Raw genomic sequence first — 67,755 nt, forward strand, 5'->3', positions numbered from 1 at the left:
CTATGATTCCAGGAAATACAAGATCTCTATTACTAATTCTGGTCAGCACATTGCAAAGGGATTAAAGGTTAAATTTATTAATAGTGTCATTAGTGATCAACTATCCTGCAACACGTGGGTTTCTGATTTTGCCCAAGTCAAGGCCCTGCCTCATGCTGTGATAACCTGAGTCTGGGGAAACCCGGGTTGACCAGAAGACCATTCAACTTCTTGTTGCCTGTACTCTGCATGAAGGATGGCGGTGGTTATTACACAGTCTGCAAGCTGGGTAAGCTGATGCTGTAGGTGAACGAGGAGACTTCACCTGGGGCAGTGCTGCTGTCCACTGCTGTGGAGCTCCATGGTGGGGAGAAAGGCACATACCTGGTGCCAAAAGGAACTTGGGTGTTTTTCTGAATTGAGTACTGGGCCACAATCGAGCCCCACTTCTAGTGAGCAGGCTTTCCGGGGCCTCTGCCCTCTGAGGACCAGGTACACTCCTGCACACTTCCCCTGGACCCTCAGAAGAAAAGCAAGAAGTAAGCCACACAATTACAAAGAATAAGGCCAGGCCTGCTGCAGCCTGAGCTACAGCCATGGCAGGTTTTATTCAACAGGAGGTAGTGGGGAGAGCTCAGGCAACTCTCACACTTAAGACAACAGGGTCTTCAAGGCAAGGCAATAGAAAGAAAAAAAAATAAAACCATCAGAGATCTGGATGAGGAGGGAAAGGGCAGCTGACTCAGCACACAGCCCAGACTAGCCAGGCTAGAACACAGAGTAACGGCCAGTGACCTCTACACCTCCCCAAGTCAGAACCAGCTTAGCGGAAGTAGTTGGGACAATCATGAGCAACCAGGTTCCAGGCTTGGTCAAAGGCCTCCACGACAGCTGGCTCCAGGGGCCCTTCTTCAACGCAGGCCAAGTTCTGCTCCAGTTGCTGCAGACTGGACATGCCCAGAATGACTGCATCCCCATGGGCGCCCTGCAAGGGACATACAGATTCCAGCACACATCTGCCATCCCCTCGACTCATCACCCGCCCCCTCCCGCCCATTGCTTGCTGAGCTTTGGAATCTGTTTTCACTTGAGTATTGCTTCTAGGAGAAATGACTACTGCCTCCAAACAGCCAAGGTCTGCCAGGCTCCTCTGCCCTGCAGGACAGTTTGGGAAACACTTAATATTTAGGACTGATGTTTACTAAGAGCTAAAGGGGCAACATTACCCCAGAATCCCCACACTGGAGAAGGGGGTTAAGGAGAGGAAGTGGGGACAGCCGACAGAAAGGGATGCTCCCAAGGACACGGAATTAAGTTCTCTCCAGAGAGACTTCTGGAAGGGATGTTAATAAACAATTTCTTTTTTTACTGTACTCTTCAGAGTCAAATCTATGCTTATTTCCTACACCATGGAGCTGTGGGACTTTAGTAGGTAAACCAGTTCTCATCTGGAGAAGCAATTTCTCCATATAGAAATGGAGATCATGGGAGCTGGAGAATGGCTTAACCCTTAGGAGCAGTTTCTGCTCTTGAAGACAACCTGGATTTGGTTTTCATTAGACAAATGGTGCTGGCTCACAATCACTTGTAATTATAATCCTAGGGGATGTACCAGCCTCTTCTGGCTTCTGCTGGAACTACAAGCACAAGTGGCCACCAGGCAAAGCACTCATACAGACAAAATAAAAATAATTAGTTCTTTAAGAAAAACAATCCAGATGACTAGACTTCACACAGTCATTGGAACACAGCGAGGTAAGCTAGCAGTACCACTGTCACCAGCCTGGGACAAGCTGGGCCAGAGAAGACAGAGTCACAGTGGGCTCTTAACCCCCACCCCCCAACTCCATTTTCCCCATCCAACTTCACAGCAGAGGCTGAAGAGCCAGGACCCGCTGGGCTACCTTGAGCTGTGAGTGATGGTACATCCAGCGCAGGGCGGCCGAGGTCATACTAGGGGTGCTGGCGCCATAAGTGGATTTCAGAGCCTTCTCCACCAGTGCGATGCCATTGAAGTGTTCTTCCTTCCAGTACCTGAATGGGTGGGGGGACAGTGACATGGGGGCCAGTTTCTCAGGGGTCACTAGAGGGTGACCTAACCCCTGCATCCCTGAGGTGGGTTCGGTCCTCAGGCACAACTCTGACCCCTTCAGTATCAGAACACAAAGCTCTCCAGGCCCCTCGTAGGTCAGGGAGTGACACAGAGGACAAGAATCAGGAATTCTACATGCTTGTCAAATGTTAATAATACAGCAGCCTACATGAGGACTCTCAGCTGCTACAACACCACACTTGTGAGCCCTGGGTCACTCAGAAGTGCGGCTAAAGTCCTGGGCACAGTCTGGCTTCTGTGGTCACCTTCCTTCCCTGCACACACTGGTCTACTTCCTGAGCAGCCTGTCTTAGCAACATGGTCAGAAGAGAAGCTGCTAAAGGGCAGCAGGCCTTGATTCTTCAGGGAGAACGCTGGGATCTGCCCGTGTGTGAAATAACTTCAGAACCCCCGATCAAGGCAATGGTTTGTACTCCTGGCAGAAGGATCACAGACTGTTAGTGGGGGAGGCTGCAGTTAGGGGTTCTTTGTGGTTGTCATTTTGTTCTGAGGTGCTGAGTATCAAAGGCAAGGCATTCTCACACCCAACCATTGCTCTGAGAGTGAGCAGCACACTCCCTACAGGTAAGGCTTGAATCAAGCCGGGTACACAATCAGGCTAACACACTCTACTCAGTGCTTTTAACTTTGGATTTTTCCATCAAACCAATATCAGAGCCTCCTGCAGGAAGCTTGCTTGCTGGGTCTTTCCAGAGAATACAAACAGCAAATGCATCAGTCTATGCTCAGCAGTGAGCCTTGGAGACATGGCAGCTAAGATGCCAGAGGGGAAGGCAGTGTAAGAGTTCCACACAGTGGCTGGCCATGGAGACACACACATCTGATGCCACATCTCAGGAGGCTGAGGCAGGAGAATCACAAGTTGTACACTGTACTGGGTCAAACTAGACCTCCAAAAAAGTCACTTGGAAAAAAGATCGAATCTTTGATAATTTTTCTTTTCTTCTTTTTTTTTTCTATTTTTGTACTTCTGAGAATCAAAGCCAGGGCTTTGAGCATTCCATCCCCAGGCGATAGGCAGGTCTTTCACTCGTAATCCTTCTGCCTCAGTTTCCCCAGCCAGATACATTTTTAGGTACCTAAACTTTGGAGCAGAGCATTGTGAGAGACACTAGGAATCCTAGCTCATTGCCCAAGTATTGGCGGCACCTATAATCCCAGGGCTCAGGGGGCAGAGGCAGGAAGATCTCTAAGGTGAAGACCAATCTGGTCCAAAGGGTTAGTTCCAGGACAACTATTGCTACACACACACACAAACAAACCATGTGTGGGAAAACAAAAATAAATATCCTAGGTCTTTATGTGAGGCACGAAGATCAGGAGTTCAAGGTCAAGCTCAAATATAAAGCAAGTTTGAGACCAGTCTGGATTCACAGGATGTTGACTCAAAATAAAAAAAATAAAAATAAAGGAAGGAAGGACGGAAGGCAGAAAGGAAAAAGGAGAAGGAGTTTGCCCTGAACATTGTCCACCTGTGACAACTTGAGACAATGATGACAATTTTACGAACAAGATGACACAGGACTAAGTCTCATTGGGTCAGCACCCACTCCAGGCTCCCCCAAGTCCATCTGGGGTTGTCCTCTCAATATGGGCAGTGGAAGAGCTTTTCCCAAGAATCACACACAGGGTAACAATGTGCAGACATCAGGGGATCCCAATGACAAGGCAAGAACATCCCTCCAATGCCCAGGGCAGCTAACATCCAGAGTCTCAGGGCTGAAACCACAGTAGGGCTGGTCCCCAAGAAAGCAGCCTCAAGGATCCTCCCTCCAACCAAGGAAACCTATAGCACCTCTCTCCAGACACAGCTCCCTCATCATAGCTCACCGGTCCTTGTAAAGCTGAGCAAACTGATTCCCAAAGAAGCGGCTCTCAGGCTGCTTTCCGTCCTTGTCCTGGTATTTATATCTGCCAGTCAGCAGGCCACCTGCAGGAAGACAGCAGTCAGAACCTGGTCCAGACTCCTCCCAGAGATAGCCAGGTCATTCCCTGCTAGGAGCTGGAGAACAGGAGGGAGCCTGGAATGAGGAGATCCAGGAACCCCTTCTCAAAGCTCCGGGCTTCCCAGGTCTGAAATGAGCACCCACCAGGCCATCAATAGGAGAAACATAGGCCAGGCATGTCACCCACCCACACACCGACATGGCGGGTCCCCATGAGAGCCCATACCAGCTAAAGGGTTGAAGGCATAGAATCTCAATCCAAAGTGTTTGAGACAGGGGAAGAGCTCCTTCTCTACCTGCCGAGTGGTGGCATTGTACATGCCCTGCAAGGAGACATTTGGAGAGGGAGAACGTGTCAAGAGATGCCAAATGTATCTTCCTAAGTCCCTCAGTCTAGTCCTGAACAATCCCAGACCTTGACATTCAGGGCATTCACACAGTGCTGTTGGCAGGTCTCATGGTCATGCCAAAGATCGAGAATCAATGGAGCCTTGATCCCCAATGTCTGGATGATCCTAAAATACCAGATTTTTCTCACCTGGTACACAGTTGGCATGATCCAGCCATTTTTCTTGCAGAGGGTACAGATCTCAGCCACTTCCCAGGAGGCATAGTTGGACAGACCAAGCTCCACAAACTTGCCCTGCAGGGGAGAGACTCCATCAGAGCCCAGCTCAGTCCAGAACATCAGGAAGGGGAGACTGCCTGGGAGGGGAGCCTGGAGGGAGGTCTGTGCCTGCCCTGCTGTATGTGGCCTGCACTCACTCCCCTGGCAGGGTCAAGTTGGAAAGGTCAGAGGGCATCTCCCCAAGCTCAGGGGCCACACTCACCTCCTGATGCAGCTGGTGGCAGACCTGCAGCGTCTCCTCTATGGGGGTGTTGTGGTCTGGCATGTGTAAGTAGAAGAGGTCCACCCGGGGACACTGCAGCCGCTTCAGTGACGTCTCAAGCTGGGACCGGACATCATCAGGTTTCAATGTCCTCCCAAACATTGGAATAGCCTTGGTCGCAATTTTCACTTTCCGGGAGGAGGGGGAATGCAAGTTCAAGTCACTTTATCAAACATAGTAACCACTGTAACAGTTGAGGCACAGAACTGGGCGGAATATGGAGTTGCCTGCATTAGATACCAAATCTGCTGGTTTGAGGAAAGAATCAGGGACTCAAGGTAGGCTTGTCTACATAGAACAAATCTACCCCTATATGAAAGACTGTATCCAAAAAACAAGAGAGGGCAAAGGAGGGATAAAGGGAGAATGAGGAGAGGGAGAGAGAGAGAGAGAGAGAATTAAGAAATATACAGACAGACACAGGCAGAGATATAATTGGGTTCAAACTGTAGCTCTGCCTTTAATTAGTAGCTGTGGCCTTGACTAAATTGAGTCCTCCTCAATGCTGCCAACAGTAAATAATAATGGAAGTAATAATGTCTTATGGAGAAGCCCTGATGGGTTAACAGGCATAACTAACAATGAACATGAAGAGTGGTTGGTATGCTCGCTGTGACAATTACCTACTGGACACCTAGATGAGTCAAATCTGGCACTGGGGCTGTGGATGCAGAGGACCTGCACTCATGGCCTTGCAAAGCACAGGCCACTGTTGAGTAGTGAGGCCAGGGAGAACTTGAGGTTCCCCGGGGGAGAGCAGGGAGGCAGAGGCTAGCCTGGGGTCACAGGGGTTTCTGAGAATCTCATCTGAGTGTCTAGTGCAAGTGAGAAGCTAACAAACTAAGAACAATAAGGTATTTGTTCACTGGGAGGAGGGCTTTAGAAGCCATGAGAAAGAAGGTCTGGGGTAAGGGACACGGGGATAGAGAAAAGACAACAGACTAGAAGCAGAATGGCCCCGTAGAACCCCACTTGGAGTCTGGAGTTTAGACCTGGGGTTGTGGTTGGGGAAGTCTCTGAATGCTTTTAGTTCTGAGCGCTGTGCTCTTTCCAGATGTTTTGTAAGGTGATCCTGAATGCAGCATGGGCAATTAGCATGTGTGAGGGGGGTGCAGGAAGAACCGGGGACAGAGACAGAAGAGGCTTTGCTGTGAGCCTGTGAGAAGGAAGGTCAGGTCCAGCTATGGACTCTGCCTGGGAAAACAGGTGAGTGCTGGACCATCTGAGAGAGTGAGTCCCTGCTTCTCTCCCTGCCTCTGCTGAAAGTCCAGTTGGATGGTTGGATGGTGGATGAATGGATGATGAATGGATGTATGATCAATGGGAGGATGGAAGGATGGATGGAGAGATGAACAGACAGGTGGATGGATGGATGGGCGGGCAGTCTAATGGATGGATGGATGAATGGATGGATGGATGGACTGACACATGGATGGAAGGATGAATGCATGGATGTATGGACAGATAGACAGACAGCTGAGTGGATGGATAGATGCATGGTTGGATGGATGGATGGATGGATGGATTGATGGGCTGATGGATGGCTGCCTGGATGGATGGACAGATGGACAGACAGGTGGATGGATGGATGGTGGGCAGACAGGCAGATGGATGGATGGATGTGCAAAAGTCACTTTCCACATTTGAGAAGTCAGTTCAGCAGCCCAAGGCAGTCAGTGAAGCTCCTGACACTCCTGAGTCACATACCTGGGACTTCTCCAGTCTTCCACATTACTTGACCTTCCTCATGGGACATCAGTTTCAGATCTGAGCTGTGGCTCTGGCCCAAGCAGCCCTGAACTCAAACAGGGGAAGGAGGGAGGGCTCAAAAAGGCAATTTCAATCAGGAGTCAGATCCAGGCTCTGGTGGTGGTAATGGGTAACGTGTATAATGCCAGCACTCTGGACGTTGGGCAGGAGTAGCCCAGCCTGACTACACGTAGATTCTAGGTTCACCTGGGCTTCATAGACAGATTCTATCCCAAACACAACTCCTCCTTTCACTTGGAGGTAGGCAGGAGATCTCGAAACAGCAAGGCACTGAGTGCATGGGTCTGCTTCTGTTCTGGATCCCACTGTGCTGTGAATCTCAGAGTAGAACTCCCTAGGGCAGTGATCAGAGTTGCATACAGCATAGCAGCAGGCCAGAGAAGTGCAGTGCTGCCTGTAGAGGCTGAGGCAGGGGACTAACTGAGTAGAGAACTCAAGACAGCTGCATTGTTCTAGGGCCCTGTTCTCTCTGTAGGGCTGTACTCGTTTCTATGGCTGCCAACATAATGGAGCAAGAGGTCTTGTTAATCAAAGGCTCATCATCTATACAATCCAGGGCCATTACCAAAGGAATAAAGTGGTTTCAATCTGGGGTGGTGGTGCTGAGCAGGAGTCCTGCAGATCAGGTGCTCCTAGGGCACCTACTGGCAGCAGCTCAGAGTGCAAACACGGGCTAGCCACATGGGTCCAGGCTGGACCGTAGCTAGGACCACAGTGCGAGGAGGATCCTCGGCTACTCTTTCAGAAGAAGGTGTGGAAGGAGACTGCCAAATTGAAAGCTTGGTATGCGTGAAGAATTTGCATGCCTCAGAGTTCTCAGACCTCTTGCGTGGACAAGGGGAGACCAGGGCTCCGAACAAAGGGAGCCAGACAAAGCTGTCCTGGGGCAGGGAGATGACAGATTTGACTGTTTGTTACCTTTGCAGCCACTGCGGCCCAGCCCGAGGCCCAGGCCGCCCAGGATTGTCTCTGACTGGCCTTCCGCATACACGAAGGCAGTGTCGATCTCGGTGTGGCCGCGCTTCAGGAAAGCTTGCACCGACGCTGCGCTGGAGGTCGGATCCATGCGGCGCCCCATCTCCATGGCACCCAGCACGGTGGCGGGCCGAGCGGATGACATGATGGCTCTGCTAGAGGTGGAGGAAGGCGAAGAATAAGAGAGGAAGGAGGATCTAGGAAGCTGCTGCTCTAGCGCGTGCAGAGGTGCATTCAGCTTTAATAGCAGGCGGTGGTCACGCCCAAGGGGCGGAGCAAGCAGCGGTGGAGCAGGCTTGTGCAGGCTGCTGTCAGGGACTCTTTGAAGTTGGGGACTCTCTGTACACGTGCTGCACCACTTGCACCTACCCTCATCCCCTGGAGGTAGGTGGTCAGTGCCCATGAACTAAGGTGCAGGCAAACCTGAAGAAGGATAGCTGGCATTCCTCTCTGTTGTCTCTGCCCAACTGCTGAGTCTTCCTATGTCTCTGTCTCCTCCTCCAGGTCTTAAACCTCTGTTCTTGGGAAGGGAGGTAGAGACAGGAAGATTAAGAATTCAAAGTTCATCTGGGCTACCAAAGACCTTGTCTAAAACAGATAGCTTGATAAATGAATTGAGGTTGAGGGCATAGGTCACCTGTTAACTCTTCTCGCCTGTGACAGGCCTCAAAGGTCGAGGAGAGATGAAGAGGGCCAGAACTTTCACTGAAGTGTTTACCAAAGGTTAGTGACAATGATTCAGCAGTTTATTCTTCTGCTTTTTTTTTAAATTCAATGATATGAAATGCTATATTCATACAAAAACCTATGTTCAAATGTTTCTCTGTTATTTTAAAAAAAATTACACATACACACACAAAAATGTATGTATTTCTAAGAATCTTTTGTATCTCAGGTTGTCTTCAGTCATGTAGTTGATCTTCTTGTTCTTTTGCCCACACTTACCAAGTGCTGGGAGACAGGTGTTAGCAGTCTTACTAGGATTTTATGACCATGGAGCCCTCTACCAACTGAGCCATATCTCCGCCATCAAGGAGACTTTAGAGTTGTTCACGTGGAAGTGGCAGAATACAAAAACAACCTGATGTCCCCTGGGTAGAGTGGGTAAAGGACTAAGCTGTGAACCCACGGTAGCAGAGGAGTCTCAGCAGGTGGAAGAAGCCTCTGGACCACACGTGTGATTCTGTGTGTGACAGTGCCGCACAGAGATAACTCCAGAGGGACAGGAAACAAAGGGATAGAAAGGAAGCTCTGCAGTAAAAAACACTGGCTGCTCTTCCAGAGGACTCAGGTGTGATGTCCAGGACCACATGGCTGCTCACAACCTTCTGTAACCGCACTTCCAGAGAGCCCAGTGCCCTCTCTGGCCTCCTCCTCTAATGCAGGTCCCAGACCTTGGCAGAACTGACTCCATGATGGAAATACCATTCAGGTTATGAAACTCAGCATGGAGACAGCACCACCTTCCAAAATGAAACAAAGACCTAATCCCTCAGATCCACAGCTCTGGGGATATCCCTAACTGTACGCACCTTGTTTTTTGACTTCTACAGTTCTGTTTCTGGCGAACACAGAAGAATGTCAACCCAGAATATGGTTTCTGTGCTTAAAAGATCACCCAGAGAAAGGCTGAGGGCTACTCCGGGATCCCAAATGTCTGGTGGACTCTGGCTGGCTAATAGAGACTTTCTGTTGGTTTAATCCCATGTGTGAGGCGTCCTCTCTGGTGGGTCCCCCACAACACTCCAGCACCAGGACACACCATTGGATTCCAGGGTCTTCAGAGAGAGGAGGTCATGGAGAGCTGCCCTGGGGGATGGGACTGTGTTGATTGTGGGGTGACTCAAGACTGTGTGTCCAAACCTTCAGAGCTGTACACTACAATCAGTGACCATGCCGAGTGTGATGGGTGATGTTTGAGAAGATGGCTGCCGGCTAGAGACTAGCCTGGGCTATCTTATGAGTTTTAGTTCTTCCTGGGCTACAGTATGAGACCAGTTCTCCGAAACAGAGGAGGAAATCCTCTGTGCTCTCTCTCTCTCTCTCTCTCTCTCTCTCTCTCTCTCTCTCACACACACACACACACACACACACACACACCCCTAGTACACAACCTAGCACTGCTTTCTCTGGTAGAAGCAGCTCTGTATTTTGCTATGGATAAAGACAATGAAGGAAGCTGGGGCAGGGTTTTGCTTAACTCTGTGAAGCTGTGATTTGCCTGTCTAAAACAGTTGATGGTCCTAATAAAGAGCTGAATGACCAATAGCGAGGCAGGAACAAGGACAGGCAGGGCTGGCAGGCTGACAGGATCAACAGAAGGAGAAATCTAGGGGGGTGGGCGGGAGCTGCAAGCTAACAAGAAAAGGGGGACAACTGGGGTCAGTCACCCAGCTACACAGGAAGCTGCGGAGAAAGGAGTAAAGAAAGATGTACAGAGGCTGGAGAGATGACTCTGAGGTTAAGAGCACTGACTGCTCTTCCAGAGGTCCTGAGTTCAATTTCCAGCAACCACATGGTGGCTCACAGCCATCTGTAATGAGGTCTGGCGCCCTCTTCTGGCCTGCAGGTGTACACACAGACAGAATATTGTGTACATACTAAATAAATAAATCTTTTAAAATAAAGACGATATACAGAAATAGAAGAATAAAAGCCCAGATGCAAAAGGTGGTCAGGTTAATTTAAGAAAAGCTGACAAGAAAGAAGCCAACTTACGGCTGGGCATTTAAAACTAAGAATAAGCCTTTGTGTGCAATTTTTTTGGGAGCTGTGTACTGGACCCCTCAAAAAGCCAAGAGAATAAAACATCTCACAACACACCACTTATACATAAAAATGCACACGCACAGACACACAAACCAGGGCTAAGGCTGTCAGGCCAGAAACAAAGGCCTCTCCCTAAAGTAGAGGAAAGCCACTGCTGGGGGTGGGAGCAAGTAGCATTTTGAGTTAGACTCTCCCATTCAGTTACACAGTTGACCTTGAACTTGCTGTAATCCTCCAGCCTCTGCTTCTCAAGTGCTAGGATTTTCCTGTGTGATACCACACCTGGCTGCTTGGCTGTGACCCACAGGAGGGGAGAGCTATATAACTCAGTAGTAAAGCATGTGACTGCCATGGTTAAGGCCCCAGGTTCCCTCCCTAACAGCACACAGAAACTGATGCAGGTTGTTGAACAATTAGAACCCTTTAGATTTTCCGGCCTCTGCCCCGGAGGATTTAAAGTGCAGAGGCAACAGCCAGACTCAATAGTTGGGCCTTGGGTCTTAACAGTCATGAACATCTAAACCCGGGACAAGCCAGTGTGTTCATGTCTCCAACGCCTGCAGCACAGGTAGCTGAGGCAGGATTGAATGTTTGAGGCTGAGCTGAACATGATGACACACACCTTTAATCCCGTCTTGGGAAGCAGAAGCAGGTGGGTCTCTGAACTGGAGGCTAGCCTGGTCTACACAGCAAATTCCAAGACACCCATGGCTACATAGATCCTGTCTCAAAATTTTTTTTTCTTGATGACAGTCTATACTATAAAAAAGGCAGGCGTGTTGTACACACAGCAGTTGGAAGGTAGAGACAAGGAGACCTGATATGTAGCAGATTCAAGGCAGTATAGTATACAAAGTCCCAGTCTCAAAACTAGAATCAGACAGTCAAGCAGGTAGAAGCTATGGAATCTTCCTCTACAGTGTGTAAATATATGTCCCTGTGATTGGTTTCAAAGAAGATGACTGGCCAATAGCTGGACAGCATAAGGTTAGTCAGGAGAACCAGACTAAGGACTCTGGGAAGAAGGGCGGAGTCTCCTCCAGACACTGAGAGGAAACAGGAGGTGCAGGATGAAAGAGAGATAATGGCACTTGGCAGATGTAAATTAATAGAAACGGGTTAATGCCGGTGGCCGAGTCAGAGGAGTAGCAATGGAGAACAACTTCAGGTGTTAGCCCACCGGGAGGAAAATCCCTGATGGGTGAGTCTCAGATAGACAAGGCCCCGAGACCACAGACTCCAGATGTCTCTGGCTTCTGCTGTCTTTCTCTGGTATCTGGTATGGTGTGAATGGGTGTGGGGAGATTCCCACTGCCTGTAATGTCATATGATTAGCTCATGGGAACATCCCCTTCTACTGGGCGTTTTTACCTGTGGGTTGTTTTTAAAATGATTTCTTCTTAAACTGTACTGACTGATAGTAATAATGTTAGTTTCACCAGAGTCCTGATGATTAAAAATAAATACAAGGAAGTGTTCACAGCTAGGACCTCCTAGTTACACCTGAGGAGCTGCAGAGATGCAGTTCAGGTTCACAGTTAAGGAAAAAATCAATTGAGTCCCCATAAGCCAGGCTGGCTCAGATCCTTTTAATGTCAATGTTGATTACAGAGTACATCTTACCAGAAATTAGATTTTGAAAATAGCTTAAAGTTAGACTAGGATGTTTTCGCCAAATAGCTTTGAGGTGAATAACCCAAGATGACAATCTGTAGGCACATAGTTGAATGAGGAACTTGTTAAGGCCAGGGAACAAATGCACAGCAGCCCAGTTTCTACTAGATGACGTAATGTTCTTGCTAGAATCGGTTGGTGATCAAAGATGATGATTAATTCCTTGTGCCCATTTTTGCCCTCAGTCTCTTGATATAAAAAGTAATAATGAGGGCTGGAGATGGCTCAGTGGTTAAGAGCATTGCCTGCTCTTCCAAAGTTCCTGAGTTCTATTCCCAGCAACCACATGGTGGCTTACAATCATCTGTAATGAGGTCTGGTGCCCTCTTCTGGCCTTCAGGCATACACATGGACAGAATTATGTATACTAAAATAAATAAATTAGAAAAAAAACTATTAATGAGTGGGTGTGCACCCTAAAGATTTGAAGTAGAACTGATTGATTCTTGTTCATATAAAAAGTCTAGATTTGTGATTCCTTCAAGATTACCTTTTGTAACCACAACACTCAGCCTGCCCGTAAAAGAACATCTTGCGTGCTTGCATGCTGTTAATTTATAACAAGTTGCTCAGGTATAAATGTACATGGGTTTTTGGGTTAACTTGTTTTTCACCTGCAATATGTAAAATGTTTAATTATGTAAATGTAGGAAAAGCATGCTGTTTCTTGGTTTTTGTTTTGTTTTTGTTTTTGCTTATATTCATTGTACTGCTTCACTCAAAAAGCACAGTGTAACCACACTGAAATTTTTAAATACCTGGAAGATTTGGCTGGTGTGAATAAGCTGTAAGTAAAAGAATAAAGATAAAGCTAAAGTGGTTAGAAGGAAAACATCAGAAATAAAGATAGAGCAAGAAGGAAAGCATCGAGAATGAGAGAAGAAACTCACCAGGATGATAAAGAGTGGAGAACACTAAAGAAGAATAAAGATAAGGTCTGAGAGAAACAACCAAGAGAGAGTGCGAGGGTCTTCTCCCCTAGCCCCTCAGATAAAAAGTTATCGTGCACCAACTCTTGATTTCCTTTGAGTTCTGCGCTGCTGGAGGCTGGTTCCCCGAGCAGCAATCGGTTAATCTAAGTTGTAAGAGCTAGTTAGTAATAAGCCTGAGCTATCAGTCGAGATTTATAATTAATATTAACTTTCCATATGGGTTATTTGTCAACTGCTAAGGTGGGAAAGAAAAGTTTGCCTAAAGAAGCACTTGCCTCCAAAGCTGGACATAATAGTGCTCAATATTCACCCAGCCCTCCCAGCAAATCCTTTGGGCTACAGCATCAGCAAAAGCCGTGCTCTGCGAAGGTAGGGTCTGGGGTAACCAGCTGCAGTGTGGAACTCTATGATGGATATAGGGGGCAGTGGAAGCCCAGGCAGGTGCAGTAGACACTGGGGTCCCAGGGGGCAGCTTCAGCACTGTAGCACCTGCTGGCTGAGGACATCAGCAGCTGCTGAGTGGAGCCCAGGCTGAGAGTGAGAGGTGGCAGCAGCAGCAGCAGAAGCCCCAGCAGGTGGAAGACTATGCTGAAAGCAGAGTCAGTGTTGAAGTGGCTGAAGCCAGGGGGAGGGGTTCCAGAGAAAGTCTGTAACCCGCAGAGTGAGGGAGCAAGCTGCATGTTTAGGGGGCATGGATAGGAAACTCGAGAGGTGGAATGAGACCAAGGGGCCACCTGAATAAGAGTCAGCTGCAAGCTGCAACTAAGGCGGCTGCAAAGCCAGAGTGAGAGGCTGCTTCGATATCTCATGCCCCGCCTTGGACGCCAGATGAAGAGTTTATCTCAATTTTTGTTATTAGTAAAACCCCGAGAGTCAGATATCAGGGTAAAAACCTGACTGATAAGAGAAGCTGCAAGAAAGTGACAGGTGACCTCCTCTATCTCTCCTTCCCTGATCCAAAGGCCAAAGAATCTATCTACACCCTTCCCTACTACATCTTGTGTCTTTGCATCCAGGAAATACAAGATCTCTATGACTTTTACTAGTCAGCGTGTCGCTAAGTGATTGAAGGTTAAATTTATTAACAGTGTCATTAGTGATCAACTATCCAGCGACATTTGGGGATCTGATTGTGCCCAGGTCAAGGCCCTGCCTCGTGCTGTGTTGAACTGAGTCTGGGGAAACCTGGGTTGACCAGAAGACCTTTCAGCTTCTTATTGCCTGTACTCTGCATGAAGGATGGCGGTGGCTATTGCACAATCTGCAAGCTGGGTAAGCTGATGCTGTAGATGAACGAGGAGACTTCACCTGGGGCAGTGCTGCTGTCCACTGCTATGGGACTCCATGGCGGTGAGGAAGGCACACACCTGGTGCCAAAAGGAACTTGGGTGTTTTTCTGACCTGAGCTAACACCAATCCCTACTACTAGAGGGCAGGCCTCACAGGCTTCTGCCCTCTGAGGACCAGGTACACCCCTGCACACTTCCCCTGGACCCTCAGAAGGAAAGCAAGAAGAAAGCCACACAATTTCAAAGAATAAAGCCAGGCCTGCTGCAGCCTGTGCTACAGCCATGGCAGGTTTTATTCAACAGGAGGTAGTGGGGAGAGCTCAGGCAGCTCTCACACTGAAGACAACTGGGTGTAGATCAAGGCAATAGAAAGAAACAAAACAAAACCATCAGAGATCTGCATGAGGAGGGAAAGGGCAGCTGACTCAGCTCACAGCCCAGACTAGCCAGGCTAGAACACAGAGTGACAGCCAGTGACCTCTACAACTCCCCACGTCAGAGCCAGTGAAAGTAGTTGGGACAATCATGAGCAACCAGGTTCCAGGCTTGGTCAAAGGCCTCCACGACAGCCGGCTCCAGGGGCCCTTCTTCAATGTAGGCCAAGTTCTGCTCCAGTTGCTGCAGACTGGACATGCCCAGAATGACTGCATCCCCATGGGCGCCCTGCAAGGGACATACAGATTCCAGCACACATCTGCCATCCCCTCGACTCATCACCCGCCCCCTCCCGCCCATTGCTTGCTGAGCTTTGGAATCTGTTTTCACTTGAGTATTGCTTCTAGGAGAAATGACTACTGCCTCCAAACAGCCAAGATCTGCCAGGCTCCTCTGCCCTGCAGGACAGTTTGGGAAACACTTAATATTCAGGCCTGATGTTTACCAGGTACCAAAGTGACACCATTACCCCAGAATCCCCACACTGGAGAAGGGGGTTAAGGAGAGGAAGTGGGGACAGCAGGCAGAAAGAGATGTTCCCAGGGACACGGAATTGAGTTCTCTCCAGAGAGAGTGCTGGAAGGGATGTTAATAAACAATTTCTTTTTTAATGTACTATTCAGAGTCAAATCTATGCTTATTTCCTACACCATGGAGCTGTGGGACTTTAGTAGGTAAACCAGTTCTCATCTGTAGAAGCAATTTCTTCGTATGGAAATGGAGATCACTGGAGCCTGAGCGATGGCTTAACCCTTAGGAGCAGTTTCTGCTCTTGAAGACAACCTGGATTCGGTTTTCAGCACCCACTTGGTGCTAACTCATAACCACCTTTAACTCCAATTCCAGGGAATGTGCAACCTTCTTCTGGCTTCTGCTGGAACTATAAGCACAAGTGGCCACCAGGCAAAGCACTCATACAGACGAAATAAAAATAACTAGATCTTTAAGAAAAACAATCCAGATGACTAGACTTCACACAGTCATTGGAACACAGCGAGGTAAGCTAGCAGTACCACTGTCACCAGCCTGGGAGAAGCTGGGCCAGAGAAGACAGAGTCACAGTGGGATCTTAACCCCCACCCCCCAACTCCATTTCCCCCATCCAACTTCACAGCAGAGGCTGAAGAGCCAGGACCCGCTGGGCTACCTTGAGCTGTGAGTGATGGTACATCCAGCGCAGGGCGGCCGAGGTCATACTAGGGGTGCTTGTGCCATAGCTGGATTTCAGAGCCTTCTCGACCAGAGCAATGCCCTTGAAGTATTCCTCCTTCCAGTACCTGAATGGGTGGGGGAAGGGACATGGGGGTCAGTTTCTCAGGGTCACTAGAGGGTGACCTAGCCCCTGCATCCCTGAGGTGGCTTCTGTTCTCAGGCACAGCTCTGCCCCTTTAGCATCAGAACACAAAGCTCTCCAGGCCCATCGTAGGTCAGGGAGTGACACTGAGGACAAGAATCAAAAATTTTAGATGCTTGTCAAATGTTAATAATACAGCAGCCTACATGAGGACTCTCAGCTGCTACACCACCACACTTGTGAGCCCTGGGTCACACAGAAGCATGGCTAAAGTCCTGGGCACTAGTCTGGCTTCTGTGGTTGCCTCCCTTCCCTGCACTCACTTGTCTACTTCCTGAGGGAGGGAACACTCTCCCTGCAGCCTGTCTTAGCAACTTGGTCAGAAGAGAAGCTGATTGCACTGCATTCTGAAGGCCAGCAGGCCTTGATTCTCCAGAGGAGAACCCTGGGATCTCACAGTATATGAAAATGGCTTCAGAACCACTGATGAAGGCAATGGTTTGTACTCCAGGAGGGAGGATGACAGACTATTAGTGGTGCAGGCTGCAGGTAAGGATTCTTTGTGGTTCCATTTTGTCCTGAGATATTGAGCGTCAAATGCGAGGTGTCCTCACACCCAGCCTTGGCCTGATGCCAGAGAGCAGCACACTCCCAACAGGTCAGGCTTGAACCAAGCCGGGTACACAGTAAGGCTATCACAGAGGGATCACTCCTTTCACTTCTGATATTTTCCACAATCCTGCAGGAGCCTCCTGCAGGAAGCGTGACACACAGAGAATACAAACAGTAACTGTATCAGTCTGTGCTCACCAGTGAACCTTGTCAACATAGCAACTGAGGTGCTAGATGGGAAAGGATTGTAAGTGATCTAACAGTGGCTGGCCATGGGGACACACATCTAATCCCACATGTCAGGAGGCTGAGGCAGGAGCATCACAAGTTGTACACTATACTGGGTCAATCCAATGTCAAAAAAATGTCACTTGGAAAAATATTGAATCATTGAAATTTTTTCAATTTTTTTCCTATTTTTGTAGTGCTGGGAATCAAAGCCAGAGCTTTGAGCACTCACTCCATTCTCAGGCAATAGGTAGGTCTTGCACTTGTAATCTTTCTGCTTCAGTTTCCCCAGTCAGATACATTTTTACGTACTAGAAATTTGGAGAAGAGCATTGTGAAAGTCACTAGGAATCTTAGATCACTGCCAAGTAGTGGTGGCACAAACCCATAATCCCAGCACTAGGTGGCAAAGGCAGGCAAATCTCTAAGGTAAAGAGCAATCTGATCAAAAGGGTGAGTTTCAGAACAACCAGTGCTACACACACAAACACACACACACACACACACACACACACACACTAAAACCCTGTGTGTGGGAAACAAAAGCAAATGTCCTAGTTCTTTATGGGAAGGCAGGAGGATCAGGAGTACAAGGTCAGCCTCAGCTACAGAGCAAATTGGAGGCCAGCTGGGATACACAGGATTCTGAATAAAACAAATAAACAAACAAAGAAGTTAGAAGGAGTAGGAAGGAAGGAAAAGAAAGAAAGAAAGAAACAAAGAAACAAAGAAAGAAAGAAAGAGAAGAAGGGTGTCCAGAACAATGTTCACCTATGACCACTTGAGACAACGATGACAATTTTACGACCAAGATGTCACAGGACTAAGTCTCATTGGGTCAGCACCAAGCTCCAGGCTCCCCCAAGTCCATCTGGGTTGTCCTCTCAATATTAGCAGTGGAAGAGCTTTTCCCAAGAATCACACACAGGGTAACAATGTACAGACATCAGGGGATCCCTATGACAATGCAAGACTATTCCTCCAATGCCCAGGGCAGCTAACATCCAGAGTCTTAGGGCTGAAACCACTGTAGAGCTGGTCCATAAGAATGCAGCTTCAAGGATCCTCCCTCCAACCAAGGAAACCTATAGCACCTCTCTCCAGACACAGCCCCCTTATCATAGCTCACCGGTTCCTATAAATCTGAGCAAACCAATTCCCAAAGAAGCGGCTCTCAGGCTGATTTCTGTCCTTGTCCTGGTACTTATATCTGCCAGTCAGCAGGCCACCTGCAGGAAGACAGCAGTCAGAACCTGGTCCAGACTCTTCCCAGAGATAGCCATATCATTCCCTGCTAGGAACTGGAGACCAGGAGGAAGCCTGGAATGAGAAGATCCAGGAACCCCTTCTCAAAGCTCCAGACTTCAAGGTCTGAGATGAGCATCCACCAGGTCATCAATAGGAGAAACATAGGCCAGGCATGTCCACCCACCCACACATCCACATGGACGGTCCCCATGAGAGCCCATACCAGCCAAAGGGTTATAGGCATAGAATCTCAATCCAAAGTGTCTGAGACAGGGGAAGAGCTCCTTCTCCACCTGTCGGGTGATAGCATTGTACATGCCCTGCAGGGAGACATTTGGAGAGGGAGGACATGTCAAGAGACACCAAATGTATCTTCCTAAGTCCCTCAGTCTAGTCCTGAACAATCCCAGACCTTGACATTCAGGGCATTCACACAGTGCTGTTGGCAGGTCTCATGGTCATGCCAAAGATCAAGAATCAATGGAGCCTTGGACCCCAAAGTCTTGATGGTCCCCAAAACACCAGATTCCTCTCACCTGGTACACAGTTGGCATGATCCAGCCATTTTTCTTGCAGAGGGTACAGATCTCAGCCACTTCCCAGGAGATATAGTTGGACAGGCCAAGCTCCACAAACTTGCCCTGCAGGGGAGAGACTCCATCAGAGTCCAGCTCAGTCCAGGAGACCAGGAAGGGGAGACTGACTGGGAGGGGAGCCTGGAGGGAGGTCTGTGCCCGCCCTGCTGTATGTGGTCAGCACTCACTCCCCTGGCAGGATCAAGGTCAGAGGGCATCTCCCCAAGCTCAGGGGACACACTCACCTCCTGATGCAGCTGGTGGCAGACCTGCAGCGTCTCCTCTATGGGGGTGTTGTCGTCTGGCATGTGTAAGTAGAAGAGGTCCACCCGGGGACACTGCAGCCGCTTCAGCGACGTCTCCAGCTGGGACCGGACAACATCAGGCTTCAATGTCTTCCCAGACGTTCCAATAGCCTTGGTTGCAATTTTCACTTTCACGGTGGGGGGGAAATGCAAGTTCAAGTCACATTATCAAACATAGTATCTAGGGGGCTGGAGAAATGGCTCAGAGGTTAAGAGCATTGCCTACTCTTCCAAAGGTCCTGAGTTCAATTCCCAGCAACCACATGGTGGCTCACAACCATCTGTAATGAGGTCTGGTGCCCTCTTCTGGCCAGCAGGCATATACACAGACAGAATATTGTACACATAATAAATAAATTTAAAAAAAAGCAAACATAGTATCTACTGTAACAGTTGAGGAACAGCACTGGGCTGGATATGGTGGTGCCTGACTCTGTTCCTAAATCTTCAGGGTTGGAAGAGGGATTCAGGAACTCAAGGTCGGCCTTGTCTTCACAGTACAAATCTAGTTCTATAACAAACACTATATCCAAAAAACAAGAGAGGACAAAGAACGGATGGAGGGAGAATGAAGGAAGGGAGAGAGAGAGAATTAGGAAATATACAGACAGAGACAGGCAGAGATATAATTGGGTTCAAATTGTAGCTCTGCCATCAGTTAGTAGCTGTGGCCTTGACTTAATTGAGTCCTCCTCAATGCTGCTAGTGGCCAATGACAATGAGAGTGATAATGTCTTACGGAGAAGCCCTGAGGGTTCACAGACATAACTAACAATGAACATGAAGATTGGTTGGTATGCTCGCTGTGACAATTACCTACTGGACACCTATATGAGCCAAATCTGGCACTGGGACTGTGGATGCAGAGGACCTGCCTTCATGGCCTTGCAGAGCACAGGCCACTGTTGAGTAGTGAGGCAGGAGAGAACTTGAGGTTCCACAGGGGAGAGCAGGGAGGCAGAGGCTAGCCTGGGGTCGCAGGTGTTCCAGAGAGTCTCATCTGAGTGTCTAGGGCAAGTGAGAAGCTAGCAGATCCTATCACAAAACACAACTCCTCCTTTTGCTTGGAGGTAGGCAGGAGGTCTCGAAACAGCAAGGCACTGCTTCTGGATCCCACTGTGAATTCCAGAGTAGAACTCCGTAGGGCAGTGGTCAGAGTTGCATACAGCATAGCAGCAGGCCAGAGAAATGCAGTGCTGCCTGTTAGAGGCTGAGGCAGGGGACTAGCTGAGTAGAGAACTCAAGACAGCTGCATTGCTCTAGGGTCCTGTTCTCTCTGTAGGGCTGTACTTGATCCTATGACCACCACCCTAATGGAGCCAGAGGTCTTGTTAATCAAAGGCTCATCATCTACACGATCCAGGGCCATTCATTACCAAAGAAAAAAGTGGTGTTAATCTCGGGTGGTGGTGCTGAGCAGGAGTCCTGGAGATCAGGTGCTCCTGGGGCACCTACTGGCAGCAGGCCAGAGTCCAAACACGGGCTAGCCACATGGGTCCGGGCTGGACCAGAGCTAGGCACACAATGTGAGGAGGCTCCTCAGCTACTCTTGCATAACAAAGTGTGGAAGGAGACTGACAAATTGAAAGCTAGGCATGCGTGAAGAGATTTCATGCCTGAAGAGGTGCAGTTCTCAGACCTCTTGCGTGGCCAAGGGGAGACCAGGGCTCCAGGAGCCGGACAAAGCTGTGCTGGGGCAGGGGATGACCGATTTGACTGTTTGTTACCTTTGCAGCCACTGCGGCCCAGCCCGAGCCCCAGGCCGCCCAGGATTGTCTCTGACTGGCCTTCTGCATACACGAAGGCAGTGTCGATCTCGGTGTGGCCGCGCTTCAGGAAAGCTTGCACCGCCGCTGCGCTGGAGGTCGGATCCATGCGGCGCCCCATCTCCAAGGCGCCCAGCACAGTGGCAGGCTGAGCGGATGACATGATGGCTCTGCTAGAGGTGGAGGAAGGTGAAGGATAAGAGAGGAAGGAGGATTCAGGAGGCTGCAGCTCTAGTGCAAAGGCGCCTGTTAGTGGCCCTGCCCATGGGGCGGAGCAAGCAGAGGAGGGGCGGATTTTGGAGTCTTCCTCAAAGCTCTGTATCTGCCCTCAAATCTTGAACCTACTGGCACACCCTGGAAGAAAGTAGGCTGGCACCCTTCTCTGTTTGTTCTCTCTGTTCACTCCTGACCACCCTGGGTCGCTGTTCCCTTTTAGGTGTTTAGGGGGTGAGTGACCTCATGCCCAAAATCCCAGCACTCTACGGGCTGAGACAGGAAGATTGACAGAAGTTTTAGTTTTGTTTTCTTTCTTTTTTAAAAAAAATATTGAATTTTGTACAATAAATCTAGGTGTGTGACCTGGACTTGTCCCAGCACACTTGGGAACGGAGATAGAGACAGAAAGATTAAGAACTCAAAGTCCACCTTTCCTACCAAAGGCCTTGTCTTACAAACTAAAACAAATAGCTTCATGAATTAATTGAGGTTGAGGACATAAGTCAGTTACTAACATGTATTGCTCGTGTAGGTTCTACAAAGGTTGGGGAGCAAAGATAAGGACTGGAAATGGTACTTCCAACCAATCTGTAAGCTGTTTATCAAAGGTTGGTCACAATGACTCAGCAACTTCTTCTGTCTTTTTTTTTAATTCAAAATATGAAAGGATATATTCACACAAAAGCCTATATTCAAATGTTTCTCTTTTGTTCTTTATCCATGCATGCACTGAAAGACCCCCCAGGGATGTCTTCCTTACGAGAGAGGCCCCGAACCCACGAATCAGAGGAAACCACACTTACGGATGCAAACAGCAAGAGGTTTATTCGAATACACAGGTACCTGGGGCGACAAGGTCTCTCGAAAGACTTGCGCGCCGTCAGGCTGGGGTGAGGGGTTTTTATAGGAGAGCAAAAGTGCGGGAACAGAAACGAGATGCTTGGTTATGGGGATTCATTCCATTGGTCAATTCAAATAAGGCCGAGAGTGCGAACTGAGTGGCAAATTCTTGACCTTTTACCTGAATACCAAGGAGGGGGTTGTCCAGGGGCTTCCTGTTTTCCTTATCTCTTCCTGCCTTCCTAGCTGAAGACCCATCTGAATACCAAGGAGGGGGTTGTCCAGGGGCTTCCTGTTTTCCCTATCTCTTCTTGCCTTCCTAGCTGGAGACCCACCTGGATACCAAGGAGGGGGGTTGTCCAGGGTGGTATTTTTTTCCTTTTCAGCACATATACATACACACATGTACATATATATTTGAAAGAGTCTTATTTATCTCCTGTGGCTTCAACTTCTATAGTTGAGGATGACTTTCAACTTTTTGTTCTTTTGCCCACACCTACTAAGTGCTGGGATGGTAGATGACAATCTCACCAGGATTTTGTGACCATGGAGCCCTCTACCAACTGAGCCATATCTCTACCATCAAGGAGACTTTAGAGTTGTTCACTTGGAAGTGGCAGAACAATACAAAAACAACCTGATGTCCCCTGGGTAGAGTGGGCAAAGGACTAAGCTGTGAACCCATGGTAGCAGAGGAGTCTCAGCAGGTAGAAGAAGCCTCGGGGCCACACAAGTGATTCTGTGTGTGACCTTGCCGCACAGACACAACTCCAGAGGGACAGGAAACAAAGGGATAGAAAGGAGGCTACGCAGTAAAAACACTGGCTGCTCTTCCAGAGGACCCAGGTATGATGTCCAGGACCACATGGCTGCTCACAACCTTCTGTAACTGCACTTCCAGAGGGCTCAGTGCCCTCTCTGGCCTCCTTCTCTAATGCAGGTCCCAGACCTTGGCAGAACTGACTCCATGATGGAAATACCATTCAGGTTATGAAACTCATCATGGAGACAACATCACTTTCCAAAATGAAGCAAAGACCTAATCCCTCAGATCCATATTTCTGGGGACATCACTAACTGTACCCACCTTTTGTTTTGACTTCTGCAGTTCTGTTTCTGGCGAACACTGAAGAATGTCAACCCAGAATATGGTTTTTGTGCTTAAAAGCTCACCCTGAGAAAGGCTGAGGGCTACTCCGGGATCCCAAATGTCTGGTGGTCTCTGGCTGGCTAATAGAGACTTTCTGTTGGCTTAAACCCATGTGTGAGGCGTCCTCTCTGATGGGTACCCCACAACACTCCAGCACCAGGACACATACCATTGGCTTCCAGGGTCCTCAGAGAGAGGAGGTCATGGAGAGCTGCGCTGGGGATGGGACTGTGTTGATTGTGGGGTGACTCAAGACTGTGTGTACAAACCTTCAGAGCTGTACACTACAGTCGGTGACCCTGCCGAGTGTGATGGCTCATGTTTGAGAAGATGACTGACTGCCTTAGGCTAGCCTGGACTATCTAGTGAGTTCTAGTCCTTCCTGGGCTACAGTATGAGACCAGTCCTTCAAATCAGAGAAGAAGAAAAAAAAGATCATTAGAAGGCAGCCACAGCTGGGCTGTGTTGGCGCATGCCTTTAATCCCCAGTACTCGGGAGGCAGAGGCAGGTGGGATCTCTGTGTGTTTGAAGACAGCCTGGTCTACAAAGTGAGTTCTAGGGCAGTCAGGGATGTTTCACAGAGAAACCCTTTTTCAAAAAACAAAACAACAACAACAAAAAAGAACCAACAGCCACAGTATGGGGACCCTGCACTCTATAGGCCAAGGCAGGATTAAACTTCAGAATTTCAATGCCTGCCTGGGCAATTGGGTACCAGGCCAACCAGCGTTACATAGCAAGACTCTGTTTCAAATATCCAAAGAGGGGTCAGGAGTGCAGCTCAGTTGGCAAAGCACTTACTTGTCTATCACACAAAAGCCTGGGCTTCCGCACACCACAGGAGCTGAGTGTGGAGGGCCACACCCGTCACCCACCATTTGGCATGTAGAAACAGGAGACTCAAGAATTACATGAGACCCTGTCTCAAGTCAACAACAACAACAACAACAAAAATACCCAAGTCAATAAAAATCGGGGTTCAGGGACTATAGCTCAAGCACCGATTTCCTAAATTTTTCCCATTGGCCACTGCTTCTGATTAGAGAAATATTTATGAGACTCCAGTCACATAATCACATCAGTATATAGAAATAGGCGTACACATGCCGATAAGCCCTAGAGAAGGTTACGGAAGCTGGGGATGTTGAGTCATGCTCGTCACCCCAGTACTTCCCACAGAGTCAGGATTGGGAGCTCAAGGTCATCATCTGGGCCCCACCAGAACCAGTCTCAAAAAATTAAAAAATGTAAAACAGAATCTTTGAAAATAATTCTTTGGTAACAAGCAATTTTGCCATTCATTAAAGACTATGCTAATGAATTAGATTATTGCCAGGCAGTGGTGGGCAGATCTCTGTGAGTTTGAGGCCATACTGGTCTACAAGAGCTAGGTCCAGGACAGGCTCCAAAGTTACAGAGAAATCCTGTCTTGAAAAACCTAAAAAAATAAAAAAAGGAGTGAGATAGATTATCTCTTTAATTTTTACAAAAAGAATAAAATTTTGGTTGACTATTGGTACTCTCCTTTCTTTCTTCATGGGGTTTCTCTGTGTACACTAGACTGACTTGAAACTAAAAGATCTGCCTGCCTCTGCCTCCGAGGTGCCTGAAATAAAGGAGCGCACAACCACCACCCGGAAAAATTCTGTCTTTTACAAAAGGTGGAATGGTACATTATCGGGGACCTCCGAGTGTCAGCCTCAGTGTCTCTTCAGGGTTCAGAAGAAGACTCACAGCAAGCGCAGGATTAGGTCTGAGGGTGAAAAGATCTCTCCCCTATGTACTTTCCTGCATCCGTTTCTCTATTCTTCTCCTGTTGTTCTCCTCCTGTTCTGTAAAGTTTCCAGTTTATACAAACACAAAACAAAGGCAATTCTCTGAGCTTGGACGTCCCTTTATCTTTGAAGGTCCCGAATGTGATCTATATGAAAGACTCCTTTCCTGACCGCGTGTCCTGCCAAATGGAAGAGAGCTGCAGGGAGGTGGCTCTGATGTATCTCGGGAAACGGAGCAGAGATTAGACTGTGGGAACCAAGGTTATTGACTGCGTGACTAAACTTCCCACTGGAGGTCCTGCAGAGTTGGGAGTGATGACCCAATAGACCAGTACATGAAAAAGAATTGGGTCCAATGATGCATACTCTGCTGAATCTTGCACCAATGGAGAGTTCTTATGACTTCACAAGAGATCCCCTGTGAGAATCAGTCAGTATGCAAAAGATGGTAGGCCCAGTGCCTTGCAAACTGGGTTTGCCTTCATCAGAAAGCATTCATTCTGGTGAGTCAGCCTTCTGCTCTACCAGCTGAGATCTCACTACATGGTTCCTGTAGACCGCAGCAGTACATGTTATTCCATAGTGGAGCCTAGCCATTGGTAGCCTCTGCACCATGCCCTATCGCAGGAAATGGTCCTGCCTCAGCCAGGAGGTTAGGGTTACCATCGAGAACACTCCCTCAGCAGGACTGAGTCCTGCTGCCACACTGTAGTAAATCAAGCAGTCAGCCGAAGGGACTAAGGGCCCCTGGTTTATGCAAGGAGATGTATTTAGGGATCTCTGGGTCCAGGAGAGCTAAGATCAGTTTAAATTGTCTTCTTAATCTGCAGGCCCATGGGGCTGTTCTCATTATACCCTTCCACCTTGCCTACTAGGAGTTCTACCAATCAGAAAAGGTGTTAGGCCAGGCAGTGGTGGTGCACACCTTTAATCCCAACACTTGGGAGGCAGAGACAGGTGGATCTCTGTGAGTTTGACTGAGTTCCAGGACAGGTTCCAAAGATACAGGGAAACCATGTCTCAAAAAAACAGAAAAAAAAAAGAAAGAAAAGAAAGTAAAGAAAAGGTATCTGATGATAACCAGGCATCCCCAGTGGATAAGGCCCTTGTTCCTATTGTGCCCTCCTGCCCTGCATACTAGGGGTTGTGCCGATCAGAAAAGGTTTCTGATGATAACCGGGCGCCCCCCGTGGCTAGGGTCCCTTAGTGAAGGAGCAGGGTTGCTCACTGTCATTTTTCAGGTCAGCAAGAGGTTGAGAGGTGAAGTTGGGCTCCTCTTTACCAACCGCACAAAGGAGGAGGTGAACGGGTGAGTGTTTCTGAGGAGTTGGGGGGGAAGCTGAAGGTCGGGAAAGCTGAAAGGGTGGTCTGGTGGTGACATCGAACTGGGGCTGGGTCCTGGAAGCCTCTTACTAGAACCAGATTCTGTGACCTGGGTCCTCCCATTCTCTCTGGTGTGGTCGCTCTCTGCTGGGTGCTGGTCCACAGCCAAGATGGACAAGGATAGGAGACCCCGCATTGTGTGCACTCAAATCAGGGCCAGACTTCAGCTAAGTGTTGTGACAACCGGGACCCATCACCGTTCTCTGCCTTAGGTGGTTCACAAAGTATACAGAAATGGATTTTGCTAGAGCTGGGAACAAAGCATCTTTAACCGTGAACCTGGATCCAGGGCCCCTGAAGCAGTTCCCTCATTCCATGGAGCCACAGCTGAGGCAGCTGGGCCTGCCCACTGCCCTCAAGAAAGGTAGGTGGCTGGAAAGGTGGCTCAGGGTTAAGAGTAGTGGCTGCTTTTATATAGGACATGGGTTTGATTCCCAGCACCCTCATCTGACCTCCACAGGCAGCAGTTATTCACATGGTGCCACTGTCATGCATGTAGGCAAAACACATAGAATAATTTTTAGAAAATGTAGAAAGGAAGGAGCCTTTAATCCCAGTACTGAGAAAGCAGAGGCAAGTCTCTGAGTTTGAAGATAGCCTGGTCTACATAGTGAGTTCCAGAACAGCCAAGGCTAAAAACAGAGAAACCCTATCTAGAAAGAAGGAGGAGGAAGAAGAAAGGAAGAATGTAGGAAAGTCCAGAACAGAAAGCAGCTCAGGACCACCTTCCCCAGGCTCTCCCCTCTGACCAGCCACTTCTCCAGTTTCTTCTGAGAAGGCAGGACTGTGCATTCATCACCTGCAGGACATGGAAGAGGCGGCCACTGACCCTGTGGGTGCTGAGCTGCAGGGAAGAGTCTGAGGCCAAATGCTTCCTGGCACAGAGCGCTAGCAGCAGGGGCCTTGTGAGCTCCTGTTGGGAGTAACTTGCTGTCCTCTCACAGCTGTGGTGACCCTGCTATCTGACTATGAAGTGTGCAAGGAGGGCGATGTGCTGACTCCAGAGCAGGCCCGGGTCTTGGTGAGTCCGGATCTGCAACTTGGGGGAAGGGCCGTCGTCGTTATTAACCTTCTGCTGGGACATGGCTCACAGGGAAAAGCCGTTATCTTTAACCTTCTGCTGGGACGTGGCTCACAGATGTTACTTCTCACTCTGCTTCCTCCTCCTGTTACAAAAGCTTTTTGGGTATGAGATGGCTGAATTCAAGGTGACCATCAAATCCACATGGGCTGCTGATTCGGGGAGATTCCAGCAGATGGACGGTGACCGGCCCATGTGTTATGGGATAACTGTGCACTGTGTGAAAGTGGTTTGCTGTGATTGGTGTAATAAAAATCTGAATGATAATAGCTACGCAGGAGAGATAGGTGGGACTTCTGGGCAGAGAGAAAGGAAGAGAAGGAAGAATGCAGGCACGCGGGAGATGCCAGGAGACAGGGAGAGGAAACAGGAGTTGTAAGATGGGAGGCACGTGACACCATGTGATAGAATGGAGGTTAATATTAATGGGCAAATTTAAATTATAAGAGCTAGTTAGAAACAAGCCTAAGCTATAGGCCAAGCTTTCATGATTAATAAGAAGTCTCTGTGTAGTTATTTGAGAGCTCTCTGTAGGCGAATAGTCTCAGGCCGTAAACGTTCCGCAAGAGGAAGCTGCAGTTGCTCAGCTTTGTTCACACTCACACTCACTCACAAGGAAAGCTTGGCCATCCCACCTGAACCTGGTCCATATGTGCAAGGGACCGCTTTGCCAGTTTCTCATAGACCTTGACAAGCCAAGCCCGTGTCAAGGTGCCATTTAGTTGGGACATCACTCCCTCAGGGACTCCTCTCTTCCCTGCATGAGGGAGATGCAAGCACTGTGGCTCCTCAGAACCAATGAAGGGATTGCAGAAGTCAGCGGAAGCCCTTCATCTCGTGCTTGCCCATTCACTCAGTTGATTGACTTTTGGGCTATGAACACCGCTGCCAAGAACCCCGAGGAGAAAGGTTTTGGGGATAGCCTGCCTTTCAGGTCTGTAGCTAAAGGATAGAACTGCTGGGTCATTATGGAGGGTGTCTGTATCATTCACTCATTCATTCATTCATCCATCCATTCAGGAGATAGTATCTCACTCTAGCACAGGCTGGACTAGAACTTACAGCAATTCTCCTGCTTCAGCCTTCTACATGGTGCTGAAATTACAGGAATGCACCACCATGCTCAGCTCTGCATTAATTTTCCCTTTAGAGAAACTAATGCTCCTCCTCCTCCTCTTATTTCTCCTCCTCCTCCACCTTCTTCTGAGATTCTCTGTGTAACAGCCCTAGCTGTCCTAGAACTCACTCTGTAGACCACGCTGGCCTCGAACTCACAGAAATTCCCTTGTCTCTGCCTCCCGAGTGCTGGGACTAAAGGCGTGCACTACAGGTCTGGGTTTATTTTGAGGTATGAGCCCCATCTTGGTTAATCAGAGCTGTCAACTTAATGAGACCCAGAATTAGCTGGTAGAGCAGTCTCTGGGCAAACTTCTGAGGGTGCAGAAGAAGGGATCTCTGTGAGTTCAGGCCAGCCTAGTCTACAGAGTGAGTTCCAGGACAGCCAAGACTAATACACAAAGAAACACTATCTTTAAAAAAAAAAAAAAAAAAAAAGGAGAAGAGTTCCATAAGGTAATGGTTTCTGGTTCACTTTCTGTCCGTTGGAGACAAGAGTCCCTGGCTGACCTAGAACTCACTATGTAGATCAGTCTTGACCTCACACTGGGGGCATGCCTCCCTGCAGAGTCTCCTGAGTCCTGGAACTAACAGGTGTGCACACCAATGCCAACCTCCTTCTGTGATACGTGTAGAAGAGTGAGGGGAAGGGCGAGATCAGCACATGGTCAGGTGACCCATGCCAGGCAGTGTGAGACCCTCCCACACCTATGCTCCCTGGAGCCCCAGCTCCTGGTTCCACCCTGTCTGGTGGGTCCTGAGGCAGCATGGAGGGAGCAGGTGTGGAGCAGAGGAGAGAGCGTGAGGTTCAGTGCTGGCTGCAGCCAGGCAGATGCCCACTTTATTCAGACAGGAAGTGGTGCTGTCGGACTCAGCCCCGACTTTCCTCACTGAGAGGTGACAGGGAGCAGGGCTGCCATCTAGAAGACTGTGTGGGTGGAGACCAGCAGAAGGGCCACAGTGAGTCAGCATCAGGCAGGGAATGGCCAAGAGGTGGCGGGAAAGCCCTTGGCAGCTTGAGTCAGGACATCTATCTGAAGTAGTTGGGACATTCGTGGGCGACCAGGTTCCAGGCTTGGTTAAAGGCATCCACGACAGCCGGCTCCAGGGGCCCTTCCTCAGTGGCCGCCAAGTTCTGTTCCAGCTGCTCCAGGCTGGATATGCCCAAGATGACTGCATCCCCTCGGGGGCCCTGCAAGGGGAGACAGTCAGATACTAGCACCCTTCTGGCTCCTATCAACTGCCCTTCTTTGCCGATCGGTTGCTAACATTTGGAATCTGTGTATGTTTGCATCCTAAACACCCAGAAAGACCTGACTGTATGTCTGACAGTCAGACCTATAGATTGTATACCTCAGCCTTCCTCCAGCCCCTTCCCTGTGTTCATCTGTGCAGGCTGAAGAGCTCCTCAATTTGTAAAACTCCTGCGGTATTTTGCTTCACCACGATGCCCTTATTTCCTGTTTGTTTTTTAACTCCACTTATGGAGCGTCCTTGGGAAGCATGGCACACACTACGTTGTTATCTAAGGCTGGAGCTGAAGAGACTTCACGAGCAAGATGCCGATCCCCAGAGCAGAGAGGAATGGCTCCCACCCTAGGAACAGGGCTTATATGTGCTTCAAATAAGCTTATATGATTTCCATCCCCTTAGTAGGACTGTACGGACCCCAGACTCCTCATCAGCGTTTCTAACCATAATGCCTAAGGCCTAAGAGATACTTAAGGCACAGTGTGAGGCTCTATGCCAAGCCTGACACAGATGTCTAGGGAGAGCAAAGGCAAATGTGGCATGAGAAGTAGAAGACAAGAATTCAGAAGATGGGGGAAATTCACTCTTAAGAACTCCCCGAACGGCACCTCTGGGTCCCCCATAGGGGCAGAAGCTGAGCAAGCAGGCAAGGGATGGCCAGGCTACCTGGAGCTCTGAGTGGTGGTACAACCAGCGCAGGGCAGCCGAGGTCATGCTGGGGGCGCTGCTGCCGTAGGTGGTCTGCAGGGACCTCTTCACAAGGTCAACACCTTCGATGTGTTTCTTCTTCCAGAACCTGATTGAACGGGGATGGAAGCACAGGGGTCAGTAGCTTGGTGTCATTTGAGTGTGGTCTGCTCTCTGCAGGCCTGAGGGGCTGGTGAGGGGAAGGTAGGTCAGCTGGTGGTTGCTTGCCTAGCCCTGCAGGGAGACCTGACTTCACTCACTGTCTCTTCACAGAACGGGTGTGGGGAACACATCTTTCATCCCAGCAATGGCGAGGCAGAGGCAGGAGGATTGGAAATTCAGGTCATCTTCAGCTACATAGCAAGTTCAAGACCAGCCTGGGATATATGAAATCTTGCCTCAAAAAATGTTTTGCCTGCTCTTGGGACTCTTCTTCCTGTTGGGTTGTCTTGTCCAGCTCCATATGACAGCTTTGGCCTTGACTTATTGTATCTTCTTTTGACATGTTTGACTGTTGTCTCTTGGAGGGATACAGAGGAGGAGTGGATCTGGGGTCATGTTCTGGAATAATCCTTTACACTGTAAAGGTATGTCACTGTGATTCAGTTAATAAAAAGATGAACAGCTGATAGCTAGGAAGGATTCCCAGGCTCAGAGGCTTCTGGGAAGAAGGCAGAGACATGGTGGGGGGTGGGGTCAACAGACAGAGAACAAGCAGGACATACAGGAGGAGAGGTAATGGACACAAGCCATGTAGCAGCACACAGATTAATAGGAATGGCTTAATTTAAATTATAGGAGCTGGTAAGGAGCAAGCCTAAGCTATCAGCCGAGCTTCCATAATTAGTAATAACCTCTGTGTGGTGATTTGGGAGCTGGGAGCTGGCTGGGAGAACACAGAGAGACATGCTACAGGGGAGCCGGAAGAGTGGAGGGAGGGGAACTGTGGTCAGGATAAATTGTATGAGAGAAGAATCTATTCTCAATAACAATCCCCTCCCCCTTTTCTTCCCTCTAAGTGGCAGTCCATAGGGGCACACATCTAATTCCAGCACTTAGGAAGGTAAAGCAGGAAGGAAGAGAGTAAGTTATGGGTTAGCCTGGGCTACATACTGAGCCCTGTCTAAGAAAAGAACGGGAAAGGAAACAATTTTCTTATAACTCTCTCTGGACATGGATTATAGTTGACAGTCTTGCTAATTTTTCTTCTTTTTATATTTTCTTTTTCTGTTTTAAAGATTTGTTTATTTATTATGCATACAGTATTCACAGTATTCTTTCTGCATGTCCATCAGAAGAGGGTCCCAGATCTCTTTACACCATGTGGTTGCTGGGAATTGAACTCAGGACCTTTGGAAGAGCAGGCAGTGCTCTTAACCGCTGAGCCATCTCTCTCGAGCCCTCTTTTTACATTTTCTTAGTTCAACCTTTTATTCCTCTCAGAAATGAGAACTAAATCATACCTTGCATCTGCTACACAAGTTCTCTCTCTCTCCAACCCATTTTTTTCTTATTTCATCTTATTTAATTCGTTTTGATTTGATTTGTGTATTGGGGTTATGTGTGCATATATACACATACAAGCACGCACAGTTGCACGCACACAACGGCCATGAAAAGGTGTCAATGTCCTGATCGATCACTGCCTGTCCTATATCTTCAGAAGAGGGCCAATAGGGGCTGGAGACATGGTTTAGCAGTTCAGAGAGATGACAACGCTTCAATACCCATGGCGCTAAACAACCTTTGGCAACCCCAGTTTCAAGGTGGTCTGCTGCCCTCTGCTGGCCTCCTTAGGCACTGCTTTAATGTGGTGCACAGACAGGCATGCAGGCAAGCATTTATTTACATTAAACAAACTGAACAAACAACTGAGAATGACTTGCTCTGTGGGCGCTGGGATAGGAACTAGGATATGGACTTTGGGCCAGACACAACCCCCAACACAGCTCACCAGTCCCTGTATAAATCATCCCATTTCTTCCCAAACAGGCGGCTCAAGGGCTGCTTCTCATCCTCTACTTCATATTTGTACTTGCCAGACAACAGGCCCCCTGTAGGAGGACAAAAGTCAGATCCTGATCCAGATCCTCCCAGAGACCACCAGATCATTGACTGCTAGGAATTGGAGCACAGCCAGGAGTCTGGAGAGAGGGAACCCAGCCGTCGCCTTCTCAAAGTCTCCCCCACCTCCTAGGGCCTGCACTGGGCATCTAACAGGACATGCCTACACACCCACACACCCCACGTTGGGCGCCACTCTGTAAAAGGGAACGGCAGGCCTCTTCCCACCGCCCGCCTCCTGGCTAGCTTTATCCGGAATAATTACACGGAAACTGTATTCTTTTAAACACTGCCTGGCCCATTATCTGTAGCCTCTTATCGGCTAACTCTTACATATTGATCTAACCCATTTCTAATAATCTATGTAGCACCACAAGGTGGTGGCTTACCAGGAAGATTCTAACCTATGGCTGTCTCAGAGAGGAGAGTCATGGCAACTGCCTGCCTCTTTCTTTCCCACAATTCTGTTCTGTCTATTCCACCCACCTAAGGGCTGGCCTATTAAAAAGGCTAAGGCAGTCTCTTTATTAACCAATAAAAGTAACAATAGACAGAAAACCCTCCTCCATCACACAGGTCCTGTTCTCACGGCAGTTCATACCAGCCAAAGGGCAGTAGGCATAGAATCTCAAGCCAAAGTGTCTGAGGCAGGGGAGGAGCTCCTTCTCCACCTGCCGGGTAGTAGCATTGTACATTCCCTGCAGGGAAACAATTGGACAGGGGAAACATGTCAAGAAACTTAAAATGTAACTTGATAAAGTCCCTCAATTTAGTCCTGAACAATCCCAGACCTTAAGAATGAGGGCATTCCCATAGTCCTGGTGGCAGGGGTCGTGGTTATGTCCAAAGATTCAAGATCATTGGATCCTTGGACTCCAAATGATCCAAAGTCTGGATGGTCCTAAAACACCAGATTCCTCTCACCTGGTACACAGTTGGCATGATCCAGCCATTTTTCTTGCAGAGGGTACAGATCTTAGCCACTTCCCAGGAGGCATAGTTAGACAGGCCAAGCTCCACAAACTTGCCCTGCAGGGGAGAGACTCCATCAGAGCCCAGCTCAGTCCAGGAGACCAGGAAGGGGAGACTGACTGGGAGGGCAGCCTGGAGTGAGGTCTATGACCGCCCTGCTGTATGTGGCCAGCACTCACTCCCCTGGCAGGGTCAAGTTGGAAAGGTCAGAGGGCATCTCCCCAAGCTCAGGGGCCACACTCACCTCCTGATGCAGCTGGTGGCAGACCTGCAGCGTCTCCTCTATGGGGGTGTTGTGGTCTGGCATGTGTAAGTAGAAGAGGTCCACCCAGGGACACTGCAGCCGCTTCAGCGACGTCTCCAGCTGGAACCGGATGTTGTCTAGTGTCTTTGGTGTCCCAAGGTATGGAACAGACTTTGTGGCAATTTTTACTTTGGGAGAGAACGATACAAGTGAAGAAGGGGGAAACCAGTCACTTGTGGAAAGTGCTTAAGGTGCACGTGTGAGCCATGTGAAAAAGGGGGGCTTGGCAGGGTCTTCCTAGGACCCAGTGGCTAGGGAGGGAAGACAGGCAGATCCTGAGGCTCACTCTGCAGCTAGTCTAATAGGGCTGAGCAATAATTCAGTGGTTGTGAGCACTGGCTGTCCTCCAGAGGACCTGGGTTCAAATCCAGCACCCACATGCTGGCTCACAATCATCTGCAGCTCCAATTCCAAGAGATCTGACACCCTCTTCTGGGTTTCTCAGGTAGCAAACATGCCTGCTGCCAAGCATAACCCCCGAGTGCTGGGATTAAAGGTCTGTGCCACCATGGCTGGGCTAAAGAACCTGGTTTTTTTTTTTTTCTGTTGTTGTTGTTGCTATTTGTTTGTTTTTAAAATTCAATTCCCAGCAACCATATGGTGGCTCTCAGCCATTTATAATGAGATCTAGTGCCCTCATCTGGCCTGCAGGCATACATGGAGGCAGAACACTGTATACATAATAAATAAATCTAAAAGAAAAGTTTTGATGTAGTCATGTCTAATCTTTCTTCAGCTTACTTCACTCTTCAAGGAGCTGTGTGCTTGCCCTATGGTGCAAATGGGATTCTGTTACCACCAGGAACGGTTCGCCAAATTGTGCTATGCTTCAATGTGCCATAAATCCAACACTGGCTGTTTAGTAGTGCTGAACATAACTGTCTTCTTACCTCCCGCAGATCGTGACTCTGCTGGTTGACCCCCCACAGGCTTGCATGACCCCATTTCCCTATGCCAGTAAAGGGGCTACTCCTTGGTAAAGCTGAAATCACTGCTAACCCAACAGGTACCCAGAGTTTCAGGGAACGAACTTCAGGGTCCTGAACAAGAAGGCCACAAGCAAGCAGATCTATTGCGTGGTCCAAAGTCTGTGCTGGGGTTGTCCTGGGGCTGTCCTGGGGCTCTGCTAACCGCAAAACAGGGAGCCCAGTTGCTGAGGAGTGCTAGAGGCACCTACCTGCTAGGGACTGGATGGGAGAAACTGCGTAGTGGGGGCTTCCCAACATGCTTAACGCCCCAGAGACAGGCTAACCTCATGGGATTTGGGCGAGCCAGGGTTGGTGGATTGTGGGAAGAGGGTCCTGAGTCACTTTTTTGGAAGACGAGGAGGAGATTGTAGAGTTGTGCAAAGCTAGCCTGTGGAGTCTATGATTCTCAGCTGTTGGGTGGATAAAATGAGATCAGAGCCTCGGGAGTGGGACGAAGCTATACTGGGGAAGAACCAGCTCTGCTCAGTGCGGGTGAATGAAAGGCGTGATCCGTACCTTTGCAGCCGCTGCGGTCCAGCCCAAGCCCCAGGCCCCCCAGGATGCTCTCGGACTGGCCATCCGCGTACACGAAAGCGGTGTCTATCTCGGTGTGGCCGCGCTGCAGGAAGGCGCGCACCACCGCGGCGCTGGAAGTCACATCCAAGCTGCTTCCTATCTCCAAGGCACCCAGCACAGTGGCGGGCAGGGTTCGCGACAGTTGCCCAGACATAGTGATATCAAGAAAGGGAAAGACAGAGAAAGTTGCAGACTAATTATAAAGATTGAAGTCAGTAGCTGCTACTGTAGCGGGCACTCAGGCCCCCAAGGCATTAAGTAGCCTTCAAAGACCGCTCCCACTGGGGCGGGGCTTAACGGAGGAATAGCGAGAATTTGTTGACGGAGCTGAGAACTCAGCATATGTGCAACCCTGAGCTTGGTGGCAGGTCCCCACGAGCTAAGTTGTAGACACCTTTATGCTACCGCCTCTCTGGCTCATTCCTGAGTTGTCCTGGGGTCTCTGCACCTTCCTAAAAGAAGTTTAGCTGGTGGGGGAACCTTAGGCTGCTGTCTTCTCAAACTTTAAGGCAGTTCAGACTGTTCAGAGAATTGAAGATGGAGAGAACCACACGTAGCAAACGTTCACGACAGGACTTCTTTTTGTTTTGTTTTTTTTTTTGTGTGTGTGTACCTTTGTTATCTGTCCTGGAACTCACTCTGTATATCAGGCTGGCCCCGAACTCACAGAGATATGTTTGCCTTTGTCTCCCAAGTACTGGAATTAAAGGTATGTTTCACTACCGCCTGGTTTACGACAGGACATCTTTGAAAACATTTATGCAGTAGGGAATTTGGATTTACACAAAATGAAGACTGTGGGAAATTATGGCATGGGGTGGGAGTAAGTAGGAAAAATCTTTTCTCATGACTATCTTTTAAAAAGACAGTTGATGTCAGTGTGGGGGTTCATGCTTGTAATCCCTGCACTCTGGAGGCTGAAACAGGAAGCTTGCCACAAGTTCAAAGCCAGCTGGAGTCACATAGCAAGTACTAGACCAGCACCGACCAAATAGCAAGGGGTGTGGTGACCCACACCTGTGATTCAGCTCTCCAAAAGCAGAGGCAGGGGAATCAGCAGAAGGTTATCTCCAAAAGCAGAGGCAGGGGAATCAGCAGAAGGTTAAGGCTGTCCTGGGCAAAGCAGAGAATAACAGGTTTCAAACATCAAAATAGGGTTTGGGATTACCGCTCAGTTGATAAAGTGCTTGGGATTACTGCTCAGTTGATAAATACCCAGTGACTAAGGTAAAGCCATCTTATGCTGATTCCACTACATTTCCCTAGAGCAGGGGTTCTGGGCCTTCCTAACACCGTGACCCTCTAGTACAGTTCCTCATGCTGTGGTGAGCCCACCATAAAGTTAGTTTCGTTCCTGCTTCCTAACATAACTGTTTGCTACCCTTTTGAATCATAATGTAAATGTCAGTGTTTTCCATGGTTTTAGGCCACCTCTGGAAAGGGTCATTTGATCCCAAAGGTTCTGACTCACAGGTTAATAACAACTGTCTCAGATGGTTCTCAGTCCTTTACCCCCTAACTGTCATGTCTGCTAAGACATTTGAGATTTCTAATACATTGACCATGTATTGACCATGGCCCAGCTATAACAATCAAAATAACTAACACTAATACAACAGTAGTGTTAGCTAAGGAGGGTGTAAGTAGCCAAATAACCACTACAATATGTCTGAAAGAATATTACATCATCTGGAAAAGCTTGCTGTGCTTTGACAGAAACAAAGGTCTCAAGGTTACTTTACCCCTCGTCTAACTTTGAAGTAAATTATAGTGTCTGTGGCTTTTGCCTTTAAAATCTTGGAGCCCTGAGCTTCTGCACCAAGAGACTCAAAGGCATAAACTGACTCTTGGCCATTGGCTGATAAAGGATCCAGATAATTGTTATTGTTGTTGTGGCTTTCTGTTTTTTTCAAGATAGGGTTTCTCTGTGTAACCTGGTTTTCCTGGAACTTGTTTTGTAGACCAGGCTGTCTTTGAACTCACAGAGATCTGCCTGCCTCTGTTTCCTGAGTGCTTAGGTTGAAGGGGTGCGCCACTATGCTCAGTTCAGGACTCAGATAATTTTAATTGACTTAATTGGCATGGTTGTCTGTACCTTTCTCACATGTATATTATTATTATTGTTATTATTATTATAGACAGGGTCTCACTATGCGATTCTGGCTGTCCTAGAACTCTGTGAGTTTTCTGCCTTCTGGTGATGGGATTAAAGTTGGGTGCTACCGTGCCCAACCTCTCACATAGGTTATTATAACAAACAGTCCACAAAACTGAGCATGGGTTGGGTGTGGTGAATACCTGTCATCCCAGCACTACCACCGAAAACTATCTTTTGGTATCTCTCAACCTTATACGCTTCTTTAGTGATTTTTGTCTGAGTCTCATAAACAAGGAAAACTGTAACTATCTACTCTTCAACTACCTCAGAGATCCAAGAAGGAAGTAATATTAACTGAGCAAGCAGGAAGTGCAAGCAAGCAATTTCCAAAAAAATGTGATAAATGCCAGAAACAGCTGGCTGCCTGGACAGTCACCCAAGGATCCTCTGCAATGTTGGGACATCCATCTTTAGTAAAGGTCTAGAATACTCGACAGACTTTTCTATGAAGCAGGATTTCTGAAGAGCTGCACTACCTTGTCTTGGCAGGGTTTGGCAGTCATGCTCGTCTGTATCCTCCGTGTCTGATTAGGGGAGCATACTGTCAGTAGTCAAGGCAAGGGCATTTTCTTGCCCAGTGACTTACTTTTACCACAAAGGGAGTAAACTCCACGTGGAGCTGCTTTGATGCCCATTATCTTCTTTGAAGTAGATTGGTGCTGCCAGGAGTAGACATGCTTCATTGTTATAAACTAGAGACTTTGTTATGTAAATACCTTAAATTCTATATTCTATTGCTCTCTGAAGTGTTTGAAGATGACTTTTTATCTAAAGTATGCCTGTGTTTTTTTACCATGACAATATATTAAATATGACTACAAGTTTAATTATAATAGGTGACTAATTACTAACCTCTATTTCCTTATTATCCTAAACAGTTGGTACTAATAACTTTCAAGAACTAGAAATTTGTATTACCTTGCTCAATGAGTTGTACAGGTACAATACTTTGAACAATAATAGAAATGTATGTACAGTATGTTTTAACAAAATATTTTTTTCTATTATCCAATGTCTCTCCACAGCTGTTGTTACTTTCTCATTAGCATTTAGAAAATTCAAAGTTAATACAGCATTATGCAATCTATTCCTGGGTATATTTATCATTACTTTCTGTTTATTTAGCATATTCTTTAGAGTTAGATTTGATCATTCTATAGCTCCCTTCCCTGTAGGATTGTGTGGTACAGCTGCAATATGCTTTATATTATAATAATAAAAAATTCATGGGGCTGAAGAGATGGCTCAGAGGTTGAGAGCATTGCCTGCTCTTCCAAAGGTCCTGAGTTCAATTCCCAGCAACCACATGGTGGCTCACAACCATTTATAATGAGGTTTGGTGTCCTCTTCTGGCCTTCAGGCATATATTGTATACATAATAAATAAATAAATAAATATTTTTTTAAAAAGAAAGAAAAAATTCATTTCATTTTCTTAAAGACGTACGCTAGAACATTGTCTGTCTTTACTTGTACTTGTATGCCCATGATGGCCATACTTTCTAGCTTGCAAGTATGTGACTACTAAATTAGTCTTTTCCAAACTCTAAGTAGTTGCCCATTGAAAACCTGAATAGGTATGAATGATGTGGTATACATATTTTAGTTTTCCAAATTCTACAAAATAGAACACATCCATCTGCAAGATTTCATTCCTTTGAGTACCCTTTGGGTTACTTCCTGCAGGTAGTGGTATTTGGTTGTATAAAGAACAAGTAGGACATTTCCTTATAATTTCTTTGACGTTACTTATTTGCATCAATATAAAAATGTAGGGGCTCCAGTTATTGGTATTTCCTGCATAAAGAGAGGAAGGATTCAGTTAGTTTTCTTTCTTTTTTTTTTTTTTTTTTTTTGGTTTTTCGAGACAGGGTTTCTCTGTGGCTTTGGAGCCTGTCCTGGAACTAGCTCAGTTAGTTTTCTTTATAAGTTGAATTCCCTTGCTTTTGGGATAGCTGTTGTTAATCTCTCCCCAAAAAGTTACTACAAGCTCTTTTCCAGGATTCATTTTCTGTGCATAATTCATCAATTTTATGATTGCTAAAAGATGTTATAATTTCTGCTAGGTCTAGCCTCGCTAATTGACAAAATTTCAATTTTCCTTTTAGAATTAACTCAGTGGCCATTTCCACATAAATTTTTAATTTCTACTTGATTTATGAGATAAAAAGATCTATTAAGATAGTATTTCCCCTCTGCATTAAAATTACTGTAGGGGAATGTTTAGAGGGTAACATGACCAGAATGCAGTTATGTTTCAGAACCACACGATCTACATGTGTCTTCTGTAATTTCTCTTCCACTAAAATCAATTCTCTCTCAGCTTCAATTGACAATTTCCTGAGATTATTTAAGTCCTTGTCATCTTCTAAGGTTTTGTTTAAATTAATCAGTTCATCAGGTTTTATCCCAATAGTGGGACATAGATTAGAAATATCGCCTAGTAATCATTGAAAGTCATTAAGAGTCTGAAATCTATCTCTTCCAATTTGTACCTTTTGCAGTCTAATTTTTTTGTAAACCTAATTTGTAGACTAAATAATTAATAGAATCTTCTCCCTGTATTTTTTAAGGAGCAATTTTTCATGCCCTAGCAAGGCAAAATATTCTTTACTTCTTCAAACATTCTTTCTGAAGTACCTATATTTGAATCAGCTAATAAGATGAGGTCCATGTAATAGTAAACTATAGGTTCAGGAAATTGCTTAGGTATCATTTCCAGAGGCTGACTTACAAAATATTGGCACAGGGTGGGGCTATTTAACATTCCCTATGGGAACCAGGCAGTGGTGGCACACACCTTTAATCCCGGCACTCAGGAGGCAAAGGCAGGTGGATCTCTGTGAGTTCAAGACCAACCTGGTCTACAAGAGCTAGTTCCAGGACAGGTTCCAAAGCTACAGAGAAACCCTGTCTCGAAAACCAACAACAACAACAAAAATTCCTATGTGAGAACCTTCTACTCTCTTAACAGGATGAGAATTATTATAAGTAGACACTGTGAAGGCAGATTTTCCTCTGTCTTTTCTTGTAAACAAACTTTTAAGTGAAGAAACAATCTTTTAAATCAATAACTGTAAGAGGCCATCCTTTAGGCAATATAGAAAGCAAAGGAATTGCAGACTGTACAGAGCCCATTGGCTGAATCACCATATTAACAGCTCTTAAATCTGTTACCACTACCCATTTTTTTGTTTGTTTGTTTGTTTATCAAGTCAGAGTTTCTGTGTGTGACAGTTCTAGTTGTCCTGGAACTTGTTCTTGTAGACCAGGCTGGCCTCAAACTCAGAGATCAACCTGTCTCTGCCTCCCAGGTGTGGGGATTAAAGTCATGCGCCACCATCCCCCGGCTAAACCCTATGCTTTCTTACAAGAGGCGTTAGGTTCTTTAACTGCTCTAGGAAGGAATTTCCTCTACAAAGGCAGGAAATGACTGCAACAGATTTGGCATAGGGGCCTTTGAGAGTTCCCGCAAGGAGTTTCCCAATGGCAAAGGGTTTCCTTGAATATCTCTTTGTTCTACATTCATTAGTTCAATTCCTGCCTTTGCTGCACCTCCTGCATAATCCAGAAGGGAGGAGCATTCTGTTTGGATTATGCTTAGGAAAAAAAAAAACATTGTTTCTAGAAATGCCCCGATTACAATCCCTTTTAAAGTGGCTTTGTTTGCCACAATTATAACACTTGACATTTCAATTTTTCCTTAAACTTCTGGAAATCACCTCTCCTATCTCCATGCAGCATCATGGTCATGAGATTCAGTACTGACTGTATCTTAGATCCGTTCCTCCAAGGGTGCTGACCTTACATTTAAAGGTCTAATTATCCAGCCCAGCAGTGGTGGCACATACCTTTAATCCCAACATTCAGGAAGCAGAGGAAGGTGGATCTCTGTGAGTTCGAGGCCAGTCTGGCCTACAGAGCAAGTTCCAGGACAAGCTCCAAAGCTACAGAGAAACCCTTTTTTTTTTTAAATAAAATATAACAATATGAAAAAGGGGGGCTGGAGAGATGGCTCAGAGGTTGAGAGCATTGCCTGCTCTTCCAAAGGTCATGAGTTCAATTCCCAGCAACCACATGGTGGCTCACAGCCACCTGTAATGGGGTCTGGTGCCCTCTTCTGGCCTGCAGGCATACACACCGACAGAATATTGTATACATAGTAAATAAATAAATATTAAAAAAAAACAATATGAAAAAGGCCCAATTATCCTTTTGAATTGAGAATTAGCATCTTCAAAAGCCAGAGATTCAATTATTAGTTGTCTAGCTTCTGAATTTGGTATTATTTTATTTACTGCTGATGTCAATATTTGTAAGAAACCTGTGAAGGTTTCCTTTGGGCCTTATGTAATTTTAGTAAATGACTCAATTTTATTTCCTAATTCTCCAATTCTGTCCCAAGCACTCAAAGCTGTTTGTGTGGCATAAAGCCAGGATGTGGTCATCATATAAAGATTGCTTTTTGTTAAAAGATTGCCTTTCCATAGTAGCATAATTTCCTTCTCCAAGAAGTCTACCTTGGGAGTTTCCACACCTCTAGATTTAGTCTGTTAGTGAATAGTCTTAGCCTCTTTTCTGAACCAAGTACTCCATTGCAACTGTGGACCAGGCTCTAGAACAGCTTTAACCAAGCCTATCCAGTCTTTAGGGACAATTTCATTACAATCTGACCATGAGTTTAATACTTGCTTCACAAAGGTAAATCACACCATATGAGACTATTGCTTCCTTGCATTTCCTTAACTCTAACATTGGCACAGGAGTCCAATTAGCTCTTCCAGAGACTCTATCATTTGGTAATTCCTGTAAGATTGCTGGATATGTTAAGGTTGGTTGTTTGAAATCTTTACGTTGTTCCTCTCTAACCTTACAATGCAATGCTGAAATTGGTTCCCCATTAAGTCCCTCTGTCTGGATCTAAATATTTCTATGATCTGTTTTATTAAGTTTTTCTAAGAGCTGTAACTTGGCAATCAAATCAAACAATGTTTTAATAGATAAACCAAGAATTATCAAAATGTCAACAAGGACTATCAAAATGATAACTAATAGTACATCAATCCTGGTTAAGCTGCTTGTCCCTTCATTTAATTGTTCTATTTTAAATCACGCATTACATAATCATACAGAAACCTAATTTTCTCTCTTGTGATTGTGTTTCCCATTTTTTTTTAATGTGGGAAAAAAACCTCTCCCTTTTAAATCATTCCTCCCTTAAGAATTCCCGATTTTCTCACCACATCTGCTGCTGCTGCGTAGAACAGTGGAAGCCTGGCTGGATTTCAACATAGCTACCTAGTTTGGCAGTACCCTGAGAAGACGGTTCAGGAGAGAAAGAGGGAAAACCTAGTCGGTAGAACAGTGTCTCTGGCTATGTGTAGTTACGGACTATCCACAGGCAAATGATTTTTCATGAATTCGTACCCCAAAAGTTGGGTGCCAGGTGTAGTACAACTAATAAAAACCTAGATACAGATTTTGGGATTCAAGCTGAAGATCAGAAAAGCAAGGTACCCAAGCCACCAGAGTTCTTACCTCTACCAAGGCTCAGACAAACAACAAAGAGGTGGCCCTATCCTCAGCATGACTGTAGACTGCAGTACTCTCCACAAAACCTCAGACTGCAATGATCTCTTGTCTCCTCCTGCCTTGTATACCTCTCTCTGGCCTGCCATACCACTCCTGTCTCTGGGATTAAAGCCCTGTGACTCCCGAGTGCTGAGAGCACCTTCGTGTGAGTTTTATTTCTCTTTTTAGACAGATTCAATCTTAAGTAGCCCTGGGTGGCCTTGAGTCCTGCAATTAAAATTGTGTGCCTCTAGTGGCTTATCTTTGCATTCAGATTTTCAGGCAAGCTTTATTTATTAGAACACACATAAAATATCACTCTAAAGGTATCTGAAACTTATAGCTCTTTTGGTAAAGTAAAAAAATTATGTAAACTTCAAAGAGCCAAAAAGATAATAAGGTTTAAATCTGCCTATCACAGGTCAAATGAACTCCAGATAAGTAAAAGTTCCAAATATAAGATTTTCTTGTCAGGAAGCTGTGGCACACTTCTTTAATCCCTGCACTCAGGAGAAAGAGGCAGGTGGATCTCTGTAAGTTCAAGGCCAGCCTGGTCTACAAGAGCTAGTTCAGGATAGGCTCCAAAAGCTACAGAGAAACCCTGTCTCAATCCCCCACCAAAAGATTTCCTTTTAAAGTCCTAAATGTTCTTTAGTCTATGTTGGTCTTAGCAGATTTAACAGACGCCGCCCAGGGAGCACCTGCGGACTGCAAACTGCTGAGCTCTGGACTTGCTGAAAGCTGATGTGAACCAGTCCAGTCAATGTGACTGCTCCCTGTCCCTTCCCCTGGAACAGCTAATCTGCTGCTCCTGATAAATGCCTCCACTGCCCAGCCTTTGACTAGCCTTTAAGCCTTTCCGGGCCCTGACAACTGACACCTCAATTTCAGCTGGAAACAGTTACAGAAAACAGTACATTGTCTCTGTCCCCTTCACAGGCTGAAAATGCTAAGTCAAAGGGAAATTCCCTTTGGGGAATACCTGTCCCTTACTGGTCAATCTCTGGGATAGTCCAGAAAAAATAAAACCTAAATGAAGGTAAGGGATACTGTGTGGTGGTCCAGCTCTTCCCCTAAAGCCCCTGGACACAGGACCCATGATTGGGTCCTCTCTAGTTACTTGAAAAGTGGGAATAAAGAGGCCTAACTTAACATCAATGAAGTCATGACAGGCTACAAACTAACAATACAGAGACTAGGCCTTACTATTACAATAACCAGGAAAAACCACAGACTATACCCTTTGGGGGATCAATCAGAACTGAAACAAACAAGTACTAGATGTTCCAGAATATTAAGAATAGCTTATGTAGGTTGCTAATTTCCTTGGAGCAAATCTAATGCCAATCCATGTTTGACTAGACTTCTATTCCCTTACTTCTGCCCAATAAAGAACCCAACCCTCATCTGAATCCAGAATTCCACTACCACCCCATCCTTTACTCCTTAAAAGCCATGCCATAGCTGAGCTAAATGCGCCGCCTGATTCAACTCCTGTGTTGGGACAGACAGAGTACAGGTACAAGTTTGCAATACAGGTTCTTTGCTTTTGCATATGAACTAAGACTTCCGGTGGTCTCTGGGGGTGGGGGGGGTGTTTCATGACATGGGCATAATATTCCCAGGCAAGAGTGTCTGGAAGTTTAGAAGTAGAACACTGTCACAAACATCTTGGATTGACTTATTTTGAAATAATAATTGACTATTGAATTTTTAGAAATCTTTTACTGTTGCCAAATTTTTCACAACCCCCATATGTATTCATGTTACCCAAAATGGGACTGGCATATAGAGTTCTTGAAGCTGTGTGAGTCGAGACCTCATGGGGGTGTCAAATGACGCTTTTGCAGGGGTCACCTAAGACCATCAGAAAACACAGTTATTTACAATTTATAACAGCAGCAAAACTGCAGAATGAAGTAGCAATGAAAACAATTTCATGGTTGGGTTGTTGTGTACTGTTTGGTTGCACTATGACACTCCAACTCTGTTAATAAAGTTAACCTTGAATCGGGAGGCAGAGTCAGCAACTAGCTCACCAGAATTAGCTGTAGAGAAGTCAGAAACAGAGATAGAGAAGGCACGCCGGAAGGATAGGGCAGAACGTGCAGCTTGGCACGACCTTCTGGTTTGTGACAAGTAAAGAGACATGTCTCTTGCTGGGTTTCTGACCAACTGAAGGTCAGTTGGTTGCTTCTTGGACTTTCTGATCTAGCAGGTTTTCACCCCCCAGATCCAACACATGAGTCTTTGTTGATAAATAGAAAAATAGAAATTTAGTTCAAACCTACCTATCATGGCCATGGCTATAGATCCAGAAATCCCTCCAGGCCAGTGGTCTGAGTGGCTGGTGGGGCATTGATGGCGGGGTGCTGACTGCAGAGCTGGGTGTAATGGAAAAATAAAAAGTGCTGCAGGATCCCTGGCGGCAGTAGGCAGCAGAAATACTGTAGGTTCCCAAGCGGTGATAGCGGGTCATGTGGCAGCAGGCAGCGGTCCCTGAGAGCAGCCAGTCCTGGGCAGAGACGGCTGCCAGTCCCTGAGCGGTGAGAGCAGGCCATATGGCGGCAGGCAGCTGGCCCTGAGAGTAGCCAGTCCCAGGTAGAGATGGCCCCGGAGTGGTGACTGGTCCCATGTGGGTGGACAAAAGACAGAGACACGGATAGGCACGACATGCAGAGTGAGGTTGAGTATTTATTCAGGGGGTTATGGAGCAGGAAGAGAGAAGGGGAGAAGAGCAGAGAGAGAGAAAAAAGAGAGGAGAGAGAAGAGAGAGACAAAAACGGGGGAAGGGGGAAGTGGGGAGAGAGGCCGAAGCTGCCTCCCTGAGAGGAAGATGGAAAGTAAAGAGCTCAAGCTGGAAGCTGAAGATCAGCCTGCCTCAGCAGATGTGGGAGGGAGTGGGCGTGGCTTGTCTCTTAAAGAGATAGAACAATCATTACATTCCCATCTCTTTTTTAAAATAAATAGACGGGAGGTTAGGCACCACAGGTTAAAGGAATTGAGGCAGTGGATTCTTAAGACTTCTTCCTGCTTATTTGTGGGCGTCGTCTTTGGGGGGAACCTGAGAAAGCTGAGTGTTGGCTACATCCTGGCGTAGCTGGTCTCTTTGCTCCAGTCCGGTGTTTGTGGCGTGGAAATTTATGGTGTCTCTTACACCTGGTTAAGGTATTGGCAGAACAAAGAACAAAGTTAAATTAAGAAAAAAAATTTTTAGGACCAAGGAATCGAGGTGGGTGTATCTGACCTGGTTAAGGTGGATCCTTTAATTCGGCTCCCTGGAACTCACAAGAATTCTTTGGGTTTGTGAAAACAGAAGTTTTAGACACATACATTGTATAATGACTGTGACATATTTTTGTACAATAAAAAATTTTAAGACTTTGGAAGGCAGCATGTGAGAAAATTTTGATAACTTGTATTTGTCCTCACACCTTTATAACTAGGAGGTCTTGTATTTGTATTTTCCTGAAATTTGTTTAGTGAGGTTGTCCTTTTAAACTGACAAAACCTCTCAACTGCCAAACTGCATCAGAGATCTTTGAGAAGGACAAAATGTTTACTTGAGTTACTGATTAAAAAATGACAGAGAACTTAGTTGGTTGGCACCTAGAGCCCCTCCTCAGTGTCCTCTATGGTAACTGAAGGTCATATTTTCCTTCTGATGTTTAGTGCAGGGCCTGCCAGGCTCCAGAAGATCCTGTGGGCTAAGAAATCTGTAGGAAGACAAGCCTACCTTGACCTGAGCAGCTAGGCTGTTGATTCCAGCGATTCTGTCCTCTTCTGGAGAACTTCAGTTCAGATGAATGGCAGTTTTACCCGGTGGTCAAACACACAAATGCACACCAGAAACATTCCTCCAATCTCAGAAACAAACCTTAAAACAAGGAGCGCTTCTGAGAGAAATATCAGAAGTGGTGTTGAGTACAGTCACCGACCATTCAGGTTGTACATAAGCAGGCACAACAGCTGTTCATCTCTCAAAGGTATCAACAGCCCTCCCTTTAAATGGTTAACTGACAAACCCGAGTGGATAGAACAATGGCCTTTGACATCAGAAAAATTACAGGCACTAGAGCAGCTAGTACTGGAGCAGCTAAATACAACATATTGAAGAATCGACCAGACCCTGATTCTCCTATACTTGTCATTGGAAAGAATCTGGAAATTGAAGAATGGTAACAGATCTAAGAGTTGTTAATAAGGTGATTCAACAAATAGGAATGCAGCCTGGAATCCCCTTGCCTTCCTTACTACCTAAAGGATAGTCTATTGTGGCGCGCTGCTTGACCAGCAAGCAAGAACGACCACAAAATCGAGGATTCTTCCCAAATCACACTTTATTGGAGCCTCTCGGTTGAAGGGATAGCGTGGAGAGAGAGCAGGAGAGCGAGAGCGAGAGCGAGAGCGAGAGAGAGAGAGAGAGAGAGAGAGAGAGAGCAGGAGAGCGAGAGAGAGAGAGAGAGAGAGAAAGAGAGAGAGAGAGAAAGAGAGAGAGAGAAAGCAGGGAGAGAGAGGAGAGGAAGCGAGAGAAGGAGAGAAGGTGCGAGAGAGGAGGAAAGTCCAGAGGCAGCTGCTTTTCTAGGGTGGAGGGGCTTGGATACTGTCCTGATTGGTGAATACCATTCTGCTGGAGATCAGGGCTTCGGGATTGGCTAGGGACAAGGCTCAGTTGTGCAAATGCAGGCCAAAAGGATTTGTTTACCTCCAAGCTGCAGGACCGCCAGCACCATTTCGCAATGGCGATGTCCTGATGGCTCCTTACAGTCTATTATACTGATCGACTTAAAAGGTTGTATTTTTACTATACCTTTACAGGAACAGGACAGAAAAAAATTTGCCTTCACAGTGCCCACTTATAATAATTCTCAACTTTTAGAAGATGCCAGTGGTCTTGCCATAGGAATGTTAAACAGCCCCACTGGTGTCAATATTTTGTACAACAGTCATCAGAGATAATTCAGTTTCCTCAATCTATAATTTACTATTGCATGGATGATATCTTACTAGCTGGTTCAGACATAGATACCTTAGAAAAAATGTTTGATGAAGTAAAGAGAATTGTTGGGGATTGAAAAATTGTTTCTGGAAAAATAAAAAGAATAGATTCTATTAATTGCCTAGGATATGATAGTTTCACAGAAAATTCAACCACAGAAAGTACAAATCAGGAAAGATCAGTTACAAATGCTTAATGATTTTCAAAAATTGCTAGGAGATAATTATTTTTTTTAATAACTAACAATTGGTAAGTTTAGACATTTTCTTTTATCGTTCTTGTTTTAGTTGGTGGTGATGTGTTTTTTTTTTTAAGATTTATTTATTTATACCTTCATGTATGCCCACACGCCAGAGGAGGGCACCAGATCTCATTACAGATGGTTGGGAGCCACCATGTGGTTGCTGGGAATTGAACTCAGGACCTCTGGAAGAGCAGCCAGTGCTCTTAACCTCTAAGCCATCTCTCCAGCCCAAGGAGATAATTATTAACTGGCTATGGCCTACGATTGGATTAACTACTCAAGAGCTAAATAACTTCGTTGGAGAGATGGCTCAGAGGTTAAGAGTACTGGCTGCTCTTCCAGAGGTCCTGAGTTCAATTTCCAGCAAGCACATGGTGGCTCACAGCCATCTGTAATAAGATCTGGTGTCCTCTTTAGGCAGAACACTGTATACACAGTAAATAATTAAAAATTAAAAAAAAAATTTTAAAAAGAGCTAAATAACTTATTTCAAGCCTTATAAAGTGATAAGGACTTAAACAGTCTAAGAAAATTATCAGCTGAGGCTGAGAGAGAATTGACTCTGGTAGAGAAGAAATTACAGGACGCACATGTGGATCGCTTGGATCCAGCGCTTGATGGAATCCTAGTCACACTGCCTCCTGCTCATTCTCCTACAGGAAGTCTTATGCAGAGAGAAGATAATACCTTAGAATAACTTAGGATTTTTACCACACAAACAGATTAAAAACTTAAAGACCTATGTAGAAAAGGCTTCTGAATTGATTCTAAAAGGACAGTTGAGATTTCATCAGTTAGTAGGGATAGACCCAGAAGAAATCATGGGACCTTTTACTAATGCTGATATTGCCTCATTATGGGCAGAAAAATGGACAGTGATAAAGAGCTGGCAGTACTTTGTTGAGAGAGATTAGCAACAAATGTTCCCAGTAAATATCAGTTTATAAAAAGAACCAATTGGATTCTCCCTCGTATAATAAATGGAACACCAATTTCTGGAGCTCCTACATTCTATACTGAAGCAAATAAATCAGGAAAGGCAGATTATAAGTCGGGAAAAGATAAGTAAAGTGGCTCAAAGCCCTCATTGATTTTAATTATATGCTATTCTCGTGGTATTATTAGATTTTCCAGAACCTCTTTTTTTTTAAATATATTTATTTTATATGAATTGGTGCTTTTGCTTACATGCATGTCTGTGTGAGGATACAGGATCCCCTGGAATTGGAGTTAGAGATAGTTGTGAGCTGCCATGTGAGTGCTGGGAATTGAACCCCAGTCCTCTGGAAGAGCAGTCAGTGCTCTTAATTGCTCAGCCATCTCTCCAGAACCTCTTTATAAAGTTACTTACTCTCGAAATGCATAAAGAGTTGTTTTACATACTGAAACTCCTGAATTAGCCAGGCAATGGTGGTGAATGCCTTTCATTCCTACACTCAGGGAGGCTGAGGCAGGCGGATCTCTGTGAGCTGAAGGCCAGCCTGGTCTACAGAGTGAGTTCTAGGACAGCCAGAGATACATATAAAACCAATCTGGAAAAACTGGAAAAAAAAAGAAAAGAAACTCCTGATTTTTTTCCCAGATGATTCAGAATTAACTTTGTTGTTTATTCAAATACAACAAGTAATCAGAAATAGAAATCATTCATTGTAGCTAACACTTACCAGATCGCATGTGGGTCTATCAGGCCCTCTGACACAAGGTAAGGATGAAATTGGTCAACTATTAATAGGAAATGTGCTAGAAGTCTCAGAATTTCTTAAAAGAATACACCATGTTAATAGCAAATGTTTGAAATAAAAATTTTCTTCTATTACTTGGCAACAATACAAGAAAGTGCAACAGAATGTCCTACTTGTTCTTTTTGTTTGTTTGTTTGTTTTTTGAGACAGGGTTTCTCTGTAGCTTTGGAGCCTGTCCTGGAACTTGCTTTCTAGACCAGGCTGGCCTCGAACTCACAGAGATCCTCCTGCCTCTGCCTCCCGAGTGCTGGGACCTACTTGTTCTTTGTGTAATCTAACTCTATTACCTACAGGAAATAACCCAAAAGGTACTCAAGGAAATGAGATTGGGCAAATAGATAGGCTTTGTTTTGCATAGTTTGGAAAATTAAAATATGTGCACCATACCAGAGATAGTTGTTAAAGATTTCAATGGGCAACTGTCTTTAGTTCTGAAAATGCTGGTTCTGTAATTACAAATTTAGCAGGTATGGGCATTATAGGGATACCTGTGCAAACTAAGGCAAACGATGTTGTAGCATATATCTCTAGTAAAACGAAACAGGCTTTTTGCATGTTGCAACATAAATCATATCACAGGCATACCACACAATCTTACAGAACAAGTAGCTATAGAAGGAGCTAATCACACTTAAAAAGATATGCTTGATAAACAGAAAGGGGTAATAAGGACCCTGGGAGATAGGTTGCACAATGCTCTATTAGCTTTAAATATTTAAAATCAAATCTAAAGGATATTTTAAATAAACAGAAAGGGATAATGAAGACCCCCCAAAATAGATTAATACATAATGCTTTATTAACTCTGAATTTTCTAAATGCTAATGAGAAAAGAACAACAGCTGTGGAGAGACATTGGGTAGTAGAAAAAAAAAACTACCAAATAAAATCATCCAGTATACTTTAAAGATGTGTTGACCTCAGAATGGAAAATAGGGCATGTGTTACATTGGGGAAGGGGTTTTGCTTTTGTTTCCACAGGAGAAGAAAAGCTATGAATACCATCAAAATTGATAAAAATTCAATTTGAACAGGAGAAACTCCTTGTTTAGAAGAGGCAACAGTTATTCAAACAGCATGACTGTTCAATTTAAACTCACCTATGAAACTAACAAATGCTTTTCATTTGATCAGCTATTACTTGTCATAAGGGAACCTCCCCAAAATTAGGGTTAGGGAAGGGTTTTGTTTTTGTCTTTTCAGGATAAGAAAAGCATCCAGCTAAAGAATCTGAAGACCACTGGACAAATGAGACACCTGAAGAAAAAGGAGAAATTATCCAGAAATAATGTCCCAAGGAAAAGACTAAATTGACCTAACAGTCTATCACATTTCCAACAGAATAAAATTTCATAAATTTTCCCAAATGTTTGTTTCTGCTGTTCTCTACAGACATATGAGCCAAATGGTCTTTTTGTAATCCCAGTCCAGTTAAAGATTAAAGCTGGCTTTGGAGTTGGAATGTGGCTCTCTATTTCTCTAAACCCAAGCACGCTTGTTAAAGTAAAATCTAAAGTCTCTGTCTCATCTCAGATGAACCACCTGATATGTGCCAGAAGAAAAACAAAACTAAAGGACTATTTTATTGCCACTATTCTCATAATCCTTTGGTTCTATTTTGAGTCTTTGAATCTTTTCTTGAGGCATTAATACAGTCTAAAAATTTATAAGATGAAAATATATTATAAATTTTTTTCATGGTCATATAGAATACTAATTCTAGTAAAAGGTTTCATCTACCTTCCTGTACATGATTTGATTTCGGGTTTGAGTCTCTATCAGTTTTCTGCAGTGAATCATGAACTTGCCTAACAGCAACCTTTGAAGTCTCCATAATGTGGACAGGGCCCCAAAACAATGATTCCTCCAGGACTGTGATAATACCACTAAGCTGAAAAACACCACCTAAAAATTGGCTTTGGGCTACAGCCTTCTCAGAACAGTATTGAGGTGGTTAGTTGAGATGATCCGGCCTCACAGACTACTCTAGCCGGGACTTGAGACAAGTCCTACACCTTCCCATTATATAGCGACCAGACAACAAATGACACAGTTACCTCTCCCGGGACTTGATAATTAACTCAAATTTTTCTTTTCAGGATCACCTAAAGATGTTGTCACCCCCAAACATCAGGAAGTAAATTTAAGAATACGATTCCCACATTCTCAAGAGGTGAGGTGTGTGGTTTATGGTCGTTCAATATGTTACTGTTTGGGGGGTTGGTTACAAGTTGTTTTGGTTATGGCCAAGAGGATAGTTGAAGAGAGGAGATTAGATTCAAAGTCCTTGTTTTGAAAAGAAAAAAGGGGAATACAGATATGAAAGGATAAAGGGTAAATTAATTATTCATTGTACTTTGGAAAAGAAATAAGGGAGAGCTAGGTGGTGATGGCACATGCCTTTAATCCCAGAACTTGGGAGGCGGAGACAGGTAGATCTCTGTGAGTTCAAGGCCAGCTTGGTCTACAAGAGCAAGTTCCAGGATAGGCTCCAAAGCCACAGAGAAACTCTGTCTCAAAAAAACATTAAAAAAATAAAAAAAGAACTAAAGGAGGATATATATATATATATGATAAGATAAAAAGGTAATTATTAAATATACTTTTAAAAAGTAACTACTAGTTTTAAATATATTATATTGGTTTGGATTTTTTTATACTATATACAAATTTTGTACACTGATATAAATTTGTGATTTTGTTGAAACATACTGTACATACATTTCTAATCTTGTTCAAGGTATTGTACCTATGCAAGTCATTTAACATTGTAATTCAAATTTCTAGTCCTTGAAAATTATTATTACCAACTGTTTAGGATAATAAGAAAATGAAGGTTAGTAGTTAATTACCTATTATAATCAAACTTGTATTCACATTAGGTATATAATCAAGGTCAAACAAAGATATATTTTAGATAGACAGGTCATCATCAAACACTTCAGAGATCTACAGAATGTGGCATTTATGATGTTTTAATAACATAGGCTCTTTTTTTATGACAATGAGACATGTCTGCTCCTGGCAGCACCAATCTACTTCAGAAAAGATGATGGGCATTGAAGACACTCCAGATAAAGTTTACTTTCTTTGTGGAAAAGTAAGTCACTGGGCAAGAAAATATCCTTGCCTCAACAGATGACAATATGCTGTCCTAATCAAACAGAACACAAAAGAAAGTGACTGCCAAACATTGTCAAGACAAGGAGGGACAACCTTTCAGAATATCCTGCTTCACAGAAAAGTCTGTTGGATATGCTAGGCCTGTAGGTCCCAAAATTGCAGAGGAACTTTGGGTGACTGTCCAGGAAGCCAGCTGTTTCTGTCATTTCTCACATTTTTGGAAGTTGCTTGCTCGTACTTCCTGCTTACTCAGTTAATATTATTTTCTTCTTGGGTCTCTGAGGGAGTTGAAGACTAGATAGTTGTAGATTTCCTTGTTTACCAGATACAGAAATCAAGTTATCATAGAAAGCAAATTAGGTACAAGACTTTAGACTCACCAAGATAGGATAGATAATAGAGTATTTCCTTTGAATTTGTCAAATGCAAACGAACTACACATTGTTGATATATTTATTGCCTGTATATATTGTACATAGTTATTTTACTTATTGTATATAGATTTCTTATATTGGTTATCGCCTTTTTATTTTGGACAAAAAAGATGAAATATAGTGGTATATATAAAGTTTTCCTGAAGATCAGAGAACAAAGCAGCCATACTAGTCAGTCATACAGACCAGAGAGCAGCGGCACACACCTTTAATCCCAGAACTCAGGAGAGAGAGAGGCAGAGGGATCTTTGCTAGTTCAAGGCCACACTGGGCTACACAAGACTGCATCTCTAAAAGAGAAAGAGAGCTCACACAAAGTGGATCCCAGGACTTGGTATCACACACCTTTAATCCCAGAACTAGGACAGTTGAGACAGGAAGGATATGGCTGGGCAGAGAAAGGAATATAAAGGGGGAAGAGACAGGAGGTGTCTCGAAGTGTGGTGTGTGGAGTCTTCAGGATTCATGGAGACAGGATCTCGCCCATTTTTAGTCTGAGATAAAGGAAAAGCCAGTGGCTGGCTGCTTTGCTCTTCTGATCTTCAGGCTGAACCCCAGTATCTGTCTCTGGGCTTTTATTATTCATGCTGTAGTTCCAGACTCCCGAGTGTTGGGATTACAGTAGTGCGCCACCGTGCCTGGCTGATGGAAATTTCCTTAACCCACTGAGTCATCCTGCTGGCTCAAGGGAAGCTTTTCTTGAGTCTGATGTTGTAATACCTGAGCTAGCACAGGAATGCCTGCCACCTGGCTCGTGCAGTAAGCCTGAACAGTCTGTGTATGCACCCTGAGAAGCAATCACATTTGTCTGAAACTAATTAAAGACTCTGTTTTGGTTTAGTCACAGCCAATCCTCTTAGGATCAATTAGAGCCATTGAGGCATCTGTTTGGGATCAATCAGAGACTGGTCCCTCAGCATCAGCACCACAGCCATCCATCCACAAGATCACCAAGGGAAAGACTTCCCCCTCTGGTGGGTGGAAATGGCTGCAGGCTCATTTAGAGCTTACTGAGGCTTGTAATGTGTCTGCCACAGCCTGGGATGAAATGTACCTTCAGGGTCTCTAGAGGTTGGTTATCTCAAAGTACTGGCATGGGGCTGGAGAGCTGGCTCAGAGATTAAGAGCACTGGCTGTTCTTTCAGAGGTCCTGAGTTCAACTCCCAGCAACCACAGGGTGGCTCACAACCATCCATAATAGGATACGATGCCCTCTTCTGGCAAGCAGTTATACATACAGAGCACCACACAGAACATATACAGTGCTGGCATGGGCATACCCTGTGGGCTATTTTACCAGTCTATTTGGTCAAGGCAGCAGGGCAGCAGGGGAGAAAGCAGCATCACTAATTAGAAATAAAAGTGTTCATCCTCAACAGCTCTGCTTATGTAAAGGAAAATGGCCATCAAAACAAGTGTTTACAATGTAAATAACTTATGCTAAGATGAAGTTTAATAGTGTGTGCACACGTCAGGCTCTAGAATGGATAAGGCCTTCCTTTTTATTCTCTGACTCTTGAGATAGGGTGTCTCAATGAACCTGGAGCTATGCTAGCAGTCGGTAAACTCAGCAATCCTCCTGCCTCCCCTCTTCGCAGTTCCGGAGTTACGGGAGTGCATAGCCATGCCCAGATTTTTACTTGAGTGCCATTCTTCAAACTGAGATCCTAATGTTTGGTCAAGTGTTTTACCCACTGAGCCATATTGCTAGCTCCCAATATTTACATTTAAATTTTATGAGTTCTAAGATATGTCTGGTACCTGCTGAGGCCAAGAGAGGTGTCAGCCCCCTGGAACTGGAGCTATGCAGGTTTGCAAGGCACCATGTGGGTGCTGGGACTCAAACCCAAATCCTGTGCAGGAGCAACTGCTCCTAACTGCTCAGCCATCTCTCTAGACCAACCCCTCCCCCATATTCAAATAGTTCTTATTACCTGCCTGTGTCCCTAGGAGAGTGGGTCACCATTATCCCTCTCCTTACCACTGAGCCCCAGCTTCTTTTGTTCGGGTTTTTTTATTTCTTGAGACAAGGTCTCACCTGTAGTTCAGGATGGCCTAGAGCTATGCAGTCCAGGCTGGTCTCTAAACTACTACAAACCTCTTAAAAATAAATCTCATAGGGCCATATGGTAATGGTGCACGCCTTTAATCCTAGCCCCCCAGGAAGCAGAGACAGGCAAATTAGTGAGTGAGTCCAGTCTGGTTTATAGAGCAAGTTCCTGTACAGCCAGGGTGCAGCCCTGTGTCCAGAGAAACCCTGCCTTGAAAAATCAAAAGTAAGTAAGTAAGTAAATAAATAAATGTAGTAGTTCATGTAAGTGTGTTTTGAAACAGATATGCAAGGCGATGCTGGTGTATGCCTTTAATCCCAACACACAGGAGGCAGAGGCAGGCAGATCTATGTGAGTTTGAGGCCAGTCTGGTCTATAAGAACTAGTTCCAGGACAGCTAGAGATGTTACACACAGAAACCCTGTCTTGAAACAAACAAACAACAAACAAGCAAACAAGCAAAGAGACAAAGCCTGGCTACATAGCCCTATATAACCTTAAACCTGTGATTCCCCTGCCTCGGTCTCCTGAGTACAGGGCTGTTGAGCATGCTGACCAGCACGGACAGCTAGGACTTTAACAGACGGTACTGACAGTACCTTCATGTTATTTCGAGTAACTACAATTCAAGCACCTTAGCGTGTGCAAGGAAAGCTGGACTATCAGGCCAGGGGGAGGAGCTTGAGCTTTTGTCACAGACAAAAGGATGGTGCTGAGTGTATTAAACCTGTCTGCAAGGCTCCTCCTCTGAAACTGATCCAAGTATTCTTGAGTCCCCTGGAATCCTGCTTCCCAGGGACTAAGTGCTGGATGCTGCCAAGTGCCCAACACTTGCCACCTTGGGCAAAGTCCATGCTAGCATTCAGTCGCAATGGGAACAGGCAAGTGGCAACTAACAGGCCTGGGATTGCCCTTCTCTAGCCTTTGGTGCCCCAAGTTTGTACAAGGAATTTGGGGAGGAAGGTGGAGACACGCTCACCTGCACTAGGTGCTTTCAGTGGCAGTGACAAATGCCAGAGAAAACGGCTGAAGAGCACAGGGTTCATTCTGGTTCAGGGCTTCAGCCTTGGCTTTGGCCTATAGCGAATCTGAACATTATGGATCCATGCCCAGTGACTTACTCCCCACTATTACGCCTGCCTCTCAAAGGTAACAGCAGCTGGGTACCAAGACTTTACCACAAGCCCAAATTCATTCTAGATACTGCCTCCCAACAGGCAGCACAGAGTCAAAACTAAGGAACCAAAGTATGATGAGGTAAGACGTTTCAGCTAAGACTAAAGCCATTACTGCAGTTACCAGGGTTAAAAATGTCCCATATAATGGTGGGGTGCCCCCAGAATTGCCAGGTATATGGAGGTGAGGCAAGAGGAACCCCAGAATTTTAGTTCATTCTGGGCGACAGAGAGATACCATCTCAAAAAATTAAGAAACAACAACAAAATACGTGGGTCAGATTACCCAGCATGCATTACACCCTGAGTTTGACTCTCAGGTCTGCACATCAGGCACAGTGGTTGGCACTAGTCTATCAAATACCGGAAAAGTAGAAGGATAAGAGGTTCAAGGTCATCCTCAGATACATGGCAAATCTGCGGTCAGCCTGGTCTACTTGAGAGCCTCTCTCAAAACAAACAAAACCAAGTCTACAGAAACCTGATTAATAGTAATATTTTTCTTTGTCACTTCTCTTTCTTTTTTTAATTTTTTGAAGCAGAGTTTCTCTGTGTAGTTCTGACTGTCCTGGAACTCACTCTGTAGACCAGGCTGGCCTCAAAGTCACAAAGGTCCACTTGTCTCTGCCTCCCAGGTGCTGGGATTAAAGGCATGCGCCAACACTGCCCAGTAAAACATTATTCTTTTCAAGGTGACTTTAATTACAGATTTTATCTAAATTGTTCCACTTCTGAGGATTTAGACATCTCAAGGAGAGAGTCAAAGGCCATTCCTTTTTAGATTCATCATGCTTGTTTTTGAGAGGGGCTCCTTAAGTATCCTTGGCTGGTCTGGAACTCAGAATACAGATCAGCCTTGACCTCAGACTCCTGAGTGCTGGAATTAACCAGCATGCATACCCATGCCCACTTCATTCTGTTACATGTAGCAGAGTGAGGGGTGAGGCTGGATCAGGACATGGTGAGGGGACCTTGCCAGACAGTGTGAGACCCTCCCACACCTATGCTCCCTGAAGCCCCAGCTCCTGGTTCCCCCCTCCTTCATGAGTCCTGAGGCAGCATGGAGGGAGCAGGTGAGGAGCAGAGGAGACAGCGTGAGGTTCAGTGCCGGCTGTAGTCAGGCTAGACGCCTCCTTTATTCAGACAGGAAGCGCTACTGTAGGGCTCAGCCCCGACTTTCCTCACTGAGAGGTGACAGGGAGCAGGGCTGCCATCTAGAAGACTGCGTGGGTGGAGACCAGCAGAAGGGCCACAGTGAGTCAGCATCAGGCAGGGAATGGCCAAGAGGTGGCGGGAAAGCCCTTGGCAGCTTGAGCCAGGACATCTATCTGAAGTAGTTGGGACACTCGTGGGCGACCAGGTTCCAGGCTTGGTTAAAGGCATCCACGACAGCCGGCTCCAGGGGCCCTTCCTCAGTGGCCGCCAAGTTCTGTTCCAGCTGCTCCAGGCTGGACATGCCCAAGATGACTGCATCCCCTCGGGGGCCCTGCAAGGGGAGATAGCAGATCTTAGACACTTCTGCTCCTTAGTGGTTCCTGTCACACATGCCTCCCCACTCCTGCCTTGCCTATCCCCTGCTAAGATCTAGCATCTTTGTGTATGTCTGTCCTGAGCACCCTCGTAGATCTAAAAGGGTCTTCCACAACTGAATATATTTGACTTGGGTCTTGCTCCTTGTTACACCTCTTCCCTGGGGAGACATAAATAATAACCACCCCCACTTTATAGGACACTTGCCTCATGCCTGCCTGGCAAGCACTTTATACACCAAATGATCTCTCTAGTCCTGGAGGAATTACTCTCTAGACATCACTCAAAGGCAGCTCTGGGTCCTCTAAGGGGCAGAAGGTGAGTTCATGGGGCCGGGCTACCTGGAGCTCTGAGTGGTGGTACATCCAGCGCAGGGCAGCTGAGGTCATGCTGGGGGCGCTGCTGCTGTAGGTGGTCTGCAGGGCCTTTTCTACCAGGGTGATGGCCTCAAAGTGGTGCTCCTTCCAGAAGCTGAGTGAGTGGGGAGAGCGGCACTGGGTGAGAAATCTTGGGTCACACTGGGGACTGAAGCCAAAGAGCCTACCAACCAAGGCACTGCTCCCACCCCCATCCTGTAGCATGGAAGGAGCTGTATCTCCTGGGAGAGGACCTCCTCCTTTACAGGCGTAAGACACTCCTGGGCTGCCCACTTGCTGGCCAGATCACCAGTGGGAATTCCTAGACCAGTCTACTATTCACCTAGTGTAATAGAGAAGCTAAGCCAGACTTAGCCCTGGCCTCCCAAGCCCCTACCCAAGGTCCTCTCCCATTCCTTCCTGGCATAGCCCATCTCAGACTAGCAATGACTTCTGCATCCACAGAGTCTGAGAGTGAGGGTGGAGTTTCCTCATTTCCATTTACAGAGGTAGAAAAAGAAGAGAAACCTTAGGATTTGCTATTTCTTCCAAGAATCAAAGCCGGGTGGTAGTGGCACATGCCTCTAATCCCCACACTCAGGAGGCAGAGGCAGGTGGATCTCTGTAAGTTCGAGGCCAGCCTTGTCTACAAAGCAGATGCCAGGACAGAAAGGACTGTGTTATACAGAGAAACCCTGTCTTGAAAAACCACACACACATACACACGAATCAAGAAACACAGAGAGACTAGGCAGTAGAAGTTTTTATCCCTAGAAGCACACCTAAGAATGTCACATAAAAAAAAGGGGACATCCCACCCTACCCATCCTGACAAAGAGAACCCCAGCTCACCGGTTCCTGTAGGTCTCAGCCCAGTTATTCCCAAAGAAGCGGCCCACGGGTTGCTTCCCATCCTTGTCTTCATACTTGTATTTGCCTGTTAGCAGGCCCCCTGGGGATGGCAACTGTCAATCAAACCCCTGGCCCAGAGTCCTTCCAGAGGCTCCCTGCTGCCTGGTCCCACCCAGCAAACTGGAGAGCAGGAGGGAGCCAAGAAAGGGCATCCAGTAAGGCAGTCAAGCCCACCCATTCACCCACCCACAGGACCTGTCCCCATGGCAGCCCATACCAGCCAAAGGGTTGTAAGCATAGAACCTCAATCCAAAGTGTCTGAGGCAGGGGAAGAGCTCCTTCTCCACCTGCCGGGTGGTGGCGTTGTACATGCCCTGCAGGGAAGGAGAGGGGCTATTGCAAAGTGTGGATGTATTAAGGAAGAGGACCCAGATTTCCTCTTTTTAAAAATAATTTATTTTGGAAGGCTTTCTTTTTGCAGAGATAGGGCTGGCCAGGCTGGCCTTAAATTCCTGAGCTGAAGTGATCCTCCTGCCTCAACCTCCCCAGCAGCTGGGACTAAAGGTCTGTAACCTGGGCCTGCTAGTCCTTCACTCTTTTATTTCTGTGTTCTGTAAGCAAGTGCTATACATGTGTATGTGTGCAAAGGCCAGCAGAAGATGTTGGGGGTCCTGCTGTACCACTCTGCTATTTTCCCTTGAGACAGGGCATCTTACTGAATTTGGAGTTGGGTGAGCAACCCCAGTGATCCTTCTGTCTCCTGCATTCCTAAAGATCCTCCTGTCTCCTGCAACCCTCTAATGATCCTCCTGACTCCTGCAACCCCAGTGATCCTTCTGTCTCCTGCAACCCCAATGATCTTCCTGTCTCCTGCAACCTCAATGATCCTCCAGTCTCCTGCAACCCTCTAATGATCCTCCTGACTCCTGCAACCCCAATGAACCTCCTGACTCCTGCAACCCCAATGATCCTCCAGTCTCCTGCAACCCTCTAATGATCCTCCTGACTCCTGCAACCCCAATGAACCTCCTGACTCCTGCAACCCCAATGATCCTCCAGTCTCCTGCCTTGATCAGCACAAGTAGGTAACAAGTGCGCACAATCACACTGGGCTTTGCGTGTCAACTGGAGAATGAGAATCCAGGTTCTCATGGTTGCACGACAAGCATTTTTACCTGTTAAACCTCGCTTCTGGTTTTTGAAATAGTTTTGACCTTGATCATAGTGATCCTCCTGCCTCAGATTTCCAAGAGGTGGAATATATGTGTGCGCCCCTGTGCCCAGATTTTCCATTTTCGACTTTGAAAACTCTAGATCTACACCATCCCAGGTCCAGTCATTTCACCTCTCACCTGGAGGGCACAGGGACTGGTCTTTTTTTTTTTTTTTAATTCTAGAGAACGTAGTATGGAATGAGGTTGAAGAGTGTTGGGCATAGAGAGGGGAAACTGGCTTGGGTTATCAACCTACAGATATCTCCAGGCCTTGTTGATGGGCTTGATACTAAAATCACAACAACTCAAAAGTTTAGCAAATTCTCTGCTTCCAGGAGATATAATAAATGTACTAAAAAGGCAGACAGCAGGCTGAGGTATAGTTTGGTGATAGAGTATATACCAGGGCTTGGGTTCAATCCCAGTACCACAGAATAAACAAACACCACAATAAGAAAAATCTACAGAGAAAGCCAGTCGGTAGTGAGGCATGCCTTTAATCCCAGCACTGGGGAGGTAGAGGCAGGCGGATCTCTGAGTTCGAGGTCAGCCTGGTCTACAGAGTGAGTTCTAGGACAGCCAGGGATACACAGAGAAACCCTGTCTCAAAAACAAAAAACAACAAAAATTACTCTGCGAAGAAATGCACAAAGGTGGGCTCTGAGATGGAGGAGTACTCCAAGTGGCTCAGAATACGAAGACATGTTTCAGAGACTGGAGGCTCCTAAGGGCTTGTGGGCACCGGATTCCCAGGAAAGAGCCTTCTGGGTTAAAGCTGAGTACTTCGAGGATGTGGGGAGGTATGATCTAGGCTGGAGTGTGGGGTGGGAGGAAGGGACGGAGATGTGTGTGTGTGTTCAGGTAGTAAGCGAGTGGGTGAGCAACAGCCGGGTTGGTAAGAAATTAGGTGGTACCCACAGGCTTTGAGGACGGGTGGCTACTCTGCAGAGGGTCTAAGGTGGGGTCCAAAGCATAAGACAACTCGGGATCAATTGATCTCTGACGTCTGAGTAATCCTAGCACACCAAGTTCCCCTTACCTGGTACACAGTTGGCATGATCCAGCCGTTGCTCTTACAGAGGGTACAGATCTCAGCCACCTCCCAGGAGGCATAGTTGGACAAGCCAAGCTCCACAAACTTGCCCTGCAGGGGAGAGGACTCAGATCAGTGCAAGGAACCAAGAAGAGAAAACCAACTGGGTGAGGAACCTGGGAGTAGAATCTACGCCCAGTTCTACCCTGGGTGCACAGAGAGCCTCACTATTGTGTCAGAGTCAGGACGAGAGGCATAGAAATCACCTCTTTGAGCTCAGGAGCCACCCTCACCTCCTGCTGCAGCTGGTGGCAGGCACGAAGCGTCTCCTCTATGGGGGTGTTGTGGTCAGGAGCGTGTAGGTAGAAGAGGTCCACCCGGGGACACTGCAGCCGCTTCAGGGACGTCTCCAGCTGGGACCGGACACTGTCAGGCTTCAGCGACTTCCCATCCCAAGGGTTGGCCTTGGTGGCAATTTTCACTTGCAGGAAGAGTATAATGATTAAGAGATTTATTAGAAGGCCAGGCATGGTGGTGCATGTCTTTAAAACCAGCACTCAGGAGGCAGAAACGGGAGGATCTCTTTGAGTTCGAGACCAGTCTGGTCTACAGGATGAGTTCCAGGACAGTCAGAGCTACACAGTGAAACCCTGTCTCGAAAATCCAAAACCAAAACAACAACAACAACAACAAAGATTAATTAGAATTATTCACTGGCCATGTAAATGTAAATGTTCCAGGCTAAATTACTTAATTTGGTCCCTATTTTCTAATCTGTAAAATGAAATAACAATACTGGAACTGTCCTCATATGGAGGGGGCAGGGATTAAATAATCTTTTTTTTTCTTCTTAAATTCTAGGTAGGGGTCTGGAAAGATGGCTTAGCAGTTAAGAACATTGGCTCTTCCCACAGAGGTCCTGAGTTCAACTCCAGCAATCACATAGTGGCTCTCAACCATCTACAATGGGATCTGGTGCCCTCTTCTGGTGTGCAGGCAAACATGCAGAGAGAACACTCATATACATAAAATATGTAAGTAAATAAACATTCAAATTCTAGGTAGTGGCACACACCTTTATCCCCAGTACTTAGGAGTCAGAGGCAGGTGGATTTCTGTGAGTTCTAGGCCAGCCTGGTCTACAGAGTGAGTACCAGGACAGGCTCCATGGCTACTGAGAAACCCTGTCTTGGAAACCAAACCAAACCAAACCAAAACAAAATTCTAGGTAGTTTTTAAATCCTTCTGATTTTATATGTAGACAATCATGCTATCTATGAACTGAGGGAGATTTAAGAATAGTTTTTTAATTCAGATACAAAATAGGGTCAGGAGAGATGGTTCAGCAGTTAAAAGCACTTGTTGCTCTTACAGAGGACCCAAATTCAAGCCCAAGCACCCACAGGGCAGCTTACAACCACCTATTATTTCAGTTCTAGAGAATTCAACGTCCTCTTTGGATACATGGTACATGGTACATGGCATACAGTCATACATGCAGACAAAACGCTTATATGCCTACACTAAAAAATACATCTTTAGGGCTGGAGAGATGGCTCAGAGGTTAAGAGAACTGGCTGCTGTTCCGGAGGTCCTGAGTTCAATTCCCAGCAACCACATGGTGACTCACACCCATCTATAATGAGATCTGGTGCCCAGAACACTATATACATAATAAATAAATTTTTAAAAAATACATCTTTAAAAGTTTTAATTTCTTTTAATGGAGCAAAAGAGCTGAATTAAAAAAAAATGTTGGCTGGTAAGCTGTCTCAGTGGATAAAGGTGCTTACCACACAAGGCTGCACTTTGAATTTTAAGAGTATATATATATATATATATCGCAGGGCAGGGGCCAGAGGGCTTGAAGCATGAGAAGAAAGCAGACTCCATATCCCAAAGGTGCTCAAATGCCATCCCAGACAGACTCCATATCCAAAGGTCCTCAAACACCATCTCAGACTTTGGACTTGATGTTCCCAAGTTTTGTCAGGATGATGAGCCCATCCTTTTGCTCCCTCTAGCCACAGAATGGAGAAGGACCTCAGGGGGACAGGCCTGAAAGCAGGGAGACCAGTGAAGGACTATGAAGGAATTGATTAAGGAGGCTAAAGAGATGGTTCAGCGGTTTAGAGCATTCACTGCTCTTGCAGAGGACCCAGGTTCGATCACCATACACGTTGGCTCACAATCATCTGTTAACTACAGTCCCAGGCTAGCCAATGCTCTCCTCTGGCCCCTGTGGGCACATACATACATGCAGACAAAACACTAATAACATACATATAAATTAGTTAAATATCAGAAAAATATAAAAAAGTCAGGTGGTTGTGATGCATGCCTTTAATCTCTGGAGGCACAGCCAGGTGGATCTCTGAGTTCGAGGTCAGCCTGGTCTACAGAGTAAGTTCTGGAGTAGTCAGAGCTACACAGACACCCAGTCTCGAAAAACAAAACAAAACACCACCCCTGCCCCCAAAATTAGGGATGTTATGTGAAATGCCCCTCTGTATGTTGCGAATATGATTTACTAACATTAGTTAATAAAGAAACTGTTTTGGCCTATGGCAGGACAGAATATAGCTAGATGGAAAATCCAAGCAAAGGGACAGGGAGAAAGAAGGCGGAGCCTGGGACAGGCTGCCTTGAGCAGCCACTGGAGAAGCAAGATGTGAGGTAACAAGTCACGAGCCTCATGGTAAAATATAAACTAATAGAAATGGGTCAATTTAAGTTGTGAGAGCTAGTTAATAATAAGTCTGAGCTAATAGGCCAAACAGTTTGTAATTAATATTAAGCCCCTGAGTGGTAAATCAGGAACTGGTGGGCATGAGAGAAACCTCCAGTTACAGGGAAGCAATACAGGCACCTGAATGTGTTCTTTGACAGCAACCAATCTTAAGTAGAATCCCTTCCAGACTCTCAGAAGCCCACACATTCCTCAGTCACCTATTCAGCACTGTTTCTTCCCAGATAGGAGATCATAACTACCTTGACTGATGGATGATGGATTCTGTGCTCGACTACCTGGACTGATGGATGGATGATGGATTCTGTGCTCAACTACCTGGACTGATAGATGGATGATGGATTCTGTGCTCAACTACCTGGATTGATGGATGGATGATGGATTCTATGCACCAATATTTGCCTATGTTGACTCAGAAAGACAATGGGGAGCCCTCTGATCCCACAGGATAGAGGAAAGAAGACCACAGTATCTCCAGGCTGTAACACACACACACACACACACACACACACACACACACGGCTCCAAGGCACTCTCATGTAAATTTTTACCACAAGTGTGACCTGAGGACTTTGGCCTAGTGAATACGAAGACTCAAAGAAAAGCAGAAATGGGCTAAAGAGAAAAACTGGTGGTGATGGTGCACGCCTTTAATCCCAGTACTCAGGAGTCAGAGAGACAAGTGGATCTCTGTAAATTCAAGGCCAGAATGGTCTACAGAGCAAGCTCCAGGACAGTCAAGACTACACAGAGAAACCCTGTGTTAAAGAGAGGGGAGAGAGAGGGGAGAGGGGAGGGAGGGAGGGAGGGAGGGAGGGAGAGAGAGAGAGAGAGAGAGAGAGAGAGAGAGAGAGAGAGAGAGAGAGAGGAGAAAGAGAAAAAGAAAAAAGAATCAGATCAGAAACAAATCAGCCAGGTGAACGCTACAGAGCTGGGCTTAAGACATCTGCTCACTTATGCCCTTCCAGTTCTACACCATGTTCTGAGTCCAAAGCGCTCCAGAGAGGACCGCTGTACAGGAAAGGAGAGGAGGAGTCTCCGGATAGCAAAAAAAAGGGGCCTCCCTGTGTATCAGGCGCACTCCTGAGACTTCCAGTGGCTTCAAGCAAACGAGGGACAGTTCCCATCATCTTCCATCAAGGGACACACGCCACTGACCATCCTGCCCCACGCATGCACTTTGCACTCTCAAGCTCCATCTAACAGCTAAGACTTCAGCCTCCAGCGCGCCCCTTCCTCGGTGTTACTTACAAGGCAAGGCCTAGCCTCAGGGCTCTGTGAGCTTTGCCTGCTGCTCTCCCTGGGGCCTCCACAAGCTACTCCCACCTGCACTCCCCAGCAAACACGGCTTCGGTCTTCCATGCTGGACTTGGAACTCCCTCTGTGGGTTAGTCACTTCCCCACTGTAGTAGTCCCCAGTGCAAGATCTGGCACAGCGTGGGTAGAAAGGCTGGAAGTGCCCTCTCCCCACGCTACTTTCCACCCCTGCCCACCTTGGGCCCTTGGCATTGCCGCAGGTCTCCTTGAGAGCCACAGGCACTGTCAACCGCACAGGACAAAGTCTGCAAAGCCCGGAATGAAAAACATGTCCCTGGAGCGCAGGGGTGGTGCGGACAAGAGGGGAGGGCATAAGCACAAAGCCTATGGAGGGGTGGGGGGGAAGCAACTGAAGAGTTGGGAGGCAGGGATTGACGTTGGAGACAAGGGGCCAGAACAGGAGCTCCCTCGCACCTGCTGCTCCCCTCTCTCCCCGCGCCCCGAGCTGCAACTCCAGAAGCTTCGAAGGAGAGGCGGGACAAAGTTCAGTTCGGTAGTTTAGGCTCCTAAGCCTTAGGAGCTTGGGGTCCGGAGCGACGCGCACAGCTGTGGATATGGGAACTTAGGAAGCTTCTGGGTGCAGAGCCCTGGGGGTGCGGACCTGGGCAGTGCACGCCGGGTGCGGGCACAAGCTCAGCTCTACTCGGTGCAGGGGTGTGGGGTCAGGTGCAGCGGTTACCTGTGCAGTCGCTGCTGCCCAGCCCAAGCCCCAGGCTGCCCAGGATGCTCTCGGACTGTCCGTCGCAGTACATGAAGGCCGTGTCCAGTTCTCTATGGCCGCGATCCATAAAGGCGCGTACCGTCGCGGCGCTGGCGCTCGCATCCATGCGGCGCCCCATCTCCATAGTGCCCAGAATCGTGGCGGGCCGGAGAGGGGCGCCCGAGGTGGCGCCGGGCGGAGGAGGTCGGGACATGGCGAGAGGACGCGCCACGGAAGGCCCGGAGCGACGCGCACAGCGCAGAGCAGCTCTGCCCACAGCTCGGGACGCGGCACGCAGCATGGAGACTGCGCCTGCGTGCCCGGACGCCTCGGGCTCCGCCCACAGCGCACGGAGAGGGCGGGGCGTCGCGGAGGTCAGCTGATCCCGGCGGGCTACGGACCTTGAAGCTGAATCGGCTGTGGATCCTCTTCTGGTGAGACTGCAGGGGGCTGGTGGCAGGCCGGGCTGGGGGTCGGGACCAGGTGTGCCCAGTCAATTCTTTCCTACACCCTCCCCAGCCCCGCACAGTCCCCGGCCCCGGTCCCCTTTTGGGGCTCGGGATCGCGAGCCTCAGCCGGGTCTGACTTGGGATCCGAGTCCGCGTTCGGCTCCACTTCTCACCTGTCCGTCCCTGCCTTCCGGTCACTTGGCTTCTGATTGCCTTGTTTTTCCCGAACTGGGCGGGGGCATCGCGGCGCTTGCCCCAGCTACTGCCCTGTCATTATCCCTCCGAACCGGCGGAGTTACCGGAAGGAGTTAGATCCTTGATTTGGAGGCCCGGAGTGGGTAGGATCCCGGAGCCATTGCGGGATCTCCTGAAACATTTTCCCCAGGTCAGCAGGGAGGGAGCTCAGAGTGCCCTCTCCCACGCCAAGCTCACCGTAGGAGTCCAAGGAGGGTTGGTTAGAAGTGTGAGGACTGCTGTAGTCTCAGGTTTGTTCAGTTAGTGTATACTGTGTGCTACTGTGTGACCCAGAGGACTACAGCAAGAACAGAATATTACTGTCGACTGTGCGAGATGCGTTTCAGTGGGAAGCATCTTCCTGATTTTGCTTAGAGTTGGAGGACTTTGGGTGTGGCGGGAGACTGTGGCTCCTGGCCAGCCTTTCTGGATATGAACCATGAGAGTCAGAATCCTTCCTAATTTCAGGAACTTGTAGCTCAGTGATGGAGCACTTGACCAGCATGTGTAAGTTCCTAGGCTCAAGCCATTGTCATGACTTGGAATGGCTTTTTACCGAAGTCTGCAGTCAGTCAAGGAGGCTAAGTATCTTTCACAAGTCTCTTCATTTTATGCATCAGAATGCTGAAGCTCCATCA

General features: G+C 46.7%; 6 protein-coding genes and 1 long non-coding RNA gene across 8 annotated transcripts in view; 3 read left to right on the forward strand and 4 right to left on the reverse strand.

Moving 5' to 3' along the window:
* Positions 1-531: 531 nt before the first annotated feature.
* Positions 532-7,904, reverse strand: LOC148121652 (aldo-keto reductase family 7 member A3). Its single transcript, XM_087906971.1, has 7 exons — positions 7,617-7,904; positions 4,869-5,056; positions 4,577-4,681; positions 4,265-4,361; positions 3,923-4,022; positions 1,884-2,013; positions 532-964 (listed from the first exon to the last, which is right to left on the reverse strand). The coding sequence occupies exons 1-7, from the start codon at positions 7,816-7,818 to the stop codon at positions 803-805; spliced, it is 984 nt and encodes a 327-aa protein (XP_087763097.1). The 5' UTR covers positions 7,819-7,904; the 3' UTR covers positions 532-802.
* A 16-nt stretch (positions 7,905-7,920) lies between these two features.
* On the forward strand, positions 7,921-9,374 carry LOC148121653 (uncharacterized). The gene is made up of 3 exons (XR_015738038.1): positions 7,921-8,057; positions 8,337-8,396; positions 8,623-9,374. It is a non-coding gene; the product is annotated as an uncharacterized LOC148121653 (long non-coding RNA).
* A 5,201-nt stretch (positions 9,375-14,575) lies between these two features.
* On the reverse strand, positions 14,576-21,060 carry LOC148121654 (aldo-keto reductase family 7 member A3-like). The gene is made up of 7 exons (XM_087906972.1): positions 20,762-21,060; positions 18,975-19,162; positions 18,691-18,795; positions 18,378-18,474; positions 18,036-18,135; positions 15,920-16,049; positions 14,576-15,000 (listed from the first exon to the last, which is right to left on the reverse strand). Exons 1-7 carry the CDS (start codon positions 20,961-20,963, stop codon positions 14,833-14,835), a joined length of 990 nt encoding a protein of 329 aa, XP_087763098.1. The 5' UTR covers positions 20,964-21,060; the 3' UTR covers positions 14,576-14,832.
* A 4,894-nt stretch (positions 21,061-25,954) lies between these two features.
* Positions 25,955-28,202, forward strand: LOC148121655 (mRNA turnover protein 4 homolog). Its single transcript, XM_087907540.1, has 4 exons — positions 25,955-26,094; positions 26,381-26,532; positions 27,113-27,189; positions 28,107-28,202. Exons 1-4 carry the CDS (start codon positions 25,955-25,957, stop codon positions 28,200-28,202), a joined length of 465 nt encoding a protein of 154 aa, XP_087763666.1.
* A 965-nt stretch (positions 28,203-29,167) lies between these two features.
* Positions 29,168-47,278, reverse strand: LOC125406377 (aldo-keto reductase family 7 member A3-like). Of its 2 annotated transcripts, none has more exons than XM_085690385.2 (8): positions 45,207-47,278; positions 35,128-35,380; positions 33,584-33,771; positions 33,292-33,396; positions 32,969-33,065; positions 32,258-32,357; positions 30,283-30,412; positions 29,168-29,557 (listed from the first exon to the last, which is right to left on the reverse strand). In XM_085690385.2, the coding sequence occupies exons 2-8, from the start codon at positions 35,339-35,341 to the stop codon at positions 29,396-29,398; spliced, it is 996 nt and encodes a 331-aa protein (XP_085546511.2). In that variant the 5' UTR covers positions 35,342-35,380; positions 45,207-47,278; the 3' UTR covers positions 29,168-29,395. The 2 variants fall into 2 exon arrangements, with proteins under 2 accessions (XP_085546511.2, XP_048299350.3); XM_048443393.3 differs by having other exon boundaries at positions 35,128-35,283; positions 45,207-47,277.
* A 10,500-nt stretch (positions 47,279-57,778) lies between these two features.
* LOC125406374 (aflatoxin B1 aldehyde reductase member 2) lies at positions 57,779-66,750 on the reverse strand. Its single transcript, XM_048443390.3, has 7 exons — positions 66,414-66,750; positions 61,962-62,149; positions 61,675-61,779; positions 59,699-59,795; positions 59,422-59,521; positions 58,555-58,684; positions 57,779-58,169 (listed from the first exon to the last, which is right to left on the reverse strand). Exons 1-7 carry the CDS (start codon positions 66,733-66,735, stop codon positions 58,008-58,010), a joined length of 1,104 nt encoding a protein of 367 aa, XP_048299347.3. The 5' UTR covers positions 66,736-66,750; the 3' UTR covers positions 57,779-58,007.
* A 40-nt stretch (positions 66,751-66,790) lies between these two features.
* Positions 66,791-67,755, forward strand: part of Slc66a1 (solute carrier family 66 member 1) — an 11,214-nt gene continuing 10,249 nt past the window's right edge. Inside the window, exon 1 of the mRNA XM_048443391.3 lies at positions 66,791-66,868. The gene's annotated coding sequence lies outside the window, so the exon portion shown is untranslated. The remainder of the gene's footprint in view (positions 66,869-67,755) is intronic.

The sequence above is a fragment of the Myodes glareolus genome, chromosome 6 (assembly GCF_982192425.1).
Source record: "Myodes glareolus chromosome 6, mMyoGla1.1, whole genome shotgun sequence".
Classification (NCBI taxonomy): Eukaryota; Metazoa; Chordata; class Mammalia; order Rodentia; family Cricetidae; genus Myodes; species Myodes glareolus.

Coding starts and splice junctions, on each gene's coding strand:
- LOC148121655 (XM_087907540.1), top strand. CDS start 25,955: ATGATAACCGGGCGCCCCCCGTGGCTAGGGTCCCTTAGTGAAGGAGCA. Junction 26,095..26,380: donor ACAAAGGAGGAGGTGAACGG/GTGAGTGTTTCT, acceptor TCTCTGCCTTAG/GTGGTTCACAAAGTATACAG. Junction 26,533..27,112: donor GCCCACTGCCCTCAAGAAAG/GTAGGTGGCTGG, acceptor GTCCTCTCACAG/CTGTGGTGACCCTGCTATCT.
- LOC125406374 (XM_048443390.3), bottom strand. CDS start 66,735: ATGCTGCGTGCCGCGTCCCGAGCTGTGGGCAGAGCTGCTCTGCGCTGT. Junction 61,780..61,961: donor GCCACCAGCTGCAGCAGGAG/GTGAGGGTGGCT, acceptor TCTCCCCTGCAG/GGCAAGTTTGTGGAGCTTGG. Junction 59,796..61,674: donor TCATGCCAACTGTGTACCAG/GTAAGGGGAACT, acceptor CCTTCCCTGCAG/GGCATGTACAACGCCACCAC.
- LOC148121654 (XM_087906972.1), bottom strand. CDS start 20,963: ATGTCATCCGCTCAGCCTGCCACTGTGCTGGGCGCCTTGGAGATGGGG. Junction 18,796..18,974: donor GCCACCAGCTGCATCAGGAG/GTGAGTGTGTCC, acceptor TCTCCCCTGCAG/GGCAAGTTTGTGGAGCTTGG. Junction 16,050..18,035: donor GCTCAGATTTATAGGAACCG/GTGAGCTATGAT, acceptor CCACCCATTCAG/GTACTGGAAGGAGGAATACT.
- LOC148121652 (XM_087906971.1), bottom strand. CDS start 7,818: ATGTCATCCGCTCGGCCCGCCACCGTGCTGGGTGCCATGGAGATGGGG. Junction 4,362..4,576: donor TCATGCCAACTGTGTACCAG/GTGAGAAAAATC, acceptor GTCTCCTTGCAG/GGCATGTACAATGCCACCAC. Junction 965..1,883: donor ACCATCACTCACAGCTCAAG/GTAGCCCAGCGG, acceptor TGTCCCTTGCAG/GGCGCCCATGGGGATGCAGT.
- LOC125406377 (XM_085690385.2), bottom strand. CDS start 35,341: ATGTCTGGGCAACTGTCGCGAACCCTGCCCGCCACTGTGCTGGGTGCC. Junction 33,397..33,583: donor GCCACCAGCTGCATCAGGAG/GTGAGTGTGGCC, acceptor TCTCCCCTGCAG/GGCAAGTTTGTGGAGCTTGG. Junction 30,413..32,257: donor GATGATTTATACAGGGACTG/GTGAGCTGTGTT, acceptor CCGTTCAATCAG/GTTCTGGAAGAAGAAACACA.